Here is a 72089-nt window from a genome sequence, read left to right on the forward strand (position 1 = left end):
TTTTTGCCCTAAAGTTAGTCATAATCTAGCCAAAATGCAGTTTGTCCTTCCATTAATTCAGCATCTTTTCCTCAGAACATCGCATTTTATCCCAGAAATAACACATTCAGTGCCCGAGTACCGCTTTTTATTCCGAGGATCGCACATCTTCTTACAAAAACATTGCTATGCATATCCAAAGTAAGAAGTTTTCTCTCCTAAACACCGCGTTTTATCCCTAACACAACTTCTTTTCTCCCTTATATTTCACAGTTTATCCCAGAAAGAATACATTTTGACTCCAAAATATCGCCTTTTTGCCATAAAGTTAGTCATAATCTAGCCAAAATGCAGTTTCTCCTTCCATTAATTCAACATCTTTTCCTCAGAACATCGCATTTTATCCCAGAAATAACACATTTAGTACCCCAATACCGCCTTTTATTCAGAGGATTGCACATCTTCTTCCGAAAACATAGCTATGCATATCGAAAGTAAGAAGTTTTCTCTCCTAAACACCGCGTTTTATCCCAAACATAACTTCTTTTCTCCCTTAAATTTCACAGTTTATCCCAGAAAGAATACATTTTGACTCCAAAATATCGCCTTTTTGCCCTAAAGTTAGTCATAATCTAGCCAAAATGCAGTTTGTCCTTCCATTAATTCAGCATCTTTTCCTCAGAACATCGCATTTTATCCCAGAAATAACACATTCAGTGCCCGAGTACCGCTTTTAATTCCGAGGATCGCACATCTTCTCCCCAAAACATTGCTATGCATATCCAAAGTAAGAAGTTTTCTCTCGAAAACACCGCGTTTTATCCCGACCATAACTAATTTTCTACCTTAAATTTCACAGTTTATCCCAGAAAGAATACATTTTGACTCCAAAATATCGCCTTTTTGCCCTACAGTTAGTCATAATCTAGCCAAAATGCAGTTTGTCCTTCCATTAATTCAACATCTTTTCCTCAGAACATCGCATTTTATCCCAGAAATAACACATTTAGTACCCGAGTACCGCTTTTTATTCCGAGGACCGCACATCATCTTCCAAAAACATAGCTATGCATATCCAAAGCAAGAAGTTTTCTCTCCAACAACACCGAGTTTTATCCCGAACATACCTTCTTTTCTCCCTTAAATTTCACAGTTTATCCCAGAAAGAATACATTTTGACTCCAAAATATCGCCTTTTTGCCCTAAAATTAGTCATAATCTAGCCAAAATGCAGTTTGTCCTTCCATTAATTCAACCTCTTTTCCTCAGAACATCGCATTTTATCCCAGAAATAACACATTTAGTACCCCAATACCGCTTTTTAATCCGAGGATCGCACATCTTCTTCCAAAAACATAGCTAAGCATATCCAAAGTAAGAAGTTTTCTCTCCAAAACACCGCGTTTTATCCCGAACATACCTTCTTTTCTCCCTTAAATTTCACAGTTTATCCCAGAAAGAATACATTTTGACTCCAAAATATCGCCTTTTTGCCCTAAAATGAGTCATAATCTAGCCAAAATGCAGTTTCTCCCTCCATTAATTCAACATCTTTTCCTCAGAACATTGCATTTTATCCCAGAATTAACACATTTAGTACCCGAGTACCGCTTTTTATTCCGAGGATCGCACATCTTCTTCCAAAAACATAGCTATGCATATCCAAAGTAAGAAGTTTTCTCTCCAAAAACACCGTGTTTCATCCCGAACATAACATCGTGTCTCCCTTAAATATTACAGTTTATCCAAGAATGAATACATTTGACTCCAAAATAACGCCTTCTGGCCCTAAAATTAGACATAATCTAGCGAAAGAACAGTTTTACCTTCCATTAAATAAACATCTTTTCCACAGAACATTCCATTTTATCCAAGAAATACAACATTTAGTACCCCAATACCGCTTTTTACTCCGATGATCATACATCTTCTTCCAAAAACATAGCTATGCATATCCAAAGTAAGAAGTTTTCTCTCCAAAACACCGCGTTTTATCCCGAACATAACTTCTTTCCTCCCTTAAATTTCAGTTTATCCCAGAAAGTATACATTTTTACTCCAAAATATTGCCTATTTTCTTTAAAATTAGTCATAGTCAAGCCAGAGAACAGTTTCTCCTTCCGTTAATTCAACATCTTTTCCCCAGAACATCGCATTTTCTCCCAGAAATAACACATTTAGTACCCCAATACCGCTTTTTATTCTAAGGATCGCACATCTTCTTCCAAAAACATAGCTATGCATATCCAAAGTAAGAAGTTCTCTCTCCAAAACACGGCGTTTTATCCCGTTTTAATAGAGAAACCAAAACTGTAGACTCTCTTGAAGGGATGCTAAGGAAATCTTGGCTCCTTGCCACTTCTCACCAGCAACAGCGCTACGTACTTGACAGAAAAACTTCCTTAGGGTTTTCAAGATGCTATTGCCAATAGCCTTTATGCCCACCCAGTTCTACATCTTAAAGACCTACTGCAACTGTATCTGCAGTAGAGGATAATTCAATTAAAGACACAAATTTAGCACACTTCTGAAGCAGTGTTCCTATAAATAATAAGACTGTCACATCATATCTCATTGAGAGTTTGAAAGTAGAAAAGAAAGGAGAAGCATTTCAACCCCCTCACGCTAAGTGCAATACCCCAAACCCTCAACCTGCTCTCCTAAAGCTTGCTTAAGAGGACAAGTCCCACAGCCCACCGATGATGCAGGAACCTGGGGATGCTGGCTGCAGCCCCAGGAGCAATGCAGGAGCTGGCTCAACAACAGGGCAGCTGCTTGCTCACAGCTCAACAGTCAGGAATACACGCTGCAGGCCACTGGGGAATTCCTCCATTTATCCCTCAGGGGAGTGAGTCTCCGGAACTCTTATGAAAAGATAATGTGTGATGCTTTATTGCCATAGCTTTTTCCTCATTGTTATTGTTATAGGGAGGGGAAAAAAATAAAAATTAAAATTAAAAAAAAAAAAAGAGAGAGAGAGAGAGAGAGAGAAAGAAAGAAATAAGCTTCCAGCTGAGAATACGTATGAGTGCTGTTTTGTGCAATGGCAATGCCAAGCAACAGCAGCCTTCCCCAGCTTGACCAGAGCAGCACCTGGAGGGGACAGGGGAGAAGTGTGGGGCAGAGTAGCGCTCAAGTGAGCACTGCAAGCAGTGGAAGTCTAAATAAACATTGACCATTAGATAACAGGGCTATTATTGCTCTGTATGACTAACTGAATGGGCAAGAAAAACAGAGACAATTCTTGATCCTTCCTGAAGGAAAGGAATACAAGAATGAGCCTTCATGCCTTCCTTTTTTTTTTTTTTTTTTTTTTACACATTTTTAAAAGCTCAATTTTATTTTTTATCCTTAAAAACAAATTGCATACACCACCAAAACCATGAAGATTCTCTTCCCATGCAACCCCTCAATAGTTTCCCCTTCCTATTGCCTCTCTACACAAAGTTATTTCATTCTTTCGGAACTTCAGTATGGTTATTGCTTATGTAAGTAATCACAGCAAGGGCTATTTGCTGCTTTTAACCTTTCTGCCTGCAAATACAATATTGCTGATGTGCTAAAGCTGTTAGAGCCATTAAGCCAGTGATGTATAATTACAGCTCCTCAGGCTCAAACCATATGTTCCAGACAAATCTGCTATTTTTGACATATTCCATGTGTTTTTTGTATTCCCTGTTTTGTTTGTTGGTTTGTTTTGGCTTTTTTGTTTTGTTTAGTTTTCAAGGTGAAAGCAGTGAGCAGTAGGTAACTCTAAACACCAGTTTTGGAATATAGTGCATCTTAGATTCAGAGTTCCAGAAGGAGAAAGAATGTGATTAGCTGTCATTGCAAGATGTATTGGTGGTAACTATACAGGCGTTAACAAGAATAGCAACTACAAGGATGATAGTAGAAGTACAGAAGGTATAAGGAAAAAAACAGAAACTCACCAGTGACGACACTAGGAGCTGAGGCAATCTTCACTAGCAAGCAATCTCCAAGAGATGCTTGCTTCAGTGAGGGTCAGCCCTTAAATGAGGTCTCAGAGGAGGTGGAGTCGAACTCCACCCCTCCCGGGAGCACAGCTACATAACTTTCACCTGTGCTCCCGCAGCTGACCCCATACATGCCTCAGCTGATTAATCAGTGGTTCACGCAGTGATTACCAATCTCCCATACACAGGATAAGCATCAGACTGGCAAAGAGCTATAAATTATTTTTTGTGTAGAAAATGCTATTTGTAAAGATGAAATGTTTTGTCTCTAAAAAGGGGGGGGGAGGAGTCTTTAAAGGGGGGGGGTTAAAAAAAAAGGGGGGGGGGGTCCTTAAAATGGGGGTACTTAAATGGGGTTCAATGGTCATAAATGACCTGGAGGTGCATCAGCGTCAGGAGCTGCAGGAGGCAGGTCCTAAAAAGAGGGGGGGGGGTACTTAAATGGGGTGAGTCCTTAAATGGGAGGGAGTCTTTAAATGGGGGGTCCTTTAACTGGGTGTTCCATGGCCATGAAGTACTTGGAGAGTGACATAATCGGGTTGGGGTTGTTCCTAACATGGGGGTGTTGCCTAAAATTGGGGGGGTCCTTAAATGGGGGGTGGTTCTTAAAATGAGGTGAGGGTCTTTAAAATGGGGAGGGGTCTTAAATGGGGGTGAGGGTCCTTAAATAAGGAGGGGGGGGTTAAATCGAGAGGGTCAGTCAGAAGGGCTCAGAAGCGTTTCAGACTTTGAATCACTTCTGACACCATCCTCATGCCTGTTTACTTGGTCATTTCAGGGGCTTTTGGAATTGCTTGATGTTTGTTTTGGCCTGAAAGATATCTGTATTTTTATATGTGAACTTTATTGTTTATTTAATACTAGCCTTTCTGGGAACTAAGCTTTAAGACACTAATCTGAATTACCTAACTGTTCCTAGGAAAATGTTGAAACAAGAGGAAACAAACTTTGACTCTTTTTTAAGTCACAGAATCACAGAATGACCCGGGTTGAAAGGGACCTCAAGGATCATGTAGTTCCAGTCAAGTAAAAGTAAAGGAACATCACTATTTCCAATCCTGCTGGAAATTAGCTTTGGATGAGCTAATGACTGGTGAATATTTGATGCTGGAGGTTTACTAAAATAAAAGTGCAAAAATGTTTGTCACTCAGCTTTTTTCTTTTTCTTCTCTAGTTGTTCATCCAAGGGCAGAAGCTTTAGAAGAAAAAAATTTCAGAAATACAAGAAAGGATTTGTGAGAAATCATGATTATTTGCATCAGAAATCATAACATTAATGTCTGTTTTCCACGTGGATTTTCTTTTCAGTTCAGGGTGCATGAGATTGCAGGTCATTGCAACCCTGTTTGTACAGGCTGTCTCCTTAGCTTCAGTAGCTGACCAGTGCTTTTGGTTTGCTGCTCCTGTTCTGTGGTTGGCACTAGCCAGGCTTCTGGTCAGTTTGTTCTGCACAACACAGAGGTATTGTGTTGTAAGGAGTCTAGAACACCCTTTCTCTGCCAAAGAGACGGTCGCTGTCTGTGATTTCCCATTCAGTGCTGCAAAAGAATGGCTTTCAAATGGTTTACTGGAAAAGAACTGAGGAAAGCATGCACCAATAGAGAAGGTACTGAGCAGAGAGGAGCTGGGGAAGAAAAAAAACTTGTATAATTGGAACAGGAACTTGAAGAAATCTAAAAGTGAGGGAGTAAGAGAAAAATACAGGCATGGTCTGATTGCAGCAGCTGAAATTGTTGGGTAGAATGTTCATTTTCAGTAGAAAAGCTGGTGAGAAGCTTTAGGGATGCAGATATGAGAGGCATTTTGGTGAGATGCTTCATTTTCTAACAATTTCTATGCACATAGCAAGTCAAGCAGCCAGACGGATGGAGCTTACAGAAGGTAGGGAACACTCAGTTGGCCAGGAGGAGGGAAAACAGATTTTTAGTGATTTGGGAGAAGAAGGTCTTCTGCAACTCCGAATCTAAGATGCACTATATTCCAAAACTGGTGTTTAGAGTTACCTACTGCTCACTGCTTTCACCTTGAAAACAAAACAAAACAAAAAAGCCAAAACAAACAAAACAAACAAACAAAACAGGGAATACAAAAAACACATGGAATATGTCAAAAATAGCACATATGTCTGGAACATATGGTTTGAGCCTGAGGAGCTGTAATTATACATCACTGGCTTAATGGCTCTAACAGCTTTAGCACATCAGCAATATCGTATTTGCAGGCAGAAAGGTTAAAAGCAGCAAATAGCCCTTGCTGAGATTACTTACATAAGCAATAACCATACTGAAGTTCCAAAAGAACTCATGACAGACAGAGTTCAAAGCAGAATCCAAGAATGAGCAGGTACCTCTGGGTCTGTCTGCTCCAACTTCTGTTCCAGCAGAGACATCCATAGCTGGGTGCTCAGTCCTATGTCCAGGCAGCTTCTGAAGATCTCCAAGAAGGAGACTCCACAACATCTGCCAGAGACTGTCACTCACACTGCTCAGAAGTGCTGCCTGGCACCAACTTGTCTTGGCACTAGGCACCACTGAAAACAGCCTGGCTCCATCTTTTCACACCCTCTCTTCAGGTATTTATATAGATTGATAGGTTGCCCAGAGAGGTTGTGGATTCCTCTTCCCTGGAAGCATGCAAGGCCAGGCCAGATGGCTCTTTGAGCAACCTGGTCTAGGGGGAGGTGACCCTGCCTATAGCAGGGGAGTTGGACCCAGATGATCTTTAAGGCTCCTTCCAACTCAAACCACTTTAGGATTCTAAGTTTCCCCGTGAGCCTTATTTCCTCCAAGCTGAACAGTTCCAGAAAGTAGAATGCTAAAACAAAGGATGAATTTTGTAGCTATTGTTCAGTTGACTTACTTCTGTGGATTGATTGACTCAAAATCAAAAGGATGTTTCTTTCACTGCTGCTTTTCCTCCCTTCCCCACACATATGCCCTAAAATGTCATTCTGTCACCTTTCCCTGCTGAACATCATATACCTGGAATCTTTCCATATCATAAGAAATGCTTTAATCTGGAGAGTAGTGCAAATAGAATAGCTCACTTCAAAAATACGAACCGGTAATGTTAATTTTATGTCTTGGACTCATTTGTGAGTGATTTATGATTATATCCAAATAAAACAGTCAGAAACTGGAGTGACAGTGGTGCATAAGTAGTAAGTCAGTTTGCAGAGGTAAAAGCTGTCCAGCTGGCCTTAGATGTTGCTGAACGGGAGAGGTGGCCAATGCTGTATCTTTATACTGACTCATGGATGGTGGCAAATGCCTTATGGGGGTGGTTACAGAGGTGGGAACAAAACAACTGGCAACGGAAGGGTAAATCTGTTTGGGCCGCTGAATTATGGAAGGACATTGCTGCCCGAACAAAGAATATGGTTGTAAAGGTGCGTCATGTGGATGCACATGTGCCCAAAAGTCGGGCTACTGAAGAACAACAAAACAACCATCAGGTAGATAAAGCTGCCAAAATTGAGGTGGCTCAAATTGACTTGGACTGGCAGAATAAGGGTGAATTATTTCTAGCTCGATGGGCTCATGAGACCTCAGGTCATCAAGGAAGAGACGCGACATATAAGTGGGCCAGAGACCGAGGGGTGGACTTAACCATGGACGCTATTGCGCAGATTATTCATGATTGTGAAACATGTGCCATAATTAAACAAGCCAAAAGGATGAAACCTCTCTGGGAGGAAGGGCGGTGGCAAAAGTATAAATATGGGGAGGCGTGGCAGGTTGATTATATCACCTTGCCACGATCTCGCAGTGGTAAGTGTTATGTACTCACCATGGTAGAGGCAACCACTGGGTGGCTTGAAACATACGCAGTACCCCATGCAACTGCTCGAAACACCATATTAGGTCTTGAGAAACAAGTCCTGTGGCGACATGGCACCCCAGAAAGAATTGAATCTGATAATGAGACACATTTTAAAAATTCCCTTATAAATACTTGGGCCAAAGATCATGGCATTGAGTGGATTTATCATATTCCCTACCATGCACCAGCTTCTGGTAAAATTGAACGATATAATGGGTTGTTGAAAACTATGTTGAAAGCAATGGGTGGTGGAACATTCAAGCACTGGGAGAAGAATCTGGCAGAAGCCACTTGGTTGGTGAATACTAGAGGATCTGTCAATCGTGATGGTCCTAGTCAATCTAGCCCCCTACACACTGTAGAAGGAGATAAGGTCCCTGTTGTACATGTAAAGAACATGTTGGGAAAAGCTGTTTGGGTCCTTCCAGCTTCTGGAAAGGGCAAACCTATCCGTGGAACTGTCTTTGCCCAGGGACCTGGGTGCACTTGGTGGGTAATGCAGAAGGATGGGGATGTTCAATGTGTGCCACAAGGGAATTTAATGCTGGGGGAGTGCAGTCAATAATTTTATGTATTTATATATATATGTTTGCATGTGTAGTGTATTTTAGTTATTATAGTTGTACATTTAGTTATGTTACATGTAATTCTACTGTTTAGCTATCATAATTTTACATATGTGTATATATATGTATATATATATTTACCATGATGTAATAATGTAGAATAAGGGGTGGAATGTCATGGTTTTGTAATTTTGTAATTTTGCTATCAGTATTCCACATCATAACATCATGTAAAGTATGGACACTTCTATTGAATGTGCAGTACACAGAAGAAGACTACATATCCCAGAGAACAACAGGGTTAATGATAAGTCACGGGACCAGGACTCTATATAATCTCGTTTCCAGGCTGGAGTGCCCTCCTTCTTCTCTCGAACTTCTCGGAGAGTGGGAAGCGTTCCAGCCGTGTCGCCTAGAGTTCACAGTAGGCCTCTCGGTTTTCGGGGACTCTCTCTCTCTGTTTCGTTCGATTTGTTAGCCTCAATTATATTATATTGTGTTATCTTTCTTGTATTTCGGTATCATATTTAGTAAAATAAGTTTTTCCTCCTTAGATTGTCGCTGTTTTATCCCACTCCCTTTTTCCCCCTCCTTTCCGGGCCCCGGGGGGGGGGGCCCACGGGGTGGCTTCCCCTGTCACGGGCATAGGTAAATCTAAGTAACCCGTGACAATAGCCTTCCCATGAGAAGAACATCCAGAGGAGCTCCTGTTATACATGGGAAAATATAGCTCATATAGCTCATAATCCAAGTCTTTCGAGGTTGTGAAAGGTGTGTTATGTGACTAATTCATTTCACAAATATAGGACACGTAATTTTCATAAGGGAAAAAATTATTTTCCCAGGTAATTTGTTTTTAATGTTACCCTCTTAAGGCCACGTGTTTTCTAGTATGCAGAGAAATGGTGAAGAAGATAAAACGCTGATAGACGTAAAAACTGAGCTTCAAAACTGAAGCCTGTGGATTGTTGTCTTTTAGTATATATCAAATACATGGTCTTTGAAGTTTTCTTCCCAGAAGTCAACCATGTGATCAATGTGGTTTGTTTCCAAATATATATAAATATGCATATTTATATATATATATATATAATTATTTCTTGGAAAACAGAACAAAAGAGAATGAAAAAATAGAAACCCGGACTAAACCTTATACCAAAGAAACGGTGACTTAGTGCTGTATTATTCAGGGTACTTAAATGGAAATTTTACTCAAAAAATCTGTACCAAATTTAGGGCATGGGTTTACTGTTCTGCTCTGATTTTGCATTGCTTTTAAATGTACTGCTGTATTTGTATGGAATTGAATGAGATAGCAAGATTCACTCTTTTATTGAGTTTTACACAACATAATGACTTTGCTGAGTTTATGAAATGGCCAGATACAACTTTTTTCTTAACATTTATAACATTAGTATGGCTATCAGTGAAGATAGGATGGGACTGCTTACTCTGTGGATGTACAAATGATAAGAGATCAAAATTGGCTGACAGCTATACAGAGCTAAAACTTATCAGATCCATTCCTCTGCACAAGGCTAGCACAGAAAAGGAGAAAAAACTTCATCTTTTTGTGTCCTCTACATTGTGATACATCCTTGAGTGTCTTATTTGTTCTTCATTTGAGTTGGGCACTCCTTTCTAAAAGGCCATTCTCCTCCACGCAGCAGCCAGGCAAGCAATCAATGCTATATTCTGGCTTGGGAGTTCCTATAAGCATAGGATTTTCCCCTGGGGATGTTTTTCTGGGTCTTTTTTATGATGCAAAGGTCTTACTGGAAGAAAGAACTGGCCTTACAAGGTCTGGGTACCTCATTGAGAGATGAATACTAGTTGCCATATATAATACCCAGTACTAGTGGGGAAAGCAAGAAGAAAACAACCCATCATTTCTAACATCTGCAGCAAGCTGTGCTCCCCAAACTGCCTTTCTTCCTCAAATCAGCTTGTTAACTACAATTCAGTTATGGGCAATTCCTCATTTACAGGACTGAGAGTCTAAGGCAATTTACTGGTGAAAGTAACAACTTGCTCATTAAACATTAGTAGCAATGTTTTAATTAGTCCCAGGGTTCTGATAGAAAGCTAAGCCCCTCCTTCAATAACCAGCAGTTACAGTTGCAGTAAGTAAGTGTTAATAACCTAACAGGAAGCAAACTAGGTAGGCATACATTCCATCTCCCAGGTAGCTTTTTGATGGACTCATCATGCGCTAAGCAAAACAAACAAACAAAAAAACAATGTTGTTTTTTTAATATGAATAGTTGGTTTGTTTGCAGCATGTTTACTGTTTTTCTCAGCTGTGATAGTTAATGTGCTTTCTGTATAATTTGAACCTAAAAACATCACCTGGCTTAGAGATGAGAAGGGGAAGAAATTCAGGTCAGAGCAGCAACTATTGTCAGACTTCTAGCAACTGTTCTCAGAACCTAAAAGAAGATGAAACATTCCAGGTTTATAAATATCTGAGGTGTGGGGGCCATAGTGGGGAGGCCAGTCTCTTTCCAGTGGTACATGGAGACAGGACAAGAGGAAATGGGCATAAGCTGGAACATAGGAAGTTCCACACGAATGTTTGCAAGAACTTCTTCACAGTGAGGGTGACAGAGCACTGGAACAGGCTGCCCAGGGGGGTTGTGGAGTCTCCTGCTCTAAATGCAGCCTACAAAAATAAATAAATAAATAAATAAATAAATAAAAATAAAAAAAATAAAAACAATTTTAAGAACCTGATATATAAACACTTCCAATGTTAGGCGGATTTGCTTCAAAGGACTTAAGCTTGGACAGCATGTGAGCTGGCTGTTTTCTGTTTGTTTATGCGTGTTCTCTTACAGGCCCTCATTCCGGCAAGGCAGAGTGAGCAATTGACTGATGTGGTCTGTTATGGTGAATCAGCTAAAAAGCTTGTTGAGGATGCTTATTTGGACTAAAGTAAAATGGCTGAATGTAGAGCTGGGAGATACTGCATACCAAAATGTAGCTCCACTATTTTTACACAGCGGTTCCACATGATCTCCTTGAGTAGTTCCAGTCTTTCTGTATAAACAAGAGAAGCAAAACTACTCCACAGTCTAGGAAGGGAAACTCAAATAAGGCCTGTTACCAATGACAAGCATATGTTCTTAGCCCATCTGAGTGCCCACTGAGGTCAAACAAAATCTTTTCATTAACTGCAGTGGAGTCTCTATTACAGTACTAGCATGATCTATTTAGGATTAAGTATTTCTTTAAAAACACACTGCTTTTAGTTCTGAAGCATTTTCCATGTCACGGGATTCAATAATGATTCAGATGAGCAAAATGTTGAAAATCTGCATCACGTTTAACAAAAAGAGTAACTGAAGCATCCTGTATTCTGCAGAAGTACTCCCTGGGTTTGATTTAACGACCAATTAATCATATTTAACAAGCAGTTCCGTTCATTTGTTCAATCAGTTCTCATGTAGTTTTATCCTGCTTCGTAGCTGCTGTTCTGTGAACTTCTCATCTGGATCCATGACTGACGCTCCGTAGAATTCTTCTTACAATACTGCCTATAGAATAGCAACACTACTTAAATTAATAACATAACTATTATAACTCAATCAAGGCCTCGATTGACAATACTCTAAAAGTGAAAAAAGAGACAAGTCAAATACAACATAGCAACATTACTGTTAAACCCACTAAAAAGAACAAACATGTTTGTACTGCAACCTAAGTTTCTGCAACCTGAAAATAAATCCACGAGGGTCCCATTGTGTTAATCTGTAACTGATCAGGAAAAGTCTTCAATTTTTATATACTCTGATATATTGATTTTTAATAACCACTAAAATTTGTGCAGTAAATGCTTTTAAGATGTTCATAACCATGCTCTACCAACTGAGTTATCCGGGCTAATAATTGATTAATGATCGCACAATTTAATGGAATAGCATGTCAAATAGAACCAATTTTAGAGGACAAATGTACTAGAGTATCACTAGGGGCATTAATACTTATTGACCCTTGAGAAACAGCAAGCCATGTTTGTGGTGGATGTGGCACGTAGTGCCAGCAGGGCGTCCCCTGCTTCAAGGTGCACATTTCCTCTCTCACTCATCACAGATTCTCTCCTGCATTCAAGGTCTGAAGGATTTCTTCCAGTTGTACACCACATCCGCATGGCCAGTGCGTGATATAGAGCCCAAGTGGAACACCTGCTTGGAAAACAAAATAAACTATCAAATTTAGTTCTATTAGCGTGCACTTTTGTCTAAAATGATGCATGGTTATATTTCAAAAATCCCAATTAGTTGGATGTAAGAGAGGTATCTATTCTATGATACAGGGTCACCTCTTTGACTGGGATTCCTTTCCAGGTTTTGTCTTTGCAAATTAAGAAAAGCTAATTAATAGGCTAATAACATCATAACCAAACAGTACTAAAACATTAAAAGAGCTATTCCTGTAGATTCTAGCACTGATTAGATCAAATCCTGTTTAATACACATCTGATCTATTACTAAAATAGAAGAAGCACACAACATCCTAGCTAATGCCTTAAACTCTAAATCTTGAGGCTGCATTGGTAAAACAGAAAATCACACACTATGTCAAACTATTACCAATATTATCTATAACACAGCAAGTTACAAAGCAATACCACTAAGTAAGAAACATACAATTACAATTACTATAAAGGCTGGATGCTATTTTCTGCCTTCAGATGAGACCGAAGATATCATGCTGGAACGCACATAGGGCCAGTCCCTGTGGAAATACGAGCATATTCACGACCCCAAGTTGTCAGTGGTAGGGAACAGTCCCAAAGTCCTGTGGCCATATTCCAAACATTAACCATAGGCTGTTCCTTTAGCACTGGGGAAGCCCCAAAATGACGATCCACATAAGCTGTATCTGTATGAACACGATTCAAAAACTTCAGCACAAGCAAATGTGTCCCTGGGTTTCTGTTTGTTAAAGGATCTGTGAAAAAACACATGAAAAAAGCAAGTTATTTTGTGCAGGCTTAAATTTGGCACAAATAGGCCTACAGCTTTCCTGGAAGACTTCTAAGTGGGAGGGAGGAGGGTCATAAATTTAAAAACAATTTCTTAAAAAGATTAAAAAGCACTGCAATACAACAGTGAAGTCTAACACAAAGGCTTGCAGTTTAGAAATCTGAAGTCTTTGGATGCACTTAATGTGTATGCAGGCAGAAATTAACCCAGCCACAAATAGTATCCTACAAGAAGAACTGGGGACTCTGTTTCTTTCATTTTACTTAGGAACTGAGCTATATCTGTATCTCATCCTTTCTCAGGGCAAAGGGACTTAGTCTTACATCCCACAGATCCTAAAAGACTGCTCTAACCTCTAGATTGCTTTTGGACATCATATAGCCAGGGTTGTAAGTGGACCGAAAGGAGAGCAAAAGAAGTAAACTCCATAGGTGCAAATAATGTGGTGTCTGCTCCATGAAACTGTTTTCATTCGGTGCTTGACTATCTAGTGTTTAACTCCCTGGAGAGTTAAACTTCTCTCCAGGGAGAAGACTCAAAGGGGATTGCTCAACAGGTAGGTGGCTGTCTAAGGAATGGCAAGGTGGTTAGAATCTGTAGGAAAGGAATCTGAATCGTAGTCCCCTCATGGGTCCTTTAACCATGATAATCTCTATCTCTGACTGTTCTGCTTTTCAACTAGTTACTTTCCAAGATGGACTTCATACTCTGGATGAGGATTTTATGGAGGATCCTGAATGCCAGAAATAATAATCCTAACCTAGCTCAAGCATTTTTCAGAAGCTAGCTTCCAGAATACGTCGTGAATATGTTGTGAACATCCTGGACCTCCAGTGGTTTTGTCTCTGTTGGCTCTTCACTGCTATGAGTTGGGAAGGAATACACAATACCATGATGATGGTTTCATCACTTTTTCTAAGAGAAAAGCAGCCTCCTTCACTTTCTCATCAGCAACTCTATTTTCCTGTGCTAACAAAGAATTTCCTTTTGGATGTCCCCTTATATGTACTACAGAAATTTCTTAGGGTAGTAACAGGTTTTGCAAGATCTGTCTTCATGAGCCAGCTCCTTCTTTCTGCTGTTTATTACCACTTTCTTCCTTTTTTTTTTTTTTTTTTTTTTTTTTTTTCAAGTGTATGTACAAATTTATATAAATAACATGTCTCTGTCTATGTAATTCCCTATTGTGAAAGTTTTAATGTTTGATTCAAGGCATATCAATCATTTCCCCCTGTACTCTACCCACGTGTGGCCTCACCTGGAGCCCTGTGTCCAGTTCTGGGCTCACTGGTATAAAAAGGACAGGGATATCCTGGAAAGAGTTCAGTGGACAGCCACAAAGATGATAAAGGGCCTGGAGCACAGAAAGGTTAAAAGCAGCAAATAGCCCTTGCTGAGATTACTTACATAAGCAATAACCATACTGAAGTTCCGAAAGAATGAAATAACTTTGTGTAGAGAGGCAATAGGCAAGGGGAAACTTTTGAGGGGTTGCATGAGAAGAGAATCTTCATGGTTTTGGTGGTGTATGCAATTTGTTTTTAAGGATAAAAAATAAAATTGAACTTTTAAAAATGTGTAAAACAAAAGGAAGGCAGGAAGGCTCATTCTTGTATTCCTTTCCTTCAGGAAGGAACAAGAATTGTCTCTGTTTTTCTTGCCCATTCAGGAAGTCATACAGAGCAATAATAGCCCTGTTATCTAATGGTCAATGTTTATTTAGACTTCCACTGCTTGCAGTGCTCACTTGAGAGCTACTCTGCCCCACACTTCTCCCCTGTCCCCTCCAGGTGCTGCTCTGGTCAAGCTGGGGAAGGCTGCTGTTGCTTGGCATTGCCATTGCACATTGCACAAAACAGCACTCATACGTATTCTCAGCTGGAAGCTTCTTTCTTTCTCTCTCTCTCTATCTTTTTTTTTTTTTTTTTTTTTTCCCCTCCCTATAACAATAACAATGAGGAAAAAGCTATGGCAATAAAGCATCACACATTATCTTTTCATAAGAGTTCCGGAGACTCACTCCCCTGAGGGATAAATGGAGGAATTCCCCAGTGGCCTGCAGCGTGTATTCCTGACTGTTGAGCTGTGAGCAAGCAGCTGCCCTGTTGTTGAGCCAGCTCCTGCATTGCTCCTGAGGCTGCAGCCAGCATCCCCAGGTTCCTGCATCATCGGTGGGCTGTGGGACTTGTCCTCTTAAGCAAGCTTTAGGAGAGCAGGTTGAGGGTTTGGGGTATTGCACTTAGCGTGAGGGGGTTGAAATGCTTCTCCTTTCTCTTCTACTTTCAAACTCTCAATGAGATATGATGTGACAGTCTTATTATTTATAGGAACACTGCTTCAGAAGTGTGCTAAATTTGTGTCTTTAATTGAATTATCCTCTACTGCAGATACAGTTGCAGTAGGTCTTTAAGATGTAGAACTGGGTGGGCGTAAAGGCTATTGGCAATAGCATCTTGAAAACTCTAAGGCAGGTTTTCTGTCAAGTACGTAGCGCAGTTGCTGGTGAGAAGTGGCAAGGAGCCAAGATTTCCTTAGCATCCCTTCAAGAGAGTCTACAGTTTTGGTTTCTCTAATAAAACGTGGGTAATTCAGCCAGGCACTTATGGGTGTACCATAGAAAAAAGTTTGCGCATGAGATAAATCACAGTGTAAATACTCAATTTTGTAATTTTATTATGCTTATTGTTGGAGATAAAGAAAAATGCTGGATTCAGTAATTGCATGTCAAGGAAGAGGTTTATGTTGGGCCCTGGTGGTCCCGAAGGAGGAGGCTAGGCTGCACCACTCTTGGGCTAGCCTGTCTCCACATTGCTGGCTGCAATGTCGTCCCCAAATGAAGGCATTTTCACTACAAAATGATGCTTAGTAGCAAAATATGACACACTGTTGCCAGAATTCCTATTTTACTCTACAACTTAAGGACATATCCAACAGATATATCAATTTCTGTCAGTTATTAGAAGAATTTCACATGAATATCAATACTTATCCCAGAAATTAAAATTTGTCACTTAAGTATCATTCTTCATCCTCGCAAAACTTTGGTTTTCTAACCAAAATAATGCTTTTCATCCTTACAAAATCAGTTGGCATGAGGTAGCTGCCTATTCATCTAAGGTTCCCATAGAAGTACTTACATGATCCCACAAGTGGTTTCAGTAAAAAAGGACAAGGTTGGGGGGGAATATAACTGTGTGACCTCCTGTTGTATCAACTAGTTCTGATATGCTCCCTTCCAGTCTGATCTCCACCTGTTCTCCTATGACTGTTTTATGTACACACTGAAGCTTTTCCTGGTCCAGTAGAGGTCAGTGATTAAATTCTGTAGAATTTCTTCAAAGAAATCAATTGGAACATGAGCAGAATACATGGGGCTGATTTGCCTTTCTGCCCACCCCTCCAACCCTTTTCCTACCCTTCCCCTTCCCTTCCCCCTCCACCCCGCCCCTCATTCCTTTTTTTCCCCTTCTTTTCCTTTTCTTCTCTACGTCTCAGAAAACAGAAGGAAATTCCAAACCCAATACTCTACTGGCATGTCAGCAAACCAAGTTCAGAGCGGGTGCTCTGGGCTTTAATATTCTTTGATGTTCTTTTGGGTCAGAATAAATGAAAACTCAAAAAGCTCCTGGAAAAGCTCCACATGTCTGATTCTGCAATTAAGTGTAAAAATAGAACCTCCCATTCAGAAGTGAAGTTTGGGCACTAAGATTAGTAAGAGAAACATTCAGCACTAGTCGTACTCCTTTGGGTAACAGACATGTTTCTGCCTGCTCTCTCTTCTAAGTATTCATTATGATTGTGTGTTAGTGACTTTCTAAACAGAAATTCCATGTGAATAACGAACAAAATATTGCCCTGCCCTCTGCTCTAATAATTTCCTATTCTTTTAGCAATCCTTATATACCATCAACAGTATGCTGATATACTAACTGGATATCCCAGGCTTGGCTATTTTGTTATCCATTCCTTTAGCTATCTGCTCTGATTACTGACCCTAAAGAGAGTTTATAGATTAGAAATTATGAATTAGACTTCACTGTTGTATTGCAGTTTGGCTTTCAGAGAATAACTTGCAGGGAGAGAAAGAGAAGTGCACAAGGGAAGCCCTTTCTGAACCCCCTCATGAAAGAGCAGTGAAAAACAGACTTAGCATGTTCAAAGGAGACTATAAAAGACACTGAGGACCTGTGTTATTATTACGGCGCTTAGCATTGAGGGAATTTTCTTCAGTCCTCATTCTAACATGGGGGAAAACTTGCGCACTGGGGGACAGAGACCATCTCACATTCCAGCCAGGGTACAGTAGATAAGCAGAGACAGGCTTTTGTGTTTGATGCCCCCCAAGCCTGAGTCAAAGGAGCATATCCAGGTTGCACTGCTTCCACTCAGTCTCCTTCGACCTCCGTGGGTGGATGTGTGAGCTAGTAGGAGTATACAACATTGAGCAGTGTTTCCTGCCTTCCTGCTCTGCATCTACGTGGTGGGACTAAAAGGAACCTCAGAGCAAAAGTGGCAAGGCACCAAGGTTTACCACTGCTTGGAGCCGCGCACTGCAGGAGAGCTGGGACACAGCTCACACTTTCTCCTGTCAGCAGAGCCCTCCGAACTTCTCTGATAGCCCATGTGAGGACGATTTGTAGTGTTGGACTGACCTCTAGCGCCGCCGGTACGGCAGGGCTCGGCAACAGATGGCGAAGCTCCGAAAGCCCTGCCGGCAAGTTCTGCTGGGCAATTGCAATCCTCAGACACGGAGTCACATCGTCGCCAAAACAACAGGCTCCGATCTTGACTACGCCTAACCGTACTAGCAGTCCACAATGACAAAGCTGTCAAAAAACTCCTGCTCACACTGAAACCAGAGCGATGCAGCATTCCCTGCAAGACTGTTCACAGGGACAACATAGTGTCACCACTGTGGACCTAAATGCCACGACAGCTGTCATAGTAATTTCTCATAGTTGGCAAGAGTAATGAATGCATACTTGTCAAAGTTAGTATACCCTGTATCTCGAGGGTGGTCCTAGTGTGTTCAGGCAGTAGCAGCATCTACACTCCTGGTGGGAGAAAGCAGGAAATTAACTTTCAGGGGGCAATTGATTGTTAGTCCTCATCAGGTAATAGCAGTTTTCACTCAAAAAGAAAAGAGATGGCTGATGGATTCCAGAATACCTAAATACAATGCAATGTTGATTGAAAAAGATTATTTGACTGTTATCTCTGATGCTATCGTGAATTCTGCTTCCTTCTTAATAAAGATGCTATAGACATAGAACATATTTCTTGACTTAAGAAATTACCAAATAGAAATAAGGTTAGAAATGCAGAATGTACCTTTAGGTGCAGAAGAAATTTTGTTAAGAGATGAATCTCCCAGAGTCGTAAATGGGAAACAGTATAATGGTTGTGCAGTTACTGGGGGAACAAATGGGAAGGTAGCAGAAATGGGAAGATTCACAAATTACTGGTCAGCTCAGACTTCTGGAAGAGACCTCTAGAGATCATGTAGTCCAACTCCCCTGCCAAAGCAGGCTCTCTAGACCAGACTGCACAAGTAGACATCGAGGTGGGTCTTCAGTGTTTCCAGAGGAGGAGATTCCATAGCCTCTGTGGGCAGCCTGTTCCAATGCTCTGTCACCCTTACCAAGAAGTTTTTCTTACACACAGTTGTGTGGAACTTCCTATGCTTCGGTTTGTGGCCATTTCCCCTTGTCCTTTTGCCCTGCACTGCTGAAAAGACTCTGGCCTCATCCCTTTGCCTCCCACAACATAGATATTTACAGACATTGATCAGATCCCCTCCAAGTCTTCTTTTCTCCAGGCTGATCAGACCCAGGTTGTACAAACTTTCCTCATTAGAGAGGTGCTCCAGGCCCTTTATCATCTTTGTGGCTGTCCACTGAACTCTTTCCAGCATATCCCTGTCCTTTTTATACCAGTGAGCCCAGAACTGGACACAGGGCTCCAGGTGAGGCCACACGTGGGTAGAGTACCGGGGGAAATGATTGATATGCCTTGAATCAAACATTAAAACTTTCACAATAGGGAATTACATAGACAGAGACATGTTATTTATATAAATTTGTACATACACTTGGGAAAAAAAAAAAAAAAAAAAAAAAAGGAAGAAAGTGGTAATAAACAGCAGAAAGAAGGAGCTGGCTCATGAAGACAGATCTTGCAAAACCTGTTACTACCCTAAGAAATTTCTGTAGTACATATAAGGGGACATCCAAAAGGAAATTCTTTGTTAGCACAGGAAAATAGAGTTGCTGATGAGAAAGTGAAGGAGGCTGCTTTTCTCTTAGAAAAAATGATGAAACCATCATCATGGTATTGTGTATTCCTTCCCAATTCATAGCAGTGAAGAGCCAACAGAGACAAAACCACTGGAGGTCCAGGATGTTCACAACATATTCACGACGTATTCTGGAAGCTAGCTTCTGAAAAATGCTTGAGCTAGGTTAGGATTATTATTTCTGGCATTCAGGATCCTCCATAAAATCCTCATCCAGAGTATGAAGTCCATCTTGGAAAGTAACTAGTTGAAAAGCAGAACAGTCAGAGATAGAGATTATCATGGTTAAAGGACCCATGAGGGGACTACGATTCAGATTCCTTTCCTACAGATTCTAACCACCTTGCCATTCCTTAGACAGCCACCTACCTGTTGAGCAATCCCCTTTGAGTCTTCTCCCTGGAGAGAAGTTTAACTCTCCAGGGAGTTAAACACTAGATAGTCAAGCACCGAATGAAAACAGTTTCATGGAGCAGACACCACATTATTTGCACCTATGGAGTTTACTTCTTTTGCTCTCCTTCCGGTCCACTTACAACCCTGGCTATATGATGTCCAAAAGCAATCTAGAGGTTAGAGCAGTCTTTTAGGATCTGTGGGATGTAAGACTAAGTCCCTTTGCCCTGAGAAAGGATGAGATACAGATATAGCTCAGTTCCTAAGTAAAATGAAAGAAACAGAGTCCCCAGTTCTTCTTGTAGGATACTATTTGTGGCTGGGTTAATTTCTGCCTGCATACACATTAAGTGCATCCAAAGACTTCAGATTTCTAAACTGCAAGCCTTTGTGTTAGACTTCACTGTTGTATTGCAGTGCTTTTTAATCTTTTTAAGAAATTGTTTTTAAATTTATGACCCTCCTCCCTCCCACTTAGAAGTCTTCCAGGAAAGCTGTAGGCCTATTTGTGCCAAATTTAAGCCTGCACAAAATAACTTGCTTTTTTCATGTGTTTTTTCACAGATCCTTTAACAAACAGAAACCCAGGGACACATTTGCTTGTGCTGAAGTTTTTGAATCGTGTTCATACAGATACAGCTTATGTGGATCGTCATTTTGGGGCTTCCCCAGTGCTAAAGGAACAGCCTATGGTTAATGTTTGGAATATGGCCACAGGACTTTGGGACTGTTCCCTACCACTGACAACTTGGGGTCGTGAATATGCTCGTATTTCCACAGGGACTGGCCCTATGTGCGTTCCAGCATGATATCTTCGGTCTCATCTGAAGGCAGAAAATAGCATCCAGCCTTTATAGTAATTGTAATTGTATGTTTCTTACTTAGTGGTATTGCTTTGTAACTTGCTGTGTTATAGATAATATTGGTAATAGTTTGACATAGTGTGTGATTTTCTGTTTTACCAATGCAGCCTCAAGATTTAGAGTTTAAGGCATTAGCTAGGATGTTGTGTGCTTCTTCTATTTTAGTAATAGATCAGATGTGTATTAAACAGGATTTGATCTAATCAGTGCTAGAATCTACAGGAATAGCTCTTTTAATGTTTTAGTACTGTTTGGTTATGATGTTATTAGCCTATTAATTAGCTTTTCTTAATTTGCAAAGACAAAACCTGGAAAGGAATCCCAGTCAAAGAGGTGACCCTGTATCATAGAATAGATACCTCTCTTACATCCAACTAATTGGGATTTTTGAAATATAACCATGCATCATTTTAGACAAAAGTGCACGCTAATAGAACTAAATTTGATAGTTTATTTTGTTTTCCAAGCAGGTGTTCCACTTGGGCTCTATATCACGCACTGGCCATGCGGATGTGGTGTACAACTGGAAGAAATCCTTCAGACCTTGAATGCAGGAGAGAATCTGTGATGAGTGAGAGAGGAAATGTGCACCTTGAAGCAGGGGACGCCCTGCTGGCACTACGTGTCACATCCACCACAAACATGGCTTGCTGTTTCTCAAGGGTCAATAAGTATTAATGCCCCTAGTGATACTCTAGTACATTTGTCCTCTAAAATTGGTTCTATTTGACATGCTATTCCATTAAATTGTGCGATCATTAATCAATTATTAGCCCGGATAACTCAGTTGGTAAAGCATGGTTATGAACATCTTAAAAGCATTTACTGCACAAATTTTAGTGGTTATTAAAAATCAATATATCAGAGTATATAAAAATTGAAGACTTTTCCTGATCAGTTACAGATTAACACAATGGGACCCTCGTGGATTTATTTTCAGGTTGCAGAAACTTAGGTTGCAGTACAAACATGTTTGTTCTTTTTAGTGGGTTTAACAGTAATGTTGCTATGTTGTATTTGACTTGTCTCTTTTTTCACTTTTAGAGTATTGTCAATCGAGGCCTTGATTGAGTTATAATAGTTATGTTATTAATTTAAGTAGTATTGCTATTCTATAGGCAGTATTGTAAGAAGAATTCTACGGAGCGTCAGTCATGGATCCAGATGAGAAGTTCACAGAACAGCAGCTACGAAGCAGGATAAAACTACATGAGAACTGATTGAACAAATGAACGGAACTGCTTGTTAAATATGATTAATTGGTCGTTAAATCAAACCCAGGGAGTACTTCTGCAGAATACAGGATGCTTCAGTTACTCTTTTTGTTAAACGTGATGCAGATTTTCAACATTTTGCTGATCTGAATCATTATTGAATCCCGTGACATGGAAAATGCTTCAGAACTAAAAGCAGTGTGTTTTTAAAGAAATACTTAATCCTAAATAGATCATGCTAGTACTGTAATAGAGACTCCACTGCAGTTAATGAAAAGATTTTGTTTGACCTCAGTGGGCACTCAGATGGGCTAAGAACATATGCTTGTCATTGGTAACAGGCCTTATTTGAGTTTCCCTTCCTAGACTGTGGAGTAGTTTTGCTTCTCTTGTTTATACAGAAAGACTGGAACTACTCAAGGAGATCATGTGGAACCGCTGTGTAAAAATAGTGGAGCTACATTTTGGTATGCAGTATCTCCCAGCTCTACATTCAGCCATTTTACTTTAGTCCAAATAAGCATCCTCAACAAGCTTTTTAGCTGATTCACCATAACAGACCACATCAGTCAATTGCTCACTCTGCCTTGCCGGAATGAGGGCCTGTAAGAGAACACGCATAAACAAACAGAAAACAGCCAGCTCACATGCTGTCCAAGCTTAAGTCCTTTGAAGCATATCCGCCTAACACTGGAAGTGTTTATATATCAGGTTCTTAAAATTGTTTTTATTTTTTTATTTTTATTTTTATTTATTTTTTTTAGGCTGCATTTACAGATTATTCCAAATCATTTCCCCGAACTTAATATACTTCATTCTTAAATTGACTGTAAGCTTGAATCATGCAGAATTCCAGCAGCTTCAGTGGCTCTGGTACATATTCTCTAGAGGACATTTAGAAGGACAAATGCCTCTTGACTTACAAGGCCATTTCATAAGGACCAGACTTGTAAAGAAAAAAGCAAAGAGAGAACAATCTGGTCAGGGGCACACTTGCTTAAGGATCAGGGCTGAGGGTATAATTTAGGCATCTACCTTTCTACTTGCTCCAGTGCATGCTGAATTTACTGTTCTTGTTTTGCCTTTTCTTTTACTCTTTTTCCTCCTTACATCGTTATTTACTAGAATTAAAATTACCAATGTAATTTATGTTCCAAATTCCTTTCCAGCAACAAAAGCTGTAGGTTTTTCTAAAGGACATTTCTGTATAGGTGCCGTGCAGTTTTCTCTCTGGGAGCATGTAATGGGGCACAAAAAATGCTCCACTGGTGACCCTTTTGTTGTGTAACCTTTCCTTAAAATGCCAGCAACTGTGCTTCCACAGAAAGGAACAACAAATTGAACGAGAAACGCTAAGGACGTTATGAAAGACTAAGGCAAGAAAAAGAATCTGCTCAGAAATGTTTCTCAGGGAAGGTGATGTAATATGCACTGCAGAAAATACCAGTAGTTGACATAATTTACTGTTTTTCTAAGCAGTTGTGGCTGCCAGCAGACCAGGAGAATCAAAAAATACAGCTAGGAATACAGCTGATCAGATATTTTTCTTGTCTAAAAGAAATATAGTAGATATAAAACTTGTTTTCAAAAGATGTCATTGAAGTTCAATGGAATAGTGTCCTATTAATAAAGACTAATGACCGACAGATGAAAGTCTCACTTCTGTTGGAGCAATCCATGTAACATTAAATTTTACATACAAACTTTTTAACAGCTATCTTGAAAATGATCTGGCTTTATATTAACTGATTCTCTACCTAAACCCGGTTTCTTAAAGAAGTGAGACTTGTGGTAATGTTACAAAACTTCATCTGTAGTTTTCCTTGGAATTTACTGGACTCCCTGTAAGAGAAAGTTTCCCCAAACTTAAGCTTGGACAGCATGTGAGTTGGTTGTTTTCTGTTTGTTTATGCGTGTTCTCTTACAGGCCCTCATTCCAGCAAGGCAGAGTGAGCAATTGACTGATGTGGTCTGTTATGGTGAATCAGCTAAAAAGCTTGTTGAGGATGCTTATTTGGACTAAAGTAAAATGGCTGAATGTAGAGCTGGGAGATACTGTCTACCAAAATGTAGCTCCACTATTTTTACACAGCGGTTCCACATGATCTCCTTGAGTAGTTCCAGTCTTTCTGTATTTTCTCTATAGAAGATAGAGAAAATATTTTCTCTATCTCGATTGACAGTACTCTAAAAGTGAAAAAAGAGACAAGTCAAATACAACGTAACAACATTACTGTTAAACCCACTAAAAAGAACAAACATGTTTGTACTGCAACCTAAGTTTCTGCAACCTGAAAATAAATCCACGAGGGTCCCATTGTGTTAATCTGTAACTGATCAGGAAAAGTCTTCAATTTTTATATACTCTGATATATTGATTTTTAATAACCACTAAAATTTGTGCAGTAAATGCTTTTAAGATGTTCATAACCATGCTCTACCAACTGAGTTATCCGGGCTAATAATTGATTAATGATCGCACAATTTAATGGAATAGCATGTCAAATAGAACCAATTTTAGAGGACAAATGTACTAGAGTATCACTAGGGGCATTAATACTTATTGACCCTTGAGAAACAGCAAGCCATGTTTGTGGTGGATGTGGCACGTAGTGCCAGCAGGGCGTCCCCTGCTTCAAGGTGCACATTTCCTCTCTCACTCATCACAGATTCTCTCCTGCATTCAAGGTCTGAAGGATTTCTTCCAGTTGTACACCACATCCGCATGGCCAGTGCGTGATATAGAGCCCAAGTGGAACACCTGCTTGGAAAACAAAATAAACTATCAAATTTAGTTCTATTAGCGTGCACTTTTGTCTAAAATGATGCATGGTTAAATTTCAAAAATCCCAATTAGTTGGATGTAAGAGAGGTATCTATTCTATGATACAGGGTCACCTCTTTGACTGGGATTCCTTTCCAGGTTTTGTCTTTGCAAATTAAGAAAAGCTAATTAATAGGCTAATAACATCATAACCAAACAGTACTAAAACATTAAAAGAGCTATTCCTGTAGATTCTAGCACTGATTAGATCAAATCCTGTTTAATACACATCTGATCTATTACTAAAATAGAAGAAGCACACAACATCCTAGCTAATGCCTTAAACTCTAAATCTTGAGGCTGCATTGGTAAAACAGAAAATCACACACTATGTCAAACTATTACTAATATTATCTATAACACAGCAAGTTACAAAGCAATACCACTAAGTAAGAAACATACAATTACAATTACTATAAAGGCTGGATGCTATTTTCTGCCTTCAGATGAGACCGAAGATATCATGCTGGAACGCACATAGGGCCAGTCCCTGTGGAAATACGAGCATATTCACGACCCCAAGTTGTCAGTGGTAGGGAACAGTCCCAAAGTCCTGTGGCCATATTCCAAACATTAACCATAGGCTGTTCCTTTAGCACTGGGGAAGCCCCAAAATGACGATCCACATAAGCTGTATCTGTATGAACACGATTCAAAAACTTCAGCACAAGCAAATGTGTCCCTGGGTTTCTGTTTGTTAAAGGATCTGTGAAAAAACACATGAAAAAAGCAAGTTATTTTGTGCAGGCTTAAATTTGGCACAAATAGGCCTACAGCTTTCCTGGAAGACTTCTAAGTGGGAGGGAGGAGGGTCATAAATTTAAAAACAATTTCTTAAAAAGATTAAAAAGCACTGCAATACAACAGTGAAGTCTAACACAAAGGCTTGCAGTTTAGAAATCTGAAGTCTTTGGATGCACTTAATGTGTATGCAGGCAGAAATTAACCCAGCCACAAATAGTATCCTACAAGAAGAACTGGGGACTCTGTTTCTTTCATTTTACTTAGGAACTGAGCTATATCTGTATCTCATCCTTTCTCAGGGCAAAGGGACTTAGTCTTACATCCCACAGATCCTAAAAGACTGCTCTAACCTCTAGATTGCTTTTGGACATCATATAGCCAGGGTTGTAAGTGGACCGAAAGGAGAGCAAAAGAAGTAAACTCCATAGGTGCAAATAATGTGGTGTCTGCTCCATGAAACTGTTTTCATTCGGTGCTTGACTATCTAGTGTTTAACTCCCTGGAGAGTTAAACTTCTCTCCAGGGAGAAGACTCAAAGGGGATTGCTCAACAGGTAGGTGGCTGTCTAAGGAATGGCAAGGTGGTTAGAATCTGTAGGAAAGGAATCTGAATCGTAGTCCCCTCATGGGTCCTTTAACCATGATAATCTCTATCTCTGACTGTTCTGCTTTTCAACTAGTTACTTTCCAAGATGGACTTCATACTCTGGATGAGGATTTTATGGAGGATCCTGAATGCCAGAAATAATAATCCTAACCTAGCTCAAGCATTTTTCAGAAGCTAGCTTCCAGAATACGTCGTGAATATGTTGTGAACATCCTGGACCTCCAGTGGTTTTGTCTCTGTTGGCTCTTCACTGCTATGAGTTGGGAAGGAATACACAATACCATGATGATGGTTTCATCATTTTTTCTAAGAGAAAAGCAGCCTCCTTCACTTTCTCATCAGCAACTCTATTTTCCTGTGCTAACAAAGAATTTCCTTTTGGATGTCCCCTTATATGTACTACAGAAATTTCTTAGGGTAGTAACAGGTTTTGCAAGATCTGTCTTCATGAGCCAGCTCCTTCTTTCTGCTGTTTATTACCACTTTCTTCCTTTTTTTTTTTTTTTCCCAAGTGTATGTACAAATTTATATAAATAACATGTCTCTGTCTATGTAATTCCCTATTGTGAAAGTTTTAATGTTTGATTCAAGGCATATCAATCATTTCCCCCGGTACTCTACCCACGTGTGGCCTCACCTGGAGCCCTGTGTCCAGTTCTGGGCTCACTGGTATAAAAAGGACAGGGATATGCTGGAAAGAGTTCAGTGGACAGCCACAAAGATGATAAAGGGCCTGGAGCACCTCTCTAATGAGGAAAGTTTGTACAACCTGGGTCTGATCAGCCTGGAGAAAAGAAGACTTGGAGGGGATCTGATCAATGTCTGTAAATATCTATGTTGTGGGAGGCAAAGGGATGAGGCCAGAGTCTTTTCAGCAGTGCAGGGCAAAAGGACAAGGGGAAATGGCCACAAACCGAAGCATAGGAAGTTCCACACAACTGTGTGTAAGAAAAACTTCTTGGTAAGGGTGACAGAGCATTGGAACAGGCTGCCCACAGAGGCTATGGAATCTCCTCCTCTGGAAACACTGAAGACCCACCTCGATGTCTACTTGTGCAGTCTGGTCTAGAGAGCCTGCTTTGGCAGGGGAGTTGGACTACATGATCTCTAGAGGTCTCTTCCAGAAGTCTGAGCTGACCAGTAATTTGTGAATCTTCCCATTTCTGCTACCTTCCCATTTGTTCCCCCAGTAACTGCACAACCATTATACTGTTTCCCATTTACGACTCTGGGAGATTCATCTCTTAACAAAATTTCTTCTGCACCTAAAGGTACATTCTGCATTTCTAACCTTATTTCTATTTGGTAATTTCTTAAGTCAAGAAATATGTTCTATGTCTATAGCATCTTTATTAAGAAGGAAGCAGAATTCACGATAGCATCAGAGATAACAGTCAAATAATCTTTTTCAATCAACATTGCATTGTATTTAGGTATTCTGGAATCCATCAGCCATCTCTTTTCTTTTTGAGTGAAAACTGCTATTACCTGATGAGGACTAACAATCAATTGCCCCCTGAAAGTTAATTTCCTGCTTTCTCCCACCAGGAGTGTAGATGCTGCTACTGCCTGAACACACTAGGACCACCCTCGAGATACAGGGTATACTAACTTTGACAAGTATGCATTCATTACTCTTGCCAACTATGAGAAATTACTATGACAGCTGTCGTGGCATTTAGGTCCACAGTGGTGACACTATGTTGTCCCTGTGAACAGTCTTGCAGGGAATGCTGCATCGCTCTGGTTTCAGTGTGAGCAGGAGTTTTTTGACAGCTTTGTCATTGTGGACTGCTAGTACGGTTAGGCGTAGTCAAGATCGGAGCCTGTTGTTTTGGCGACGATGTGACTCCGTGTCTGAGGATTGCAATTGCCCAGCAGAACTTGCCGGCAGGGCTTTCGGAGCTTCGCCGTCTGTTGCCGAGCCCTGCCATACCGGCGGCGCTAGAGGTCAGTCCAACACTACAAATCGTCCTCACATGGGCTATCAGAGAAGTTCGGAGGGCTCTGCTGACAGGAGAAAGTGTGAGCTGTGTCCCAGCTCTCCTGCAGTGCGCGGCTCCAAGCAGTGGTAAACCTTGGTGCCTTGCCACTTTTGCTCTGAGGTTCCTTTTAGTCCCACCACGTAGATGCAGAGCAGGAAGGCAGGAAACACTGCTCAATGTTGTATACTCCTACTAGCTCACACATCCACCCACGGAGGTCGAAGGAGACTGAGTGGAAGCAGTGCAACCTGGATATGCTCCTTTGACTCAGGCTTGGGGGGCATCAAACACAAAAGCCTGTCTCTGCTTATCTACTGTACCCTGGCTGGAATGTGAGATGGTCTCTGTCCCCCAGTGCGCAAGTTTTCCCCCATGTTAGAATGAGGACTGAAGAAAATTCCCTCAATGCTAAGCGCCGTAATAATAACACAGGTCCTCAGTGTCTTTTATAGTCTCCTTTGAACATGCTAAGTCTGTTTTTCACTGCTCTTTCATGAGGGGGTTCAGAAAGGGCTTCCCTTGTGCACTTCTCTTTCTCTCCCTGCAAGTTATTCTCTGAAAGCCAAACTGCAATACAACAGTGAAGTCTAATTCATAATTTCTAATCTATAAACTCTCTTTAGGGTCAGTAATCAGAGCAGATAGCTAAAGGAATGGATAACAAAATAGCCAAGCCTGGGATATCCAGTTAGTATATCAGCATACTGTTGATGGTATATAAGGATTGCTAAAAGAATAGGAAATTATTAGAGCAGAGGGCAGGGCAATATTTTGTTCGTTATTCACATGGAATTTCTGTTTAGAAAGTCACTAACACACAATCATAATGAATACTTAGAAGAGAGAGCAGGCAGAAACATGTCTGTTACCCAAAGGAGTACGACTAGTGCTGAATGTTTCTCTTACTAATCTTAGTGCCCAAACTTCACTTCTGAATGGGAGGTTCTATTTTTACACTTAATTGCAGAATCAGACATGTGGAGCTTTTCCAGGAGCTTTTTGAGTTTTCATTTATTCTGACCCAAAAGAACATCAAAGAATATTAAAGCCCAGAGCACCCGCTCTGAACTTGGTTTGCTGACATGCCAGTAGAGTATTGGGTTTGGAATTTCCTTCTGTTTTCTGAGACGTAGAGAAGAAAAGGAAAAGAAGGGGAAAAAAAGGAATGAGGGGCGGGGTGGAGGGGGAAGGGAAGGGGAAGGGTAGGAAAAGGGTTGGAGGGGTGGGCAGAAAGGCAAATCAGCCCCATGTATTCTGCTCATGTTCCAATTGATTTCTTTGAAGAAATTCTACAGAATTTAATCACTGACCTCTACTGGACCAGGAAAAGCTTCAGTGTGTACATAAAACAGTCATAGGAGAACAGGTGGAGATCAGACTGGAAGGGAGCATATCAGAACTAGTTGATACAACAGGAGGTCACACAGTTATATTCCCCCCCAACCTTGTCCTTTTTTACTGAAACCACTTGTGGGATCATGTAAGTACTTCTATGGGAACCTTAGATGAATAGGCAGCTACCTCATGCCAACTGATTTTGTAAGGATGAAAAGCATTATTTTGGTTAGAAAACCAAAGTTTTGCGAGGATGAAGAATGATACTTAAGTGACAAATTTTAATTTCTGGGATAAGTATTGATATTCATGTGAAATTCTTCTAATAACTGACAGAAATTGATATATCTGTTGGATATGTCCTTAAGTTGTAGAGTAAAATAGGAATTCTGGCAACAGTGTGTCATATTTTGCTACTAAGCATCATTTTGTAGTGAAAATGCCTTCATTTGGGGACGACATTGCAGCCAGCAATGTGGAGACAGGCTAGCCCAAGAGTGGTGCAGCCTAGCCTCCTCCTTCGGGACCACCAGGGCCCAACATAAACCTCTTCCTTGACATGCAATTACTGAATCCAGCATTTTTCTTTATCTCCAACAATAAGCATAATAAAATTACAAAATTGAGTATTTACACTGTGATTTATCTCATGCGCAAACTTTTTTCTATGGTACACCCATAAGTGCCTGGCTGAATTACCCACGTTTTATTAGAGAAACCAAAACTGTAGACTCTCTTGAAGGGATGCTAAGGAAATCTTGGCTCCTTGCCACTTCTCACCAGCAACTGCGCTACGTACTTGACAGAAAACCTGCCTTAGAGTTTTCAAGATGCTATTGCCAATAGCCTTTACGCCCACCCAGTTCTACATCTTAAAGACCTACTGCAACTGTATCTGCAGTAGAGGATAATTCAATTAAAGACACAAATTTAGCACACTTCTGAAGCAGTGTTCCTATAAATAATAAGACTGTCACATCATATCTCATTGAGAGTTTGAAAGTAGAAGAGAAAGGAGAAGCATTTCAACCCCCTCACGCTAAGTGCAATACCCCAAACCCTCAACCTGCTCTCCTAAAGCTTGCTTAAGAGGACAAGTCCCACAGCCCACCGATGATGCAGGAACCTGGGGATGCTGGCTGCAGCCTCAGGAGCAATGCAGGAGCTGGCTCAACAACAGGGCAGCTGCTTGCTCACAGCTCAACAGTCAGGAATACATGCTGCAGGCCACTGGGGAATTCCTCCATTTATCCCTCAGGGGAGTGAGTCTCCGGAACTCTTATGAAAAGATAATGTGTGATGCTTTATTGCCATAGCTTTTTCCTCATTGTTATTGTTATAGGGAGGGGAAAAAAAAAAAAAAAAAAAAGATAGAGAGAGAGAGAAAGAAAGAAGCTTCCAGCTGAGAATACGTATGAGTGCTGTTTTGTGCAATGTGCAATGGCAATGCCAAGCAACAGCAGCCTTCCCCAGCTTGACCAGAGCAGCACCTGGAGGGGACAGGGGAGAAGTGTGGGGCAGAGTAGCTCTCAAGTGAGCACTGCAAGCAGTGGAAGTCTAAATAAACATTGACCATTAGATAACAGGGCTATTATTGCTCTGTATGACTTCCTGAATGGGCAAGAAAAACAGAGACAATTCTTGTTCCTTCCTGAAGGAAAGGAATACAAGAATGAGCCTTCCTGCCTTCCTTTTGTTTTACACATTTTTAAAAGTTCAATTTTATTTTTTATCCTTAAAAACAAATTGCATACACCACCAAAACCATGAAGATTCTCTTCTCATGCAACCCCTCAAAAGTTTCCCCTTGCCTATTGCCTCTCTACACAAAGTTATTTCATTCTTTCGGAACTTCAGTATGGTTATTGCTTATGTAAGTAATCTCAGCAAGGGCTATTTGCTGCTTTTAACCTTTCTGTGCTCCAGGCCCTTTATCATCTTTGTGGCTGTCCACTGAACTCTTTCCAGGATATCCCTGTCCTTTTTATACCAGTGAGCCCAGAACTGGACACAGGGCTCCAGGTGAGGCCACACGTGGGTAGAGTACCGGGGGAAATGATTGATATGCCTTGAATCAAACATTAAAACTTTCACAATAGGGAATTACATAGACAGAGACATGTTATTTATATAAATTTGTACATACACTTGAAAAAAAAAAAAAAAAAAAAAAAAAAAAAGGAAGAAAGTGGTAATAAACAGCAGAAAGAAGGAGCTGGCTCATGAAGACAGATCTTGCAAAACCTGTTACTACCCTAAGAAATTTCTGTAGTACATATAAGGGGACATCCAAAAGGAAATTCTTTGTTAGCACAGGAAAATAGAGTTGCTGATGAGAAAGTGAAGGAGGCTGCTTTTCTCTTAGAAAAAGTGATGAAACCATCATCATGGTATTGTGTATTCCTTCCCAACTCATAGCAGTGAAGAGCCAACAGAGACAAAACCACTGGAGGTCCAGGATGTTCACAACATATTCACGACGTATTCTGGAAGCTAGCTTCTGAAAAATGCTTGAGCTAGGTTAGGATTATTATTTCTGGCATTCAGGATCCTCCATAAAATCCTCATCCAGAGTATGAAGTCCATCTTGGAAAGTAACTAGTTGAAAAGCAGAACAGTCAGAGATAGAGATTATCATGGTTAAAGGACCCATGAGGGGACTACGATTCAGATTCCTTTCCTACAGATTCTAACCACCTTGCCATTCCTTAGACAGCCACCTACCTGTTGAGCAATCCCCTTTGAGTCTTCTCCCTGGAGAGAAGTTTAACTCTCCAGGGAGTTAAACACTAGATAGTCAAGCACCGAATGAAAACAGTTTCATGGAGCAGACACCACATTATTTGCACCTATGGAGTTTACTTCTTTTGCTCTCCTTTCGGTCCACTTACAACCCTGGCTATATGATGTCCAAAAGCAATCTAGAGGTTAGAGCAGTCTTTTAGGATCTGTGGGATGTAAGACTAAGTCCCTTTGCCCTGAGAAAGGATGAGATACAGATATAGCTCAGTTCCTAAGTAAAATGAAAGAAACAGAGTCCCCAGTTCTTCTTGTAGGATACTATTTGTGGCTGGGTTAATTTCTGCCTGCATACACATTAAGTGCATCCAAAGACTTCAGATTTCTAAACTGCAAGCCTTTGTGTTAGACTTCACTGTTGTATTGCAGTGCTTTTTAATCTTTTTAAGAAATTGTTTTTAAATTTATGACCCTCCTCCCTCCCACTTAGAAGTCTTCCAGGAAAGCTGTAGGCCTATTTGTGCCAAATTTAAGCCTGCACAAAATAACTTGCTTTTTTCATGTGTTTTTTCACAGATCCTTTAACAAACAGAAACCCAGGGACACATTTGCTTGTGCTGAAGTTTTTGAATCGTGTTCATACAGATACAGCTTATGTGGATCGTCATTTTGGGGCTTCCCCAGTGCTAAAGGAACAGCCTATGGTTAATGTTTGGAATATGGCCACAGGACTTTGGGACTGTTCCCTACCACTGACAACTTGGGGTCGTGAATATGCTCGTATTTCCACAGGGACTGGCCCTATGTGCGTTCCAGCATGATATCTTCGGTCTCATCTGAAGGCAGAAAATAGCATCCAGCCTTTATAGTAATTGTAATTGTATGTTTCTTACTTAGTGGTATTGCTTTGTAACTTGCTGTGTTATAGATAATATTGGTAATAGTTTGACATAGTGTGTGATTTTCTGTTTTACCAATGCAGCCTCAAGATTTAGAGTTTAAGGCATTAGCTAGGATGTTGTGTGCTTCTTCTATTTTAGTAATAGATCAGATGTGTATTAAACAGGATTTGATCTAATCAGTGCTAGAATCTACAGGAATAGCTCTTTTAATGTTTTAGTACTGTTTGGTTATGATGTTATTAGCCTATTAATTAGCTTTTCTTAATTTGCAAAGACAAAACCTGGAAAGGAATCCCAGTCAAAGAGGTGACCCTGTATCATAGAATAGATACCTCTCTTACATCCAACTAATTGGGATTTTTGAAATATAACCATGCATCATTTTAGACAAAAGTGCACGCTAATAGAACTAAATTTGATAGTTTATTTTGTTTTCCAAGCAGGTGTTCCACTTGGGCTCTATATCACGCACTGGCCATGCGGATGTGGTGTACAACTGGAAGAAATCCTTCAGACCTTGAATGCAGGAGAGAATCTGTGATGAGTGAGAGAGGAAATGTGCACCTTGAAGCAGGGGACGCCCTGCTGGCACTACGTGCCACATCCACCACAAACATGGCTTGCTGTTTCTCAAGGGTCAATAAGTATTAATGCCCCTAGTGATACTCTAGTACATTTGTCCTCTAAAATTGGTTCTATTTGACATGCTATTCCATTAAATTGTGCGATCATTAATCAATTATTAGCCCGGATAACTCAGTTGGTAGAGCATGGTTATGAACATCTTAAAAGCATTTACTGCACAAATTTTAGTGGTTATTAAAAATCAATATATCAGAGTATATAAAAATTGAAGACTTTTCCTGATCAGTTACAGATTAACACAATGGGACCCTCGTGGATTTATTTTCAGGTTGCAGAAACTTAGGTTGCAGTACAAACATGTTTGTTCTTTTTAGTGGGTTTAACAGTAATGTTGCTATGTTGTATTTGACTTGTCTCTTTTTTCACTTTTAGAGTATTGTCAATCGAGGCCTTGATTGAGTTATAATAGTTATGTTATTAATTTAAGTAGTATTGCTATTCTATAGGCAGTATTGTAAGACGAATTCTACGGAGCGTCAGTCATGGATCCAGATGAGAAGTTCACAGAACAGCAGCTACGAAGCAGGATAAAACTACATGAGAACTGATTGAACAAATGAACGGAACTGCTTGTTAAATATGATTAATTGGTCGTTAAATCAAACCCAGGGAGTACTTCTGCAGAATACAGGATGCTTCAGTTACTCTTTTTGTTAAACGTGATGCAGATTTTCAACATTTTGCTGATCTGAATCATTATTGAATCCCGTGACATGGAAAATGCTTCAGAACTAAAAGCAGTGTGTTTTTAAAGAAATACTTAATCCTAAATAGATCATGCTAGTACTGTAATAGAGACTCCACTGCAGTTAATGAAAAGATTTTGTTTGACCTCAGTGGGCACTCAGATGGGCTAAGAACATATGCTTGTCATTGGTAACAGGCCTTATTTCAGTTTCCCTTCCTAGACTGTGGAGTAGTTTTGCTTCTCTTGTTTATACAGAAAGACTGGAACTACTCAAGGAGATCATGTGGAACCGCTGTGTAAAAATAGTGGAGCTGCATTTTGGTATGCAGTATCTCCCAGCTCTACATTCAGCCATTTTACTTTAGTCCAAATAAGCATCCTCAACAAGCTTTTTAGCTGATTCACCATAACAGACCACATCAGTCAATTGCTCACTCTGCCTTGCCGGAATGAGGGCCTGTAAGAGAACACGCATAAACAAACAGAAAACAGCCAGCTCACATGCTGTCCAAGCTTAAGTCCTTTGAAGCAAATCCGCCTAACATTGGAAGTGTTTATATATCAGGTTCTTAAAATTGTTTTTATTTTTTTTATTTTTATTTATTTATTTATTTATTTATTTATTTTTGTAGGCTGCATTTAGAGCAGGAGACTCCACAACCCCCCTGGGCAGCCTGTTCCAGTGCTCTGTCACCCTCACTGTGAAGAAGTTCTTGCAAACATTCGTGTGGAACTTCCTATGTTCCAGCTTATGCCCATTTCCTCTTGTCCTGTCTCCATGTACCACTGGAAAGAGACTGGCCTCCCCACTATGGCCCCCACACCTCAGATATTTATAAACCTGGAATGTTTCATCTTCTTTTAGGTTCTGAGAACAGTTGCTAGAAGTCTGACAATAGTTGCTGCTCTGACCTGAATTTCTTCCCCTTCTCATCTCTAAGCCAGGTGATGTTTTTAGGTTCAAATTATACAGAAAGCACATTAACTATCACAGCTGAGAAAAACAGTAAACATGCTGCAAACAAACCAACTATTCATATTAAAAAAACAACATTGTTTTTTTGTTTGTTTGTTTTGCTTAGCGCATGATGAGTCCATCAAAAAGCTACCTGGGAGATGGAATGTATGCCTACCTAGTTTACTTCCTGTTAGGTTATTAACACTTACTTACTGCAACTGTAACTGCTGGTTATTGAAGGAGGGGCTTAGCTTTCTATCAGAACCCTGGGACTAATTAAAACATTGCTACTAATGTTTAATGAGCAAGTTGTTACTTTCACCAGTAAATTGCCTTAGACTCTCAGTCCTGTAAATGAGGAATTGCCCATAACTGAATTGTAGTTAACAAGCTGATTTGAGGAAGAAAGGCAGTTTGGGGAGCACAGCTTGCTGCAGATGTTAGAAATGATGGGTTGTTTTCTTCTTGCTTTCCCCACTAGTACTGGGTATTATATATGGCAACTAGTATTCATCTCTCAATGAGGTACCCAGACCTTGTAAGGCCAGTTCTTTCTTCCAGTAAGACCTTTGCATCATAAAAAAGACCCAGAAAAACATCCCCAGGGGAAAATCCTATGCTTATAGGAACTCCCAAGCCAGAATATAGCATTGATTGCTTGCCTGGCTGCTGCGTGGAGGAGAATGGCCTTTTAGAAAGGAGTGCCCAACTCAAATGAAGAACAAATAAGACACTCAAGGATGTATCACAATGTAGAGGACACAAAAAGATGAAGTTTTTTCTCCTTTTCTGTGCTAGCCTTGTGCAGAGGAATGGATCTGATAAGTTTTAGCTCTGTATAGCTGTCAGCCAATTTTGATCTCTTATCATTTGTACATCCACAGAGTAAGCAGTCCCATCCTATCTTCACTGATAGCCATACTAATGTTATAAATGTTAAGAAAAAAGTTGTATCTGGCCATTTCATAAACTCAGCAAAGTCATTATGTTGTGTAAAACTCAATAAAAGAGTGAATCTTGCTATCTCATTCAATTCCATACAAATACAGCAGTACATTTAAAAGCAATGCAAAATCAGAGCAGAACAGTAAACCCATGCCCTAAATTTGGTACAGATTTTTTGAGTAAAATTTCCATTTAAGTACCCTGAATAATACAGCACTAAGTCACCGTTTCTTTGGTATAAGGTTTAGTCCGGGTTTCTATTTTTTCATTCTCTTTTGTTCTGTTTTCCAAGAAATAATTATATATATATATATATAAATATGCATATTTATATATATTTGGAAACAAACCACATTGATCACATGGTTGACTTCTGGGAAGAAAACTTCAAAGACCATGTATTTGATATATACTAAAAGACAACAATCCACAGGCTTCAGTTTTGAAGCTCAGTTTTTACGTCTATCAGCGTTTTATCTTCTTCACCATTTCTCTGCATACTAGAAAACACGTGGCCTTAAGAGGGTAACATTAAAAACAAATTACCTGGGAAAATAATTTTTTCCCTTATGAAAATTACGTGTCCTATATTTGTGAAATGAATTAGTCACATAACACACCTTTCACAACCTCGAAAGACTTGGATTATGAGCTATATGAGCTATATTTTCCCATGTATAACAGGAGCTCCTCTGGATGTTCTTCTCATGGGAAGGCTATTGTCACGGGTTACTTAGATTTACCTATGCCCGTGACAGGGGAAGCCACCCCGTGGGCCCCCCCCCCCGGGGCCCGGAAAGGAGGGGGAAAAAGGGAGTGGGATAAAACAGCGACAATCTAAGGAGGAAAAACTTATTTTACTAAATATGATACCGAAATACAAGAAAGATAACACAATATAATATAATTGAGGCTAACAAATCGAACGAAACAGAGAGAGAGAGTCCCCGAAAACCGAGAGGCCTACTGTGAACTCTAGGCGACACGGCTGGAACGCTTCCCACTCTCCGAGAAGTTCGAGAGAAGAAGGAGGGCACTCCAGCCTGGAAACGAGATTATATAGAGTCCTGGTCCCGTGACTTATCATTAACCCTGTTGTTCTCTGGGATATGTAGTCTTCTTCTGTGTACTGCACATTCAATAGAAGTGTCCATACTTTACATGATGTTATGATGTGGAATACTGATAGCAAAATTACAAAATTACAAAACCATGACATTCCACCCCTTATTCTACATTATTACATCATGGTAAATATATATATACATATATATACACATATGTAAAATTATGATAGCTAAACAGTAGAATTACATGTAACATAACTAAATGTACAACTATAATAACTAAAATACACTACACATGCAAACATATATATATAAATACATAAAATTATTGACTGCACTCCCCCAGCATTAAATTCCCTTGTGGCACACATTGAACATCCCCATCCTTCTGCATTACCCACCAAGTGCACCCAGGTCCCTGGGCAAAGACAGTTCCACGGATAGGTTTGCCCTTTCCAGAAGCTGGAAGGACCCAAACAGCTTTTCCCAACATGTTCTTTACATGTACAACAGGGACCTTATCTCCTTCTACAGTGTGTAGGGGGCTAGATTGACTAGGACCATCACGATTGACAGATCCTCTAGTATTCACCAACCAAGTGGCTTCTGCCAGATTCTTCTCCCAGTGCTTGAATGTTCCACCACCCATTGCTTTCAACATAGTTTTCAACAACCCATTATATCGTTCAATTTTACCAGAAGCTGGTGCATGGTAGGGAATATGATAAATCCACTCAATGCCATGATCTTTGGCCCAAGTATTTATAAGGGAATTTTTAAAATGTGTCTCATTATCAGATTCAATTCTTTCTGGGGTGCCATGTCGCCACAGGACTTGTTTCTCAAGACCTAATATGGTGTTTCGAGCAGTTGCATGGGGTACTGCGTATGTTTCAAGCCACCCAGTGGTTGCCTCTACCATGGTGAGTACATAACACTTACCACTGCGAGATCGTGGCAAGGTGATATAATCAACCTGCCACGCCTCCCCATATTTATACTTTTGCCACCGCCCTTCCTCCCAGAGAGGTTTCATCCTTTTGGCTTGTTTAATTATGGCACATGTTTCACAATCATGAATAATCTGCGCAATAGCGTCCATGCTTAAGTCCACCCCTCGGTCTCTGGCCCACTTATATGTCGCGTCTCTTCCTTGATGACCTGAGGTCTCATGAGCCCATCGAGCTAGAAATAATTCACCCTTATTCTGCCAGTCCAAGTCAATTTGAGCCACCTCAATTTTGGCAGCTTTATCTACCTGATGGTTGTTTTGTTGTTCTTCAGTAGCCCGACTTTTGGGCACATGTGCATCCACATGACGCACCTTTACAACCATATTCTTTGTTCGGGCAGCAATGTCCTTCCATAATTCAGCGGCCCAAACAGATTTACCCTTCCGTTGCCAGTTGTTTTGTTCCCACCTCTGTAACCACCCCCATAAGGCATTTGCCACCATCCATGAGTCAGTATAAAGATACAGCATTGGCCACCTCTCCCGTTCAGCAACATCTAAGGCCAGCTGGACAGCTTTTACCTCTGCAAACTGACTTACTACTTATGCACCACTGTCACTCCAGTTTCTGACTGTTTTATTTGGATATAATCATAAATCACTCACAAATGAGTCCAAGACATAAAATTAACATTACCGGTTCGTATTTTTGAAGTGAGCTATTCTATTTGCACTACTCTCCAGATTAAAGCATTTCTTATGATATGGAAAGATTCCAGGTATATGATGTTCAGCAGGGAAAGGTGACAGAATGACATTTTAGGGCATATGTGTGGGGAAGGGAGGAAAAGCAGCAGTGAAAGAAACATCCTTTTGATTTTGAGTCAATCAATCCACAGAAGTAAGTCAACTGAACAATAGCTACAAAATTCATCCTTTGTTTTAGCATTCTACTTTCTGGAACTGTTCAGCTTGGAGGAAATAAGGCTCACGGGGAAACTTAGAATCCTAAAGTGGTTTGAGTTGGAAGGAGCCTTAAAGATCATCTGGGTCCAACTCCCCTGCTATAGGCAGGGTCACCTCCCCCTAGACCAGGTTGCTCAAAGAGCCATCTGGCCTGGCCTTGCATGCTTCCAGGGAAGAGGAATCCACAACCTCTCTGGGCAACCTATCAATCTATATAAATACCTGAAGAGAGGGTGTGAAAAGATGGAGCCAGGCTGTTTTCAGTGGTGCCTAGTGCCAAGACAAGTTGGTGCCAGGCAGCACTTCTGAGCAGTGTGAGTGACAGTCTCTGGCAGATGTTGTGGAGTCTCCTTCTTGGAGATCTTCAGAAGCTGCCTGGACATAGGACTGAGCACCCAGCTATGGATGTCTCTGCTGGAACAGAAGTTGGAGCAGACAGACCCAGAGGTACCTGCTCATTCTTGGATTCTGCTTTGAACTCTGTCTGTCATGAGTTCTTTTGGAACTTCAGTATGGTTATTGCTTATGTAAGTAATCTCAGCAAGGGCTATTTGCTGCTTTTAACCTTTCTGCCTGCAAATACGATATTGCTGATGTGCTAAAGCTGTTAGAGCCATTAAGCCAGTGATGTATAATTACAGCTCCTCAGGCTCAAACCATATGTTCCAGACATATGTGCTATTTTTGACATATTCCATGTGTTTTTTGTATTCCCTGTTTTGTTTGTTTGTTTTGTTTGTTTTGGCTTTTTTGTTTTGTTTTGTTTTCAAGGTGAAAGCAGTGAGCAGTAGGTAACTCTAAACACCAGTTTTGGAATATAGTGCATCTTAGATTCGGAGTTGCAGAAGACCTTCTTCTCCCAAATCACTAAAAATCTGTTTTCCCTCCTCCTGGCCAACTGAGTGTTCCCTACCTTCTGTAAGCTCCATCCGTCTGGCTGCTTGACTTGCTATGTGCATAGAAATTGTTAGAAAATGAAGCATCTCACCAAAATGCCTCTCATATCTGCATCCCTAAAGCTTCTCACCAGCTTTTCTACTGAAAATGAACATTCTACCCAACAATTTCAGCTGCTGCAATCAGACCATGCCTGTATTTTTCTCTTACTCCCTCACTTTTAGATTTCTTCAAGTTCCTGTTCCAATTATACAAGTTTTTTTTCTTCCCCAGCTCCTCTCTGCTCAGTACCTTCTCTATTGGTGCATGCTTTCCTCAGTTCTTTTCCAGTAAACCATTTGAAAGCCATTCTTTTGCAGCACTGAATGGGAAATCACAGACAGCGACCGTCTCTTTGGCAGAGAAAGGGTGTTCTAGACTCCTTACAACACAATACTTCTGTGTTGTGCAGAACAAACTGACCAGAAGCCTGGCTAGTGCCAACCACAGAACAGGAGCAGCAAACCAAAAGCACTGGTCAGCTACTGAAGCTAAGGAGACAGCCTGTACAAACAGGGTTGCAATGACCTGCAATCTCATGCACCCTGAACTGAAAAGAAAATCCACATGGAAAACAGACATTAATGTTATGATTTCTGATGCAAATAATCATGATTTCTCACAAATCCTTTCTTGTATTTCTGAAATTTTTTTCTTCTAAAGCTTCTGCCCTTGGATGAACAACTAGAGAAGAAAAAGAAAAAAGCTGAGTGACAAACATTTTTGCACTTTTATTTTAGTAAACCTCCAGCATCAAATATTCACCAGTCATTAGCTCATCCAAAGCTAATTTCCAGCAGGATTGGAAATAGTGATGTTCCTTTACTTTTACTTGACTGGAACTACATGATCCTTGAGGTCCCTTTCAACCCGGGTCATTCTGTGATTCTGTGACTTAAAAAAGAGTCAAAGTTTGTTTCCTCTTGTTTCAACATTTTCCTAGGAACAGTTAGGTAATTCAGATTAGTGTCTTAAAGCTTAGTTCCCAGAAAGGCTAGTATTAAATAAACAATAAAGTTCACATATAAAAATACAGATATCTTTCAGGCCAAAACAAACATCAAGCAATTCCAAAAGCCCCTGAAATGACCAAGTAAACAGGCATGAGGATGGTGTCAGAAGTGATTCAAAGTCTGAAACGCTTCTGAGCCCTTCTGACTAACCCTCTCCATTTAACCCCCCCCTCCTTATTTAAGGACCCTCACCCCCATTTAAGACCCCTCCCCATTTTAAAGACCCTCACCTCATTTTAAGAACCACCCCCCATTTAAGGACCCCCCCAATTTTAGGCAACACCCCCATGTTAGGAACAACCCCAACCCGATTATGTCACTCTCCAAGTACTTCATGGCCATGGAACACCCAGTTAAAGGACCCCCCATTTAAAGACTCCCTCCCATTTAAGGACTCACCCCATTTAAGTACCCCCCCCTCTTTTTAGGACCTGCCTCCTGCAGCTCCTGACGCTGATGCACCTCCAGGTCATTTATGACCATTGAACCCCATTTAAGTCCCCCCATTTTAAGGACCCCCCCCCCCTTTTTTTTTAACCCCCCCCCCTTTAAAGACTCCTCCCCCCCCCTTTTTAGAGACAAAACATTTCATCTTTACAAATAGCATTTTCTACACAAAAATTAATTTATAGCACTTTGCCAGTCTGATGCTTATCCTGTGTATGGGAGATTGGTAATCACAGCGGGAACCACTGATTAATCAGCTGAGGCAAGTATGGGGTCAGCTGCGGGAGCACAGGTGAAAGTTATGTAGCTGTGCTCCCGGGAGGGGTGGAGTTCGACTCCACCTCCTCTGAGACCTCATTTAAGGGCTGACCCTCACTGAGGCAAGCATCTCTTGGAGATTGCTTGCTAGTGAAGATTGCCTCAGCTCCTAGTGTCGTCACTGGTGAGTTTCTGTTTTTTCCTTATACCTTCTGTACTTCTACTATCATCCTTGTAGTTGCCATTCTTGTTAACACCTGTATAGTTACCACCAATACATCCTGCAATGACAGCTAATCACATTCTTTCTCTTTCCCCTAGCAATTCTACCTTAATGGCTCCCTTTCAGCTGTGGGGTTGTTCTTGATCATGTTAGATGAGCCACCAGACACCTTAACTGTTGTCCCCTTCTTAGTCCCTGCACTCTCCCAGACACACAGCTTCAGCTCAGAGTTGGCAAGGCAGAAACTCCTATGTGCCTCAAACCTCTCAAAGACCTTAAAAACTGCTTTTATGCATAAACCCATGTTGGAAACTTGTTAGCCAGTTCTAATATGAATCAGTTTTACATTACTGTATTTCCTCCATAACATTTACTTCTGGGGCAACAATGCTCACAGTTGTATTTGCTTTCAGTCTGTACATTTGATAAGAAATGGCATAAAGCAGCAGGCTTCCCATATGATAATACACAGTGAACCACGTTTTCACCCTTCCTCAGGGCAGCTGAGTTCATTCTGTGGTATAATGCTCATCCCCTGAGTATATCAACATGTTGCAATGAGGAAGAAAATATAGACTTAGCTTTCTCATTTCACAAACATAGAAGTACTTGTTTCTACATATTAAAGGCAGGCACAAATAATTTTCTTGCAGCCTTCAGAGCAGAGAATCTATTATCTCCTGATGAATTTTGGACCTACACAATCCAGCCACGGCTAATTTCCAGAGCTGCTGGTGCAGCACTAGCCCATCAGTACAATGCAAGGCAGAGTAAAATACTCTACTGAACTAAAATAAGGCAGGAAGGCTGTAAGAGATACAGACTTATTGTAGCTAAGCTCTTCCAAATGACAACATGTTAAATAACTTCAATCTAAGCCCTTAGCTTCTACCTCCCGTGAAATATTAAACATCCCCTTTATTGAACAATAAGAAAATCTCTGTCTACATCACTCTTTTTTTTTTTTTTTTGGCAAGATGCTTCAGTTCTTTGTATTTGACGTTCTCTAGCTACTCAACAAATCCTTGCATTCTAACATTCATAGTCTGACCTTTCTTACTATTATTCACTTGCTTGTTATCAATGACAGCACCACCCAAAGGCCTCTCAGGAAATCAAAATATTAAACTCTGAAGGACTTACAGAGAAAAAACACTCTGGCTTACATTGTAAGAAACTCTGTGGTACCATCAAAGTATGTGTCATATCAGTTTCCTCACCTCTTCTCAAATTTCCTCACCTAAATTCTTAGGTGCATACATCTGTCATGTTGCTTCTTCAAGTCAAATCAATCTTGTATGAAATAAATTTGATGTGTCCTGTCATGCAATAATTTGATATTTATCCTGTGCAGGAGGTAAGACAGGAAAGGATGTTATTGACTGCTGGGCTTTATTGAGAGAGCCTAATCATCTTCTCAGAACACTTTTTGCTTGGTTTTGCTTGTTACATAGGATGGCAATTCCTGTATTTCTTTTACACTATCTTGCCTGTGGCTATACAGAAGAACTCTTGCACTCACAAGACAAAATGAATTAATTATCTGAAGAGTAAAAATGAGATTGAACATGAATGGATGTAAGAAGACACATATTAAAAGTTATCTCTTAAATCCCTCCTAATAGCTATGAACAAAATTATTTTCACCCTTACAGATTTTAAGACTATATATACCGTGCAACTCTGTGGCATGGAGGGTAGTTTAGATTTATGAAGTCTACTAAAATCTTGCAGTGGTGTCTCTACATTCAAACTACATAACATTCGAATGTTCTTTCCTGTTAGGTAGGAAATGCTGCTGCTGTGCTGTACACCTAAGGCTGCCCCCTGTTTGCAGTAAGCAACAATGACGTCTAGCTTATAGTGCAAACGCATACTGAAGCCGCATTTTGCTTTTTGAGAAAAACAACTGGGGGAGTACAGTATACATTATCCAAGCAGATAATTAAAATTTGGGAAAATACAACATTGAAAGAGGAATGAAGGTGCTTGACAGCTAGCAGCTGTACAACGACTGTTAGTAAGCTGTACAGACTGTACAAGCTTGTACAGTCTAATTTTCACACACTCTTGTAGCTACAAATGAAATTTTTAGTATTACTACATGCAAGACCAGAAAAGTAAATCCTGGTAGAATTTCTTCCTAAAATATCATATTAATTCACTGAAAATAAAATGAGAGTGAGGAGTAAGGAAGGAAATAATTTTCCAGTGAATTATAATGTAAGTAATATTAAATATTGTTCTGAAACTTTAAGCCCCTAATAATCATATTTTAAAGAGCTTCCCAAACTGGTCAGCAGATCCTTTCACGTAAAGCAGGAGATTTCCTATATGATACTTAGTCTCATCAGCTCCAGTCTGGTTTATTATTTCTTGCTTCTTAGGATGCATCAGTAGACGGGAAAGCTAAATAGAGTGATATATCTGGTAGAATTTTCCTTCACATTAATCCTTTTCAAGTCTGAATTAAAGCCAGAAGCTATGGAAGTTAATTCTATGGTGGCCATGCTAGAATTATAATAACCTGTAAAAACTGCAACTTTGACATAAAGAATTAATAACTACTAGCATGTATGGGCTTGTGAAATCAAGCAATGGTTTTCATCAGTAGCAAATATGTTTTATATTTTTCAACTAGGAACAGAAAATTCTGAAAATATCAGTGGTGCTCTAGCACCCAACAGCTCTGGAAGGGATCACAGTGAATGAGTGTGCAGCAGGAAGTACAAAGTCTGGTAAGGTCACGATTGGCAGCCTTACATCAGACAATAGGAAAAATGCATGAGTTCTGGGATAACATATTCCTTATTGCTTTCAGTAGTACTTTGTTCTTTGTTTTACCTAGATACTACTTCCAGAATACCATTTCTCTTCTAGCAACATATGAAACACTGTTATTGGAATACCTCTTTCCCTCTTCAAAATAAGGACATTTCCAACAGAAATATCGATTTCTGACAAATTTTAGAAGAATGTCACACAAATATCAGTACCTATTCCAGAAATAAAAAGTTCTCTCCTAAGAATCATTCTTTATCCTTGCAAAAACATGGTTTTCTCACCAAAATTATGATTTTTATCCCTTTAAAATAGTGTTGTTTCCCATAAATACTGGTTTTCATCCCCAGAAGAAGACATTTTCTCTACAAAATGAAGCTTTGTAGCAAATTATGACACATTGCTTCCAGAATACCTTTTCTCCTCTACCAAATAAGGACATTTCCAACAGATATATCCTTTTCTGACAGATTTTAGAAAAATTTCACAGGAATATCAATACTTATACCAGAAATAAAAAGGTATCTCTTAGGTATCACTCTTTACCCTTGCAAAATATGGTTTTCTTACCAAAATAAGGTTTTTCATCTCTACAAACTGCATTTTCTAAACATAAAGGTGGTTTTCATCACCAAAAGAAATCGATTTCTCTACAAAATTAGCGTTTGTAGCCAAATATGACACATTGTTTCCAGAATAACTATTTTCATCTAAAAAAGAATGACATTTCCAACAGAAATATCCATTTCTGACAAATTTTAGAAGTAGGCCACATGAATATCAATGGGTGGGGGTGTTAAAACTGGGGGGGGGGGGTGTTTAATAGGATGGGGTCCTTAAAATGGGGGGACTTAAATGGGGTTCATTGGCCATTAATGACCTGGAGGTGCATCAGCGTCAGGAGCTGCAGGAGGAAGGTCATTAAAAGCGGGGGGTAGTTAAATGCAGGGGGGTCCTTTAAATGGGGGGGAGGCTTTAAATGGTGGGGGCTTCCTTTAAATGGGATTGCATGGCCATAAAGAACTTGGAGAGGGACATAATTGGGGTGGGGTGGGGGGAGTTCATAAAATGGGGGTGTTGCATAAAATGGGGGAGGTCCTTAAATGGGGTGTTGGTCCATAAAATGGGGGGTAGTCCTTAAATTGAGGGAGAACCTCTGCAGAGGTGCTTGTGAGTTCAGAAGATACCTGCTGAAGGAGAACTGCCTTGCTGTTGGACGTCATCAAGCTGCAATCTTCCCAGGCAACAGCAAAACAGGCAGAGGTGTGTGCTCCAGACTGTGCCAGCCTTTGATTCTGTTCCTGAGGTGAGCTGCACTTTGCTCGCTGCAAATTCCAACTATATTTGTAGGAATTATTACTATGAATAACACAATGGTGGTGTTTGAGTCGCAGACAGACTCAGCAGAGCCCTTTGCTCTGATCTTTTCACTCAAGCAGCTTTTTGCCATCCCCACCTGGAGCCACTGAAGCGTGCAGCCAGGAGCTGGACTCAGTGGTCCTCGCAGGGACCATCCAGCTCAGGAATTCTATCATTTTACAATCACTGAGCTTGGCAGACTTGCAAAGAGTGTGGGTGTGACAGCAAGCAATTATCATGGCCAGCATCAGGAACTCATGGTTATGAGCTTAGGGCTGGTTTAGGTTTGCCAAGCAGGGGGACTAATGCTGGGATCCTTCTCTCCGGCCTGGAGGCTCTCACACAGCAGCATGGTTCTGTGTTTGGCAGGTGGGTTGGACCCAGGCCGTGCAGGAATCAACTGGGCTCTGCTTCAGCTGCAGTCTGAGGGCCTTTGGCTGCAGCCAGCTGCTGTTCACACAGGGTGCAGAAAGCTCCAGAGTCACACAAGGGCCTTCAGGCTCCGTGTGAAACCCCACATGCTGAGGGGAAGGAAGTGAACATCACCAGAGGTGGGGACTGCACAGCACTGATGTGTGGTGACAGATCGGGGTGGGCGGTGAAGTTGGGAAGACCAAGAATGAAAGATGGGAAAAGCAGTTGAATTTAAAGGAAGAGATGCGAAACCAACAGGATAATCACCTTGTAATTGCCAGCCCAAACAAGGGACGTTTTGACCAGCGACTGCTCTGATCCACTTAACAAAAGCCAGAAAACCACTCCATAAACTTAGAAGAACTGCTCAAAGCCACAAGCTACAGGTACTGGAGAAGAGCAGGACCTTTGCCCTGCAGTCCCCGGCAGTTTCAAAAACACCAAAGCCGACACTGGTTTGCTACCGTATCTCTTATGGGACGGCCCCAGACAAATCATCCCTTCTGGTCTGAGGATGAGGAGGGTCAGATCCTTTCAGAGCACCAAACCTGGCAGCCAACCTCATCACCAAACAAGCAGCCGGGATCCAAACGCCAGCACTCTCCATTCATCATCCCACTTCCTCGCTGCAGTCAGTCCGATGCTTCATGAGATTCAGAAGCAAACAAAATCAATACAGTCATCTTGATCCCTGCAGGAACACACTGTGAGCAACAGAACACCTTCCTGGAAGAACTACCTCCATGAACAGAGGCAGCGACCACCTCCTCCCCTCCTACAGCCTCATTGCTTTCTCCTTAAGTATCACCACATGGAGCCTTGACCTTCCCTGGCACCCAGGCACCAAAGGGCTCTTTTCATGTTCTTTACAGCAGGCTGGGAAAGAATCTTGGCTTCAAAACTTTCAGAGCAGCAAGAAGGAAGTATTGGTTCTCTTCACAGACAGCCTTGGCTCTTCTGCTGCTGCCAGTGGGGAACATCAGCAGAGAGCATCTCTAAAGCAGAGAAGCACATGTATGAGAATGAAAGTCAATTAGGTCTGAGCAGGATTAACAGGGTTTTAATTGAACTATGTGAACTGGAACTTGGGTCACAAGCTGCTTTTGAGCCTGCCTCAAGGGATCTTGCAGCTTGCACTGGAGGAGCACAAGGATGCACTGTGAGCGGGACGGTGAGTGGTCAGAGAGGGAGACCTGCTTGAACAGTCAAAAATGGAACAGAAAAACTGCTTGAGATAGATGCCTGGGAATTTGAGGACTTACCGCAGTCTTTCTTTCCTTTCCTCTTCTGGGGAGGGAACCAAGTAACACCAGCCAGAGCTCACCCAGCTCACCGCTCCTCCTGCAGCCCAAGTGACTGCCAGGCAGCTCCCTGCTACAGCTACACTTGCCAGGGAGCCTACAGAAATCCCCATTATCAATTGACTGAATCCCCATCTAATCCCCCGCTCCTATTAACAAACACTGCCTTTATTTTGCTACCTCCACGGGGGCTCTTGGAGCCAACATCCCTCATGAGAGGCAAATTAATTGACATTGCACCATTTCCTCTTTCCAGGAAGGTGGAGGTGTTCTGGCAGACATTTTGCTGCTTCCAAGTCAAGCACGGACACACGCATGCCTGAAAGTATGAGCTAACCACCTTCACACAGATCGAAGGAGCTGAAAGGCCTCCCCTAAACGGGTCACTCTCGTGAACAGGCCAGGGATGTCCCTGTGTTTCTACAGAGCTCCAGCAGCTTTCATAGTAAACACACAGAAAGAGGCAGCATGACTTTTAAAAAGTTACTTTTGTTTTAATTTGAAACAAAGATTATATGTACACAGAACATAAAATATGTAAGATACTAGTAATTACTCAAGGCATGCTATAAGTTCAGCTAATAATCAAGGTTTTAAAACAGGTATTGAGCTGTTAGGAACCAACAGCAAACATAGCACAATCCCACCTCCCCCACACAAGATGAAACCCCAGGAATATCCAGGAATTCCACTTAACAAGAAGTCATTCAGCCTCAGCTCAGACAGGAGGAGAAGCTGCTCTGAGTTAACAACCACACAGGGCTCATTGCTGACTGGCTCTTGGCAGTGGAAGCACTCCTGTACTTTGGGTAACGTACACATTACTCTTTCAGTATTTGTACGTCTCTCAGAAGAAAGCAACAGAACCAATGTTAGTGAACCTGCAGGAGGACAGGATTAAATAAAACAACTACCATCCCCATTTGTGGAAACTCATAGCTCAATATTAGTCTTTATTCTTGGTGTGAGATATTTTTGTCATGTTTCTTTGTCCTGAGATCTCCAAGCAACTTCGGAATGCTTTTGTCTCGCATGCTTTGTTCTGTTCTCCTCATGCTGCCCACCTGACTCATCCACCAACAACAAGGGAGAGAAGCAAACGCGGTCCTTCTCACACTGATGGTTCCAGCAAATGTGCTGTTAGGCTTCTGGTAGAGAACAGACACAGCACAGTACTGCTGCCGGACCCGGGCACACAACGCATTTGTCAATTGAGGATGGTAGTCTGTGTATGCAAAAGGATGGCAGACCTGCAGCCCCACCACAGAACCCTTTTCTTCAAAGCCACTGTAAGCCCTGGGGCACCTAACACAGCAGGTTCTCCTCCCATTGACTCATTTGTGATCAAACAAACCAAGCAGTGAGCTGGCATCAGGAAGCTCCAGATGCCTTACAGAGACTCTAGCTATGACACCACCTCACTCTCCAGTCCCGTCTAGCCATATTTCAGGTTAACACTAGACCGCCCCTGGCCCTGAAGAGACAGACCCTGAAGGAATGCAGTGTCTCCAGCTCTTGCCATATATCAAGTCCCAAATAGGTGAAGACCTCTTTGCTGCTAATGCACTGGAAGCCCTTCCCTTCCAACTTCCTTAGTTCCAATCCACAGTCCATGAAAGGGAAAGCACGGCCATGCCTGAAAAACAGGCCACGCAGTCCGTTGCCTTTGGTGCACCTCTGAGGAAGCATTCCAGGCGATTCTGCTGTCCTTTGTGCCTTCCTGCTCAAGCCCTTATCATTTCTTTTTGCTTTCCATCTTGGCTTTCTTGCTCAGCTGAGCAGCACTTGCCTTGGGTTTCTTCACCGTCTCCCAAGTCTTAGACTCAGAACCCTCCGAGTCCTGCAAGAAGCAATTTGGAAACAGTCAGGGAGCTTTCTAACAACGGGCTGATGCCCAGTTCATTTCGGGCATTTATGTGAAAGCAAAAATAGGTAAGTGCTGGGTATCTCCGCTGGAATGCATTTATATCAGGCTGAGCCTACATTTAGTAAGACTTGAGCAGCACCATCCCTGCTTCCTCTGCATGTATTTCTGGATGAGTGTGAATTCACACACAGCCTGTTACCACAGAGGTCGTTATAAGCTTAAGTGCCTAAATCAGGCTTTGTAGAAAAAAAACGCCCCCCTTCTAACAGCAGGACAAAAACCAACACTAAACAACAATTATTCACACCAGAAAAAGGAGAAGATATCACAGAATCACCAGCATGTATTGAACCACTGAAAAGGTATTTCTGCCAAATTTTCATCCTTATCACGTGCGAGACAAAAGGTAAGCCACAAAACAGCAGTCAGAATGTCATGTTCAGAGCCTTTACACCAAGACCAAAATCCAGGCAGGGCACCGAAGGCAAAGCTCTCTTCACCTGGACTAACAAGGAATCCTAAGGTATAAAGCTTGTTTCCTTCAGGGGAGATGACAGGTAGTATTTCAGCCATGGGAAATAAAGTCTAGTTATCTGGTAAAGACACAAGGGAACAGCACCAGTCTCATTGGAGAAAGCGCACACACACAGATTGCCCCCTTCCATTAAATGCATTTGAGTATAAATATTGCTTTAGAATCTTGGGTTCTAGCAGTCAGAGCTTGCCAACTGGAAAAGGACACACAGAAAATGCCAGAGCAAGATCTGCTAGCTTCAAGCTCCCAACACAGAGCACCAGATAATAGAGGGGCAGACATGCATCTGACAGTATCCTTTAATCAAAGAGTCCTGTTCAATCATCTCTAAAGTCACTGGGCTATTACAGTTCACATCTGTGTGGCTTCCCAAGGAAAGTGAGTTGGCTGCCTTTCCAAAGGCTGTAATCAGTGCACGGGGAGCTGTAAGGCTCTGCAGAAACAGAGCAACAAGCAGCTATTACTCAGGTTTGTAGATTGGTGCTGCTCAGAAGTGAACACTGATGCCTTCTGCTGTTCGAACCAAGGTAGTCTCCAAAGCCTGAAGCCTCTAAAACAAAGAAGCTCATCTGTACCTGAACCTAAGCATCATTCCTAAGAAATGGAGAGTGTCTCTTTTGTTTATTGTCATGTGAATTAATCACATGCACAGGAAATCATGGGGACAGTGCATATACGGAGAAAATAAGAAACAGAGCATACAAACAACCTGAACACAAACAAGCTTGTCAGTTCTATCACATTAATTGGAGGAATGAGGGCCAGAAACCCCACATCAAACAAAGCGGTCATCATTCTCAAAGAACAAGCACTAGATATACAGTATCTCAACTAAATTCATTGAGGGAAATGATGGGTAGTGATGGCTGCAAAGGAACAGAGGAGTAAAAGAGAATCAGCACCGGCAATTGCAGGCTCTGCCTCACTGTAGACCACACCACTGAGGTCCAATTTTAACTAAAGGGAAGGTGGCATCATAGTCTCCTGTCTCACATGAAAACTTCACCTAAAGCTTCAGCTGTACAACCTCAAAGAGCAAGTCTGGAAGCCAGTACTGGAAACAGCCAGTAAACACAAAAACCTCCGAGTCCTACTTGCAGCTGGGCATCCAGTGCAAACAGCAACAGACAGTGCATCAGAAGCCGGAAAAGCCAACAGGGAAGAGAGACAAGCTCAAGGCGCAGGGACACCTTTCTTCCTCCCACGCTGCTTTTGTTTCTCTCAGCCCTCACAGAGCAGGGGATGCTCACAGTCCGTCGCCAGCAGTTCCAGTTGGGCTGAAAGGCCACCAGTTGGGAACACCAACACGGAAACGTGGGACAAGCAGCTCCATTTCCAGGAAGGACGTGAAGCTGACCACTTCATGGCCCTGCAATTACCAGCCCGAGCCAGGCATGTTTTGAGTAGCTATTGAAAGAGGTAGCACCACTATTCAAATGTATGTTTCGCTTTTATTTGCAATAGAGAGATGCTAAATGCATCCAAAATACATTTCAATATGAAATCAAATAGGAGGGATACTGGTAATGACTAAAACTTCCTTAGTTCCTCTCCGCAGTCCACGAAAGGGAAAGCACGGCCATGTCTGAAAAACAGGCCACGCAGTCCGTTGCCTTTGGTGCACCTCTGAGGAAGCATTCCAGGCGATTCTGCTGTCCTTTGTGCCTTCCTGCTCAAGCCCTTATAGTTTCTTTTTGCTTTTCATCTTGGCTTTCTTGCTCAGCTGAGCAGCACTTGCCTTGGGTTTCTTCACTGTCTCCCAAGTCTGAGACTCAAAACCCTCCGAGTCCTGCAAGAAGCAATTGGGAAACAGTCAGGGAGCTTTCTAAACACTGGCTGACAGCTGCTTTGGGAGCAAAAGTCACCTGACAGAGCAGCTTTGGGGGCCAGCACTGGAAATTGCCTTCCTGACCTCAGGGCACATTAGAAACTCCACCTCTGTCTAGTTCCCAAAAATCCCATGCAAACCAGAGCCTAAAGTCCTCTCTTGCAAGGCGGTCCGTGCTGGGAGGGTGGACCCTCTGCCTGGCAGCTCACAGGGCGCAGCAGCAGCTGCAGGATAGGATGAGCTGGCACCTCAAGGCTGCTGGCGTGCGGAAGGAAGGACAGAACCAAGTGCGGCACTCTCAGCAGTGCCGGGGCACACTGCCATAGGCAACAGCTACAGACGGTTCCCTCCCAGCTGACTGCCTGAGCATTCCTATTAATCTCACACAGCGCTACTTACTGCCTTTGGGGACTTGGAAACTGGCAGGATGATGGCCAGCACACACAGGAGCTGGAAAAGGGCTCCAAACAAGAGTCTGTAGCACAGCACGTTCTCCAATAGTGTGGGCTCAGGGATCTCAGGTGGTGAGAAATGCAGTTCAGCAGCCATAGCGCAGACAGCTGCTGCTCCACTGCTCTCACAGAGGCTGCCTGATGTGAGGGGGGAAAAAGGCATCGTTAGTCTCAGGTTCTGTGATGGGGTTACTTCCTGCTAGCAAACATTTCCAGGCTGACTTAGAGAGGTGCTGGGAAGATATCCAGGGCCTACTGACCCGAGAACAAAGAGGGATATCAAACTTGCAGTTCAGTTGCCTTTGCCCGCCTGCCAAGGAAAAGAGCCCTCAGCCTTCAGTACTGCTGCACTTGCAGGTGGGGGGAAGAGAAGCAAGAGAGAACAGGTGGACGTCAAATAAGGGAAGAGCTTAGCAGACAAGAATAAACCTATCCCTGAGCTCCATCACACGAGTGACCACTGCCATATTAATATTAATACCAGTATTATTCACAGAATTAAAGTTTCCCATGTTCACGTACCTGGTTGTGGACGTGTTTGCTGTCTTGCTGCTGCTGTGCTCTACAACGCCAGCCACAGAAATAAAGTGTGCAGAAAGCTGATCTGTTGAAGACAGAGGAGTGAGCTGTGCTTAACCAACACTGCTTCAGAGCACGCTTACAGTAAGGCACACCTACCTTACAATGGCCACGCAGGAAGCTCCAGACACAGCTGTTTCCATAAAGCCCAATTGCATTTCACAGCCACTCACGCTCTGCTCCTCGACAATCTGCAACAGAAAAGTCACAAGATGCAAATCCCATCCCTCGGAGATGTCACAGACCTCCGCACTCATGGAGCAGCACTCATGTCATTGGGTGAGTGTCATGGTTTTGTAATTTTGTAATTTTGCTATCAGTATTCCACATCATAACATCATGTCAAGTATGGATACTTCTGTTGAATGTGCAGTCCACAGAAGAAGACTACATATCCCAGAGAACAACAGGAGTAACAATAAGTCACGGGACCAGGACTCTATATAATCTCGTTCCCAGGCTGGAGTGCCCTCCTTCTTCTCTCGAACTTCTCGGAGAGTGGGAAGCGTTCCAGCCGTGTCGCCTAGAGTTCACAGTAGGCCTCTCGGTTTTCGGAGACTCTCTCTCTCTGTTTCGTTCGATTTTGTTAGCCTTAATTATATTATATTGTGTTATCTTGTATTTCGATATCATATTTAGTAAAATAAGTTTTTCCTCCTTAGATTGTCGCTGTTTTATCCCACTCCCCTTTTCCCCCTCCTTTCCGGGCCCCGGGGGGGGGCGTGGGGTGGCTTCCCCTGTCACGGGCATAGGTAAATCTAAGTAACCCGTGACAGATTTTTTGGTGGAGAATGCGGGCATAGAGCTTTTTAGCTTTTAGAACAACTCTCTCTTTGCTCTTAAAGAGCTTCGTTACGGGAGTGTTCGGAGTGTTATCTTTCCGTAGCTGCTCACGGAGAACGTGACCTTGAAATACCAGACAAATTGTCAACATTAAGGGCTGCTGCACATTCTCAGCATTGCTATCTAACTTTTGTGTAGAAAACAAAGGGATTTCTTTCTCCCTTAGAGCAAAGCTAGCTAGCTCTGACTTTTACAGAGCCTGCCAGCTATGAATCCACTCTTCATCCCAGTTGCTCTGTTTAAGGGATTGAAAGCAATTATGATCTTCTTAAAGTATTGGTCAACTATTAACACCATAATTTGGTGTTGTGGAATTGTGCAGATATATAGCCTAATAAGGTGGATACTGATGGAGACACCTGCCTGGTACTTTTACGAGATGTGGTATGGTCAGAATTTTGGCATCTACACCTCAGATGCAATTGTGAATCTTACTAATACTTGCATCCCAGATGGAACAGGCAATTTTACAAATACTTGCATCCCAGATGGAACAGGCAATTTTACAAACACCACCATGTTTAATTCATTGTACAGGCTAAAAAAACCCTTTTTATTTAGGTTGTACTCTCAGATTTCCACACGCTTTTCAATAACTGAGATAGGGTTCATACTTGCATTCATGTTATCACTATCAATGCATGCATATATGTTCCTATGCATTCGTTCTATGCGGAAGTCTCCTCCAGAACCAGAGAATGATGACTGGCAGGGAATATGGAAAGGTTTAGGAAAAGTCTTAGAAGCATGGGGACCCGCAGTGTCATGGGATTTCACTCTTGAACACCTAAGGGACCCTAAGAAATTAAGTGAGTATTTGGGTCAGAGATCTAAGGAGGTAAACCTTATGTGGGGTTTGGCTTATGCATACCGTGCTTTGTATCATACTATTCTGGAGAGAGAGAGTTTCCGATCTGAGATTCAAGCCCAAGTTAATTCTGATCAGTCACAGGAGGCATCAGTAGCAATATCAGTTGCCCCTGTGGAAGGCAAGAAATGGAAACGGGTGTCCACGCGTCTAGAACGAAAAGAAGGAGAAGCACAGGGGGGGGCAGCAGAAGACCCAGGTGCCGGGCATGGAGCAGTACCGAAAAAAGCAAAGGCAAAAACTAAGAGGCATGAAGAAGAGACTGATGATGAGGAGGAAATCACCTATTGTCGACCTCTGAAGCTGACTGAAATCCAAGGCTCAAGAAAGGAGTTTACACGGCGTCAAGATGAAGGTATCCTTGCTTGGTTGCTTCGCTGCTGGGACAACGGGGCCAACAGCTTGTCTCTAGATGGTAATGAAGCTCGCCAACTAGGAAGCATTGCCCAAGATGCAGGTATCGACAGAGGGATTAGCAGATGTTCGGATGGAGCTGCCACTCTCTGGTTGCGGCTGTTAGAAGCCGTGAGAGAAAGGTACCCCTATAAGGATGCTTTGAAGCCTAAATTTGATAGTTGGAATACCGTCCAAAAAGGTATTCAGCGCCTGAGGGAATTGGCCATGGCGAAAATGTTGTACAGCCCTGATCCAAGCGAACTTGACCCTGAGAGAGTGAGGGCCGATCCTGACATGTGGCAGAAAATCACAAGTACAGCACCAGAGAGAATTGCACAGTCATTGGTATCAGGATCTAAAGGATTCGTGGACAGATGGCCCCGAGTTGTTGAGCTGATTATAATGCTTCAAACCATCGATCAGCAGCTCCCCCAACTGCATGCCGCAGTTTCTGCCATCTCACGGCTAGAAAACCGAGTAGATGAAATGTGCAAGAAATTGTTTCCATCAACTAATTGTAATGATCCCGTAATAGTATCAGAAACAACTGATGAAGGTCAATCCTCGTACGGGCCACCAGGTCTAATGAAGGATCTGATCAAAGTATTCCAGTCCTACTCCTCACCTGTATCATCAAAAGTCTCAGCTGTTAAACGCACACGCTTCCCAGCTCGAGCAAAGAACAACAGTACGATTGCACCGCGTGTTTCCATGTGGCGCTACCTACGTGACCGTGGAGAAGACATGAGGAAGTGGCATGATCAGCCCACGTCTGCACTACGAGCACGGGTGAAAGAACTACTAGACATACCAACCACCAGTGGAGTTGCTCCAGTCATCACAGGTAACCAATAGAGGGGCCCTGCCCTCAGTCAGGGGAGGGAAAGGGATAATAGAGTTTATTGGACTGTGTGGATTCGATGGCCTGGCACATCAGAACCACAGGAATATAAGGCGCTGGTGGATACCGGTGCACAGTGCACCCTAATGCCCTCCAGTCATGAAGGGACAGAATCAATCCATATTTCTGGAGTGACTGGGGGCTCTCAAGAATTGACTGTGCTGGAGGCTGAAATAAGCCTCACTGGCAAAGACTGGCAAAAACATCCTATTGTGACTGGCCCAGGGGCTCCATGTATACTGGGTATTGATTACCTCAGAAGGGGGCATTTCAAGGATCCTAAGGGGTATCGATGGGCCTTTGGGATAGCTGCTGTAGATATGGACAACATTAAGCAGCTGTCTGTTTTGCCTGGCCTGTCAGAGGACCCGTCTGTTGTGGGGCTGCTACGAGTAAAAGAGCAGCAGGTACCGATTGCTACAAAGACAGTGCACAGACGGCAGTATCGCACCAACAGGGATTCCTTGCTCCCCATTCATGATTTGATTCGCCAGTTGGAGAATCAGGGAGTGATCAGTAAAACTCACTCACCTTTTAACAGCCCCATATGGCCAGTGCGTAAAGCCAGTGGAGAATGGAGGCTGACAGTAGACTACCGTGGCCTGAATGAGGTCACACCCCCATTGAGCGCTGCTGTGCCGGACATGTTGGAACTCCAGTACGAGCTGGAGTCAAAAGCAGCCAAATGGTATGCCACCATTGACATTGCCAATGCCTTCTTTTCTATTCCTTTGGCCGCAGAATGCAAGCCACAGTTTGCCTTCACCTGGAGGGGCATTCAGTATACTTGGAACCGTTTGCCCCAGGGGTGGAAACACAGCCCAACCATTTGCCATGGGTTGGTTCAAACTGTACTGGAACAGGGTGGTGCTCCTGAACACCTGCAGTACATTGATGACATTGTTGTGTGGGGTGATACAGCAGAAGAAGTTTTCACAAAAGGAGAGCAGATAATCCGGATTCTTCTACAAGCTGGCTTTGCTATTAAGCGAAGCAAAGTAAAAGGACCTGCCCAGGAAATTCAGTTCTTAGGTATAAAGTGGCAGGATGGACGTCGTCACATCCCAGCAGATGTGATCGACAAAATCACTGCCATGTCTCCACCAACTAGCAAGAAAGAGACACAATCTTTCCTGGGTGCAGTGGGCTTTTGGAGGATGCACATTCCAAACTACAGCCTCATTGTAAGCCCCCTTTATCAGGTAACGCGGAAGAAGAATGATTTTGCATGGGGCCCTGAGCAGCAGCAGGCTTTTGAACAGATTAAACAAGAGATAGCCCGTGCTGTAGCCCTGGGGCCAGTACGGACTGGACAGGATGTAAAGAACATCCTCTATACTGCTGCTGGAGAGAAAGGCCCCACTTGGAGTTTGTGGCAAAGAGCCTCAGGAGAGACCCGAGGCCGACCCCTGGGATTCTGGAGTCGATCATATAAGGGGTCTGAAGAGTGCTACACTCCAACTGAGAAGGAGATCTTAGCCGCGTATGAGGGGGTTCGGGCTGCTTCCGAAGTAGTCGGGACTGAAACACAGCTCCTTTTGGCACCTCGACTGCCAGTGCTGAACTGGATGTTCAAAGGACAGGTTCCCTCCACCCATCATGCTACCGATGTCACCTGGAGCAAGTGGATTACGCTGATTACACAGCGAGCGCGAATGGGAAACCTCAATCGTCCAGGAATCCTAGAGGTAATCATGGACTGGCCTGAAGATAAAAAGTTTGGAACATCACCAGCAGAAGAGGTATCACGTGCTAAAGAGGCCCCACCATACAACGAATTACCAGAAAATGAAAAGAAATATGCCCTATTCACTGACGGATCATGTCGCATTGTAGGGAAGCATCGCAAATGGAAAGCTGCTGTGTGGAGCCCCACACGACAGGTTGCAGAGGCCACTGAAGGTAAGGGAGAATCAAGTCAGTTTGCAGAGGTAAAAGCTGTCCAGCTGGCCTTAGATGTTGCTGAACGGGAGAGGTGGCCAATGCTGTATCTTTATACTGACTCATGGATGGTGGCAAATGCCTTATGGGGGTGGTTACAGCGGTGGGAACAAAATAACTGGCAACGGAGGGGAAAATCTGTTTGGGCCGCTGAACTATGGAAGGACATTGCTTCCCGAACAAAGAATATGGTTGTAAAGGTGCGTCATGTGGATGCACATGTGCCCAAAAGTCGAGCTACTGAAGAACAACAAAACAACCATCAGGTAGATAAAGCTGCCAAAATTGAGGTGGCTCAAATTGACTTGGACTGGCAGAATAAGGGTGAATTATTTCTAGCTCGATGGGCTCATGAGACCTCAGGCCATCAAGGAAGAGACGCAACATATAAGTGGGCCAGAGACCGAGGGGTGGACTTAACCATGGACGCTATTGCGCAGATTATTCATGATTGTGAAACATGTGCCATAATTAAACAAGCCAGAAGGATGAAACCTCTCTGGGAGGAAGGGCGATGGCAAAAGTATAAATATGGGGAGGCGTGGCAGGTTGATTATATCACCTTGCCACGATCTCGCAGTGGTAAGTGTTATGTACTCACTATGGTAGAGGCAACCACTGGGTGGCTTGAAACATACGCAGTACCCCATGCAACTGCTCGAAACACCATATTAGGTCTTGAGAAACAAGTCTTGTGGCGACATGGCACCCCAGAAAGAATTGAATCTGATAATGGGACACATTTCAAAAATTCTCTTATAAATACTTGGGCCAAAGATCATGGCATTGAGTGGATTTATCATATTCCCTACCATGCACCAGCTTCTGGTAAAATTGAACGATATAATGGGTTGTTGAAAACTATGTTGAAAGCAATGGGTGGTGGAACATTTAAGCACTGGGAGAAGAATCTGGCAGAAGCCACTTGGTTGGTCAATACTAGAGGATCTGTCAATCGTGATGGTCCTAGTCAATCTAGCCCCCTACACACTGTAGAAGGAGATAAGGTCCCTGTTATACATGTAAAGAACATGTTGGGAAAAGCTGTTTGGGTCCTTCCAGCTTCTGGAAAGGGCAAACCTATCCGTGGAACTGTCTTTGCCCAGGGACCTGGGTGCACTTGGTGGGTAATGCAGAAGGATGGGGATGTTCAGTGTGTGCCACAAGGGAATTTGATGCTGGGGGAGTGCAGTCAATAATTTTATGTATCTATATATATATATATATGTTTGCATGTGTAGTGTATTTTAGTTATTATAGTTGTACATTTAGTTATGTTACATGCAATTCTACTATTTAGCTATCACAATTTTACATACGTGTATATATATGTATATATATGTATATATTAACCATGATGTAATAATGTAGAATAAGGGGTGGAATGTCATGGTTTTGTAATTTTGTAATTTTGCTATCAGTATTCCACATCATAACATCATGTCAAGTATGGATACTTCTGTTGAATGTGCAGTCCACAGAAGAAGACTACATATCCCAGAGAACAACAGGAGTAACAATAAGTCACGGGACCAGGACTCTATATAATCTCGTTCCCAGGCTGGAGTGCCCTCCTTCTTCTCTCGAACTTCTCGGAGAGTGGGAAGCGTTCCAGCCGTGTCGCCTAGAGTTCACAGTAGGCCTCTCGGTTTTCGGAGACTCTCTCTCTCTGTTTCGTTCGATTTTGTTAGCCTTAATTATATTATATTGTGTTATCTTGTATTTCGATATCATATTTAGTAAAATAAGTTTTTCCTCCTTAGATTGTCGCTGTTTTATCCCACTCCCCTTTTCCCCCTCCTTTCCGGGCCCCGGGGGGGGGCGTGGGGTGGCTTCCCCTGTCACGGGCATAGGTAAATCTAAGTAACCCGTGACAGTGAGAAAGCAGACATGTGCTTACCGAGTGAGTGCTGTTTGCTGCCAGTTGCTGGTAGGACCCCACCTAACTCTAAGTACGAACAGTAACCTATGCCTAACTCTAAAACAGGAACAGAAACCTAGACCTAACACTAAAACATGAACAATAACCTACTCCTAATTAAAAAACACTAACAATAATCTACTACTAACAGTGCAACTAAACACTGAAATCCACAATAGAAATAGGGTTAAGATGGATCCGGGGGCCCGCAGAGGTCTCAAAGGAGAAGATGATGTTAAACGAAGCCACCCAGCTAATGCCAGGGGCGGGATGGTAAGGAGCCCAGCGCCTAGACCAGCGATGGCGGAGCTGAGATTGTAAGGATGTGGGGCCTGGCATGGTGGTATGGTGCCAGGACAGCTGTGCCGCGGGTGGATCCACCTCCATGGGCTCATCTGGAGGTAGATCCACCTCCATGGGCTCATCAGGAGGTGGATCCACCTCCATGGGCTCCACGGAGGTGGTCACGCGGCTGGTCCAGGCGCAATGGGAATGGGCTCGCTTGCCTGTCTGCCGCCTGATGGTCCTGGCGGGCCCCCTCCTCCTTCTCTTCGACCATGCTGTCCCCGACTCCATCTTCCCACCTAAATCCTGGGAATCCTCCAGCCTTGCTCTCTTAGCTCCCCACATTGCTGTCAATGGCCGGAGCTCTCAGAGGCGAGTGCGTTGCGTGGGGCAGCGGTGACCAAGGTGATCAAGGTGACATGGCCAGGGTTCTAACATGGCGGCCGCACTGCTGGCACTGCTGGCACTGGCGTTCCACATGGCATGAAGAGGGGGCTGGAGGACAGGGCATGGCATGGGAGCCAGAAGGCACTGCCTGTGCCCAGCGGGCAGCCCTTTTCTCCGGCCGGCAAGAGGGCACAGAGGAGCCGGCCCTGAGCAAAGGGCCCTCGGCCCCCTTCATCCTCCCCCTTCTCCCACAAGGGAATCTCTTGGCGCTGCCATACGCAGCACGCAGCACCACGCTGATTGGGCTCCTGAGCTCAGCGCCAACAACAGCAGGCTCCAAAGGGCACCTGACTACTCCTGCCTGCTCGGACACACCATCTCTGCTCTCTGTGTTCAAATCCAGAGCCTCTCCTTGTAATACCTCCAACTCCATTTGCATCCAATCACTCTGATTACGTTCCACATCCGCACACCATGCTGGAACACACACGGGGCCACTCTGCCTAACCGACCCTCAGTGGGGACCCACAGACGTGCAGCACCATAAGCAGAGCAGAACTGGGCCGTGCTCCTGATGCTGCCACTTGTCCAGCCTCCCTCTCGCCGCCCCCATTCTGCTCAGGCAGCCAGTCCCAGCAACAAACACCTGCACAGAACTGCAGCCCCGACTCGTCCCGCTCACTGAAAGCCAGAGCAAGGACATGTTACACACCTTCGTTCAGCTCCACGCACTCGCTGGCACCACACGCATCGCCTCTGCGTGCCGCAGCACCGCCAGCTCCTCCCCCGACATCACTCCATGCCCCACACAACGGCCTGACCCCGTTGGCAGCGCACAGCCCGCTCCTCCCGGCCCCGATCACCTTCCCGGCGCCGCCATGCCACCATGGCCCGGAACTGCTCCCGCCAGCACGAAGCGCTTCCTGCCCCTCCATCCCCCACTTCTCCTTTCCCTTCACTTTCCATCCACACTCAGGACACAGATATCAATGGAGGTGGCTGCAGAAGATCATCTGTGCAGGCAATCAATGGTTCGTGCTGCGCTTCACTGACTTGTGCTCTTCACTGACTGCTCTGTTGTGCCCTTTCCTAACCCCGCAGGACCATTTGCTTCTGTCTTTAGTGAAAGGGCTCTCCCTCAGGAATCCCGGACCCTGGAGGTCTGGGGAATGGGAGATTTCCCTTTAGTCGGGGAGGAGATGGTCCGTGAGTGCCTAGGAAACATTAAGGTCCATCAATCCATGGGACCTGATGGGGTGCATCCGCAGGTGCTGAGGGAGCTGGCGGAGGTCGTTGCTGAGCCGCTCTCTGTAATCTATCAGAGGTCTTGGAGAACTGGGGAGGTGCCTGAAGACTGGAGGACGGCCAATGTCACTCCAGTCTTCAAAAAGGGCAAGAATGAAGACCCGGGTAACTATAGGCCGGTCAGCCTCACCTCTGTCCCAGGGAAGGTGATGGAACAGCTTGTGCTGGATGCCATCTCCAGACAACTGGGAGATAAGGAGGTTATCAGGAGTACCCAGCATGGGTTCACCAAGGGGAGGTCGTGCTTGACCAACCCGGTGGCCTTTTATGAAAATGTCACTAGCTGGGTGGACAGGGGGAGGGCGGTAGATGTAGTCTACCTTGATTTCAGTAAGGCTTTTGATACTGTCCCCCATGACATCCTTATAACAAAGCTGAGGAAGTATGGGATAGATGACTGGGGGGTGAAGTGGGTCGAGAATTGGCTGATTGGCAAAGTGCTGAGGGTTGTCGTTTGCAGTGCGGAACCTGGCTGGAGGCCTGTAACTAGCGACGTCCCCCAGGGGTCTGTACTGGGTCCGGTCTTGCTCAACATCTTCATCAACGACCTTGATGAGGGGATAGTGACCACCCTCAGCAAGTTTGCTGATGACACAAAGTTGGGAGGATTGGCTGACACGCCTGAAGGCTGTGCTGCCATTCAGCGAGACCTGGACAGGCTGGAGAGCTGGGCAGTAAGAAACTGGATGAGGTTTAACAAAAGCAAGTGTAGAGTCTTGCACCTGGGTAGAAATAATTGCATTCACCAGTACAGTCTGGGGGAAGAGTTGCTGGAGAGGAGCTCTGCTGAGAGGGACCTGGGAGTCCTGGTGGACGACAGATTGACCATGAGCCAGCAGTGTGCCCTTGTAGCCAAAAAAGCCAATGACATACTGGGGTGCATTAAAAAGAGCGTGTCCAGCAGGTCAAAGGAGGTGATCCTCCCCCCTCTACTCTGCCCTGGTGAGGCCTCATCTGGAATACTGTGTCCAGTTCTGGGCTCCCCAGTACAAAAAAGACAGGGATCTCTTGGAAAGAGTCCAGTGGAGGGCCACTAAGATGGTGAAGGGCCTGGAGCATCTCCCCTATGAGGAGAGACTTAGGGAACTGGGTCTGTTTAGCCTTGAAAAAAGAAGGCTGAGATGGGACTTGATCCAGGTTTATAAATACCTGTGGTGTGGGGGCCATAGTGGCGAGGCTGGTTTCTTTTCAGTAGTGCGTGGGGACAGGACTAGGGGTAATGGGATGAAACTTCAGCATAGGAAGTTCCGCACGAATGTGTGCAAGAACTTCTTTACAGTGAAGGTGATGGAGCACTGCAACCGGCTGCCCAGGGGGGTGGTGGAGTCTCCTTCTCTGGAGATATTTAAGACCTGCCTGGACGCCTACCTGTGTGACATGGTGTAGGGAGCCTGCTTTGGCAGGGGGGTTGGACTCGATGATCTCTAGAGGTCCCTTCCAACCCCTACGATTCTGTGAGTCTGTGATTCTGTGAGTAATGGCCACCTGAGAGTGCAGCGTTATTCAGCTGACCAAATGGATGAGTACACCAAAAGAAGAGACAGATATTTCTCTATACGTCTAGTGAAAATTCCAGAGCTTAAGGCATTCCAAAGCTGTGACAAACCCACATTCTGCCACTGATGGCACCTTTGTTTGTTTTGGGCTCTCATTTAAATGGCATTTCTGTGGGGTCTCCAGCACACCTTAAGGCATCTGGTAAATGCAGCTGAGGACCTTCAGGAAAGCCATGTCCTGGTAGTGTCAGTGCTTGCTGGACAACTGTGAGCCCCACAATGGGTCTCGTTCCTGTGTGCCACCTTCTGAACACCAGTACCATGTTGTAGATGAGAGGCCAAGCCAAGCTAAATCTAATCATGCTTCTTGAAAGGGATGCTTTCTGAAGAGTCTTTACACTAATGAGAAGACCACAAACATTAACTCAGTGAGCTCGAAATCACTGTGCATTTACATGCCTATGGTCTTGTTTGTCTCACAGAGACATGGTGGGATGGTTCCTGCCTCTGGACTGTAGCAAATGGGATAGAGACTCTTTATGACAAATGGACAAGGAAGATGAGGAAAAGCTGCTGCCGTCCATGAGAGTGCACTGAGCTCTGCCTGGGGATGGCAGAGGAGCCAGCTGAGAACTGATGGAAAGGGCTCAAAGAGGAGAGTGGCATATTCTGTTCCTTGCTTCCTGATCCAGAAGAACAAGAGGAGGGGGACAGGCAGGAATCTGAGTTACAGCTCAGATGGAATTGTTTTCTTCAGACTGCCTGCTATGGTGCAGTGTTTTGGTTCTAGGAGTAAATCACTGATAGCACTCTGGTGTTTACAGCTGCTGCTAAGCAGTGTTGTACGGAGCCAAGGCCATGCATGGTCAGTGGAGGGCACATGGAGTTGGGAGGGAACAGAGTGAGGACAGCTGACTGAAAGTGGCCAAAGGGGCGTTCTCTATCAGCTGACAGCAAGCAGAAATTGTATTGAAACAGGTGGGAGTTCACCTCAGTCTCTTCACTTCCCAGGGTCCAGCTGGGCATCAGTCTGGTGGTGCTGAGCAAGTGCTTGCGCATCAGTTGTTACATAAATTCCATATCAACGGATATATAGTGATAACTATTACTCCTCTCCTTTTATCTCTCTTAGTAAATTGCTTTGTTACAACCCCAAGCTGTACTTTTTTTTGCCAATTCTCTTCCCCATCCCACAGGGAATGGGGCAGTGCACCAAGCACTGTGTGCTGCTGAGCCACATGTTGGGTTCAACAACCACTGTCATTTCGGTGCCTGATGTGAGACTCCAAGGGTTGAGATAACAGCACAACTGTCCAGAGCGAGATAACTCAGGGCTTTGTGGGAGTTGGAAAAGTGCAGGCCATGATGCTAATTGTTTCCCTATTTGTGGAGCTTGTTGAGTCTTCTCATGAAGCTTCACTGCACAGCTCCTTACTTGGTGCTTGGATGCTGGAATAGGGTATTTAATTTGCTATGCTGTTTGACCTCAGTTTGTACCACGATAAAATTGGCAGCTGACAAAGTGAAGTTTTGTGCACATTCAGCTCTGTGGTCATCTTTGGGTTTTGGAAGTAATATTGTCGATATGATTAGGAATTACACAATTTACATTGTCGCATCTGTGAGCCCGGGGGTGTACTGGATATTGTGTTGAGGGACAAGGTTTAGTGGGAGCTATAGGTAATAGGTGAACGGTTGGACTGGATGATCTTTTAGGCCTTTTCCAACATTGGTGATTCTATGAATCTATGATTGAGGTTAAACAATTATTCAGGAATATCACTGAGAGATCTGCCCCATGATGAGAAGGCTCTGCATGGCAGGAGGTGTGGGATGGTCTGGGCAGCTGCCTGGAGCGGTGGGCACCCCCAGGGCTTTGGAACTTCATCTCTGAGCAACTGCAGGATCCTGAGAAACTGGTAGAATATTGGGGGCAGGTCTGCTGTGGCACTGGTAACCCCCAAGAGGCATACATGACTGCAGTGTGCCCGATCCACAGAGCTGGACATGCTGACAGTGCTGCAGCCTCTGCAACTCCTGGCACAGACCTTGCAGCAGCTCCAAGGTTTTGCTACACGTCCTGCAGTTGCTCCAAGCTCTGGGAAAGATCCCACTGTCACTCCACCCTCATAATGAGCTCTGCAGTCACTCCTGCTACGGGTCCTGTAGCTGTTCCAAGTATGGTAATAAGAAAATGCAACAAATTCCTCCCAAGGGAGGAAGTACAGTCCTGCGGTGGCTCCAACCCCTCCAATGAGCCCAGTGGCTGCTCCAACTTAGTCACAGGTCCTGTGGTGATTCCAGCTCTGGCAATGAACTCTGAGGTCACTTCAACTCCTGCAACAGCCCGACAGCCACTTCAGCTCCTACAGTGAACCCTATGGCTGTTAAAACCCCTGCAACTAGTCCTGGACTTGCAAACAGATATGCATATGTATTAGTATCTGTGCATATATGTTTGCAACTGCATATGTTGTATATGTGTGAAAATATACTAAATATATATGTATAAATACATTTGTCATAATTATTATCCTTTTCTTTTTATCTTTGTCTCAGTCCATAAACTTTAAACCACAGCACTGCCCTGAGACGCTTACGGATCTCCTTGGGACTATTCAATCTGATCTGGTCACACACTGAAGAGCACCAGAAGATCTCGAGGTTTTCTCAGGGAACAGCTCCTGAGGTATATTCCTTACACCAGCTTTGGAAGAGGCCTCCCTCCAGTTCTCTGGTCCTGCTCTGAAGGGGCCCTCTTCTTATGGCAGTGCCAGCAAGGAGACCAGCTCTGACAGACCTTTTCATATTGCTGGCTACTGACTGCAGCCCTGGATTGCTGCTGTAGAGGCAACAGGACTGTCGTGAGACACACAAGACCTTCAGGACTGCACAAATGAGAGGACTTGAGAGCACTGTGGTGGTGTAAAGAGATCAGAAATGAAAAGAGCACGTTGAGCTGCTGTCTGTGGCTGTACCTCCCCAAATCCAGACAAAGTAGGAAAAAAGAAAAGCTAAGTAAAAGTCTATTTTGAAACCTTTTTAGGTATCTTATAACATATTCGGGGAATCTGTATACATGTTTACATGAGTTCTTGGAGTGAAATAAATGGAAATTAGGTAGGAAAGAAGTATAATACATTTTTATTTATAAGTTCAATAACATTTTTTTTTTTGCACATTGCTATATCTCACACAATCAAACAATCAAAGATGCATAAAACATGAAGAACCATCACTGGGAATCCTATGAGGAAGTTGTGCATTTTATGGAAGCTGGAATAGTGCTTATTGCAACATCTTCCTGAGAGCGTGCTTGATCTCCCTGTTCCTCATGCTGTAGATAATAGGGTTCAGTGTTGGAGGAACCACTGCGTGCAGAAGTGCCACTATGAGATCCAGGAGTGGGAAGGAGATGGAGGGGGGCTTCAGGTAGGCAAAAACGCCAGTGCTGACAAATAGGGAGACCATGGTCAGGTGAGGGAGGCATGTGGAGAAGGCTTTGTGCCGTCCCTGCTCAGAAGGCATCCTCAGCACGGCAAGGAATATATGCACATAGGACACAACTATGAAAACAAAGCACCCAAAGCCTAAAGTGACACCAAAAAAGAAAAACACAACTTCCCTGAGATAGGAGGCTGAGCAGGAGAGATTGAGAATCTGGGGGATTTCACAGAAAAGATGGTTCACAACATTGCCTTGGCAGAGAGGCAGTGAAAACGTACTGGCAGTGTGCAGCAGGGAATTGAGAACCCCAGTGCCCCAGGCAGCTGCTGCCATGGTGGCACAAGCTCTGCTGTCCATCAAGGTCCCATAGTGCAGGGGCTTGCAGATGGCAATGTAGCAGTCATAGGACATGATGGTGAGAAGGGAATACTCTGCTGAGAGGAAGAAGAAAATGAAAAAGATCTGTGCAGCACATCCTGCGTAGGAGATGGCCCTGTTGTCACAGAGGGTGTTGGCCAAGGCTTTGGGGAGTGTGGTGGAGATGCAGCCCAGTTTGAGGAGGGCCAAGTTGAGGAGGAAGAAGTACATGGGGGTGTGCAGGTGGCGGTCACAGGCTACGGCTGTGCTGATGAGGCCATTGCACAGGAGGGCAGCCAGGTGGATGCCCAGGAAGAGCCAGAAGTGCAGGAGCTGCAGCTGCCGTGTGTCTGCCAAAGGCAGCAGGAGAAACTCACTGATGGAGCTGCTGTTGGGCATCTGCTGTTCCTGGGCTTGGAGTCCTGCTCAGAGTGCAGAAGGTAATGACAAGTCCAGACCATTCTCAGAGACACTCCTCCTGCTATACTATGAAATGTTTTTATTCTCTTACAACAGTGTACATTTAGCACCATTACTTGCATTTAATTTCATGTATTTCAGCATTCCTTAAGCAGAAGCAGCATATGGAGCTCTGACCTTCCTCTTATTTTCTTATCCCTTCTCCCTGGATATTTTCATCTGTTTCATGTCTCATATCTTTACCCCAAGTGCTCTTAGATCCCCCTACCCCAGCTTCTGTGGCATTCAGTTTCAGTTAGAAAATGCTGCCTGTTTGTAAGATAAGTGAATTATTCATGCCTACAGAAAATGATGATAATTCCATCCTTCGAGAAAGGGGAGACTGAAAGCACATAATGTGTGACTGTTCACAAAACAAGCAACTGATTGACGAAAAATTCTCAGAACTCCTATTGCCCCTTTTAGATTTCTGACTCCAAACCTCTTTGCCTCAGAACAGGAAATGGAAACCCCCTGCCATGGCTCTCCTCTTGCAAAGGGACCTCAGAAACATTCTGTTGTGCAATGGAGCTGTGATCCCCTGCCCCAGGCAGCAGCTGTGGCAGCACAAGCCCTGCCGGGGGGCTCCTTCCCCCCACACGTCTCCCCGCAGCACCCTGGGCAGCTCCCCGGGAGGGCTGAGTGCTGAGCCTGGCAGGCGGCAGAGTCCCATAACCGGCACACAGCCCCTGGGGCACAGCAGGGACCCTGCTCTGCAGGACAGCCCTGGGCACCCGCCTGCAGCCCCGGCTGCACAGCCTGCAGCCGTGCTGGGACACGCAGCCCTCAGGGATGTGCTCTGATGCTGCAGCACGGAAGCCCTCAGGTGGAGCAGGAGGCTTTTTCCAGAGTAAAGAAACATGCAGTGCCTACATCCAGATCTGCTATGGGATATCCCAAATTAAGTTAACCCTCTATGAAAAGCAGCTCACGGTCTGCAGTGAGACTTTACCTTGTCATGGTCTGTGAGCAATGCTCCTGCAGAGAGCACGCAGCCCGCTTACACCACACACATCCTGGAAGCTCTCTCCAGTTTCTCTCCTCTCCTTCTGTCAGCTGCAGGTTGTGCTGTGCACAAGAGCTGCTCCTGGGCACAGCTGTCTCTCTGCAGCTCTGCCCACATTTATGAGCTCCCTGTGTCCCAGGAGCTCGGCCCAGCTCAGCAACAGATTATGTCATTTTTATCCTTCCCATTCATCTCCCCTGACATGTCCATGGGTCCTCATGGCCAATAGCTCCTGAAAGACAACAGCATCATGACTGTGTGTTGAAATCCGCTCAATTAACCACCACATGTCCAGTGGTCAGTGACTGATTGGAGACATATGGGGAGTGCTACCAGAGATCGTTTGATGAAACAATAAGGGCACCCAGACAAGGAAGGCGAGGTTTGGACTTTCCCTGTGCAGGACAGTGATGCAGCTGAGGCAGTGCAGGAGTCTCATCCCTTGACAGAAATCCTGGAGCTGAAATGGAATTCAGCTCCCCACAGAACCACAGGACCTGGGATTCCTCTGGTTCAGTTCAGAAGTGCACAAGGAGTTGCCTGCATGTAAGCTCCTGCTCTGAGTCCTCGGCCCTTCAGCAGGGACGCAGCTGCTTACACACAGACACTGGGTGATGCCCACCATGCCTGGGCTGCTCCTGATGTGTGCCAGTGCTTGTAAACCGTGTGGGAAGTCCCTGAGATAGACACCTCCTTCCTGGGCATCAGCCGAGGGCCAGAGAGGGGATAGTACCGGCTGTCTGGTGAATTCACATGCAGCTTCAAAAGCAGCACAGGGCCTTCAGCAAAGACATGCCCATGGTGTGTCCGTGCTGCTACGTCACCTCCAAGACCCATGATCGGTCTAATGTCTGTGTGCCACCTTCTGCACACTGATACCATAGGTGAGCTATCCAGTCCAGCTATGTCCAGTGATGCTTTTCAATTAGGATGTTTACTTCTGTGGTTTTGCACTAATGCAAACACCAACACACAATAAGCTAGAAATCTTGGTAGAGCTGCAGGCCTGAGCTTCTGTTTGGACCATGGAGACACAGTTTAATGTCTTCCACAACTGCACTGTAGCACAAGGGGGATACCGAGTCTTTAGGATGGATGGGAGAGGATACAAAGAAGGGTGACTGCCCTCTGTGTGAATGCACTGAGCTCTGCCTGGGGATGGAAGAGCAGACAAGTCAGAGCTAATGGAAATGGCCAACAGAGGAGACCATCAGTGTCTTTTCCTGTCTTCCTGATCAGGGAGAGTAAATGGAAGGTGCCCTCTGCAGACAGATGGGAATCTGATGTTGTCTGTCCCTTGTCCCATTTGGTGGCTTTTGTCACTCCATTATCTGTGGCAGGGACAGCACAGCAGGGCATGTGGAATCCAGCAGAACCCTGGAGAGCACAGATGGCGGCTTCTTGACCAAGCAGTGGAGGAACCAAAGAGGAGAGGTTCTCTGCTGGATCTCATACTCTCCGGCATGGAAGGACTTGTGGGAACTGTGAAGGTCAAAGGGGCATCAGGCCAAGCACAAGATGCAAATGGATCTCTTTTAATTTATTTATTTATTTTGAGGCTGTAAGCTTAATAGTTGATCATAAATGTCAATAAAACTGAAACAAAGAATTGAAGACAAAGATGGAAATCAATGAAAATGTTTTAACCCTTCTCAACATGAGAAATTCTCATGAGTCTTGTTCCATTTTAAGTTGTAAATATGAATCTTTGAGGTGATTTGATGTCTTTTTTTTTTTTTTTTCTTTTTCTGAAACTACGATGTTTTCCAGAACTGTGTTTGCTGGACACAAATGCCTTCAGGTTCAGGGACACAGACAGCGGTGCCAGTGCCAATGCCCTGTGACTATAGCCCGGTGCCCGGCACTACTCTTCCCTGCTGCCTATTTGATGTCCCTCATCCTCCAGGTGTCTTCAGCTCTCCTAAATAAATGGCCATGGTTAAGGGCATGTTTTCAGATGCCATTTGGGCACACACTACTCCCACTGCCCTCCAGATTTCTCCATCCCTTGCTCTTTGTTCAGTCAGATACCTCCCAATTATCTGTCTGATTTCCGACTTCCAGGGGGATTACTGGAATTTGTTCCATCTCCCCAAAGTCTGATTGAATGTGTTGTCAACTCCTTCACTGTGATTTGATCTATCCCTTCCTATCTATTCTTTTTCTTCTTATACTTTTTCTTTTTCTCAATCACTGTCTCTCTTTTTTTTTTTTTAAGGCACGAAATCTGAAAGATGTTCATTAATGTCAGTAAAAGTGAAAAACAGAGTTGGAGACAAAGATAGAAATCAATGAGAATGTGTTAACCCGTCACAGTGTGTGAAATACTCACAAGTCCTGATCAATTTTAAGTTGATACCTCTCAACTACCTGGCTGATATGTCCCAGGGAGATTACTGGAATTTGCTCCATCTCCCAGAGTCTGATGGCCTCTGTTGTCAACTACTTCACTGTGATTCAATCTATCCTATCCTATCTCATTCTAAATAATTTCTTTTAAAAGTATTCCATAGGAAAGACAAATTTTGATGCAGCTTGAACATGGCATGCAGTTGATCACTGTGTTTTACTGTTCATTCAATTGCATCACCTTTCCTTCCATTTGCTGGCCAGATAAAAAAGAGAAATCTTTCCTTTTCCATGTGCAGCTGGTTCTCTGAGGAAAGCCAGTGGGAGTTGGTGAAAAGCAGTTTTAACACTGAGCGGATGAATGCAGAGGAGAAGAGTGATGTGAAGAAAAGTGATGCAAGTCCCATAGGTCCACTGTGAGCAGAAATTGGGTAGGGAGGTTGAGAAGGACCTTTGTCAACACAGTAACAGTACAGAACTCATTGAGACATCCTGGATTGGTATCATTTGCACAGTGCTGCTTTAATGTCTTTTTTAAACCCAACTATAAACAAATAAACAGTAAATTTATAATGGATTCTTTCTCTTTAAGCTCTCTCCAGATATCCCTCCTTTTTGCTGAACAAGTTCTGATAACCTGAATAAGATAACAAGATGGCATAAGGCACAGGAGACTCTT

Source organism: Coturnix japonica, chromosome W (genome assembly GCF_054131305.1).
Source record: "Coturnix japonica strain WE chromosome W, WE-NBRP24, whole genome shotgun sequence".
Taxonomy (NCBI): domain Eukaryota; kingdom Metazoa; phylum Chordata; class Aves; order Galliformes; family Phasianidae; genus Coturnix; species Coturnix japonica.